The 72,089-nt window shown below is 37.9% G+C and overlaps 1 protein-coding gene across 3 annotated transcripts; it reads right to left on the reverse strand.

Annotated features, from left to right (window-relative positions):
• Positions 1-34,306: 34,306 nt before the first annotated feature.
• Positions 34,307-50,664, reverse strand: SLITRK4 (SLIT and NTRK like family member 4). 3 transcript variants are annotated; one of them, XM_009235340.3, is made up of 2 exons: positions 50,320-50,664; positions 34,307-45,694 (listed from the first exon to the last, which is right to left on the reverse strand). In XM_009235340.3, the coding sequence occupies exon 2, from the start codon at positions 45,642-45,644 to the stop codon at positions 43,131-43,133; it is 2,514 nt and encodes an 837-aa protein (XP_009233615.1). In that variant the 5' UTR covers positions 45,645-45,694; positions 50,320-50,664; the 3' UTR covers positions 34,307-43,130. The 3 variants fall into 3 exon arrangements, with proteins under 3 accessions (XP_009233615.1, XP_002832252.1, XP_002832253.2); XM_002832206.5 differs by lacking the exon at positions 50,320-50,664 and adding an exon at positions 49,459-49,679; XM_002832207.5 differs by lacking the exon at positions 50,320-50,664 and adding an exon at positions 48,886-49,225.
• Positions 50,665-72,089: the final 21,425 nt, after the last annotated feature.

Raw genomic sequence — 72,089 nt, forward strand, 5'->3', positions numbered from 1 at the left:
GATCGCATAGAGTCTTGCAGGTCTTTGGGTTTTACTCTTAGAGATATAAGGAATCATAATTCTAGAACAGAATGCTGAGAAACTCCCATATTTAGAGGCCTGGAAAAGATGAAAGAGAGTGAGTAAGATGCTTTTAATGAGGTAGAAAGAAAAATAAGAAAACATGCAAGCAGAAGCCAGGACAGGAGAGAAGCGAATGGTCAGCAATGTCAAATGGTGCTTTGAATTCAAGCAGGATGAAGATAGGCTTGGCAAAATGTATGCTGTGATTTTCCTTATGAGAGCCGTTTCAGATGTTTCAGTGTGATGGAAGGGAAATATGTGATATTATAGTGGGGTGAGGAGAGTTGAGAAGATCCAAGAGTAATAGTAACCAGACACATTGATCTAGGACATATACTAAAGAGGAAACTCGTGTGTGTGTGTGTGTGTGTGTGTGTGTGTGTGTGTGTGTATGTGTACTGAACATAAAATGATAATAGTTCCTTTAAAAAATCACTAGCAGGGATTGACATTTTAAACATTTAAATATTGGGCTTAAGGGAACTGAGAATGCTGATAAAAGAAGATTTGAATAAATTACCAATATAATTCTAACTTGTATAAAGGTACAAAATTGTATAGAGGATTAAAACGTAGAATAGTGACTGAGTTTGAAAAGTAAGTGCAATTCAGATCTTAATGTCTTCGGAGCTAAAATTAGTGCTTAATTACAATAATTATATCTTTCCCTTTTCCTGGTACAATTATCTTCCCCATCTCTCTTTGGTTTTTGAGCCCTTCTTGATATTTAAGCCACTCTATCAATGTATTTTTACTATGAGCTTCCCCACAGTCAATCTGTGGGAAATAGGCAACTACAAATAATATTTAAATGCACCTTAAGAGCTAGTATTGATGCAGAAATATTGTAGAGGAAATTATCCTAACTTATGTCTCTACCTTATAAGAATGATTCTTGGAGTGTTTTATAGAGGAGTGTTTGATAAGGGTGAAGCTGGCCAGGAGGTAAAACACTGAGAATTTTAACAGTATCCTTCAACTGAGACAGACTGATGCCCTACGAGCTAGCCTGTCAAGGGTAAGAAAATCTTTGTGGGCAGTGATCAAAGCAGCCATATACCAGGCTGCTGAATAAATATGAACTATTCTTCTCTTGTGTTTTCTCTCTACATTTTCCCCTAAATTTCATACAGACTCCTTCCCTTCTATCAACATGTTTCTCTTTGACTGAGGTTTAACTACAATACATGAGCAATTACAATGACCCAGGTATTTTGTAAAGCTAAAACAATAGCTTGTCAACAACAAGAGTCAAACTCTGTAAAATATTTGAAGAGATTTATCCTAGGCCAAATATGAGTGACCATGGCCTGTGACACAGCCCACAGGAGGTCCCAAGAATATCTGCTCAAAGGAATTGGGGTACAGCTTGGTTTTATACATTTTAGGGAGGCAGGAAACATCATTCCCTAAAGTGATTCCAAGACATCAATCAAATACCTTTGAAAAATACATTGGTTTGGTCCAGAAAGGTGGGACAATTCGAGTGGAGTGGTGGGGAGGGGGTTCCAGGCAATAGGCAAATTTAAACATTTTCTCGTTTATAAATGGTTGAGTTTGTCTGGAATTAATGGAAAGGAAATGTTCAGGTTAAGATAAAAGATTGTGGAGACCAAGGTTATTTTGAGGTCTCATAGTGGTTGCCCTTAGAGACAATAGATGACAAATGTTTTCTATGCAGACCTTTAAAAGGTGCTAAACTCTCAATTAATCTCTTCAGGATTGGGAAAGCCTGGAAGAAAAAGATCTAGCTATATCAATAGAGAATTTTTACAGATGCAAATTTTCCCCCACAATGGATGGTCTTGCAGGGCCATTTCAAAACATGGCAAAGAAACATGTTTTGGGTAAAATATTTTGATTTTCTTCTTTGTCAAATAATGTTATGCCAGAGTCAGATTGGAAAGTAAGTCATGATATATAGGGTTAAATAAAACCCATCTGATGATAATTAATCATTTGTAGGGTATGACTCCCCAGGCCCCTTAGATAGGAATTTGGGCAAGATAAAAAAGATTAAAAAAAAAAAATCAGAGCTTAGTCCTCAGCTTATGTTGAGTGGAATGCTCACTCAAAGTACTTTAATACTATTTAATATTCAGAGAAAACCTTTTTGGCAGTGTGAAAGGAAAATAAATCTGGGACCCCAAACTCACTAAGCCAAAGGGAAAATTCAAGCTGGAATCTGGGTCATGCAAACCTGCCTCCCATTTTTGTTCCTAAATAAGATGGCTACAAAAATGAAAAGCGACATACCTCCCTCATATTTTTTCCCACAGGGAAATTTGCTGTGGGCCCCAACATCTTTACCCTAAAGTGTGTTTCTGTTAAAGTTTACCATGGCAATGTAAACTTTAACAGAATGATAGCTTATCTTCACAGCTGTTGAGAAACAGGACAGAACTCAAAGTTATCCCTCTGCCTACCTGAGACAAATACATATCTGATTGTTTCCTTTGCCGTATTGTCTGCATTATCTTACGTGTTAGAAATGCTTGTTCCCCAGTGCCACAAAGAAATAGCACTTGAACATAAATTTAATTATCTCAGCAAGGCCATCTTTACTTTCTGCAGAAAGGGTGCTCCACACAGATGGAACAATGGCGAGAGCATGCTTGAACAAAGGAAAAGCAGACATATTTATCCTTTATGCATTTGGGTTGTCCTTACTGCTGTGTCCTGCATCCATTGGCTAGAGCTGGACCTCACAGTCTTAAACTGATAACCAATTTGCTAATAACCTAAAACTTTCCTAAATTGGTAAGTGCAAGGAAGAACAAAGAAGGAGAGGAAGTTGCTTACAAAAGGTTCAAGGAAGCAATAACATTTCCAAGTAAGAAAGGGGCATAAGCTATGAGCTAAGACTTGCCTGGGCCTGTCCAGACATACCTGAGTAAGCCAAAGCCACTAACTGGGCTAAAGTGTAAGAACTAATAGTTCATGGGAGGCTTTAGAGTAAGAAGCTATTATTTCTAGTGTCTGTTATTTTATTTTTAAACCAAGATGAGCTTTGAAGAGGAACTTTTCTACTTTCTACATTATGTACAATTATGGGCACTCTGAGCCAGACAATGGCATGTAAGATTATTTTCCTATACCACCCTCTCAAATTAAAATTGTGTATTTCTCAATATCTCTGCCTTTCCCCTTTAAATATTGAAACCCTCAAAAGCATCATTGGAGAAAGGCATAGATCTGTCTCCTAGGTGCATGTCCTTAACCTTCGCAAATAAACCTCCTAAAATGATTGAGACTTGCCTTGGTCATTTTCTTTGATGGCAGGTACTATTTTTATCCATTTTAAATGTGAAAAAAACAAAGTAAAAGTAAGCTGCAATAACTTGCCTAACATCACATAAGTAAGCAGAGGTGAAGCCAGATTTCACACCCAGTAGGTGTGCTGCCAGAATCTTTGGGCTTAACCACTATGTGCTACTGCCTTCCTAAGTCTGAATAACTTACTGTGTCCGGAGTTTATCCCTTCTGGTGGGTTCTTGGTCTCACTGACTTCAAGAATGAAGCCACGGACCTCATAGTGAGTGTTACAGCTCTTAAAAGTGGCACATCCAGAGTTATTTGTTCCTCCCAGTGGGTTCGTGGTCTTGCTGACTTCAGGAATGAAGCCGCAGACCCTGGTGGTGAGTGTTACAGCTCTTAAAGGTGGCGCAGACCCAAAGAGTGAGCAGCAGCAAGATTTATGATGAAGGGCGAAAGAACAAAGCTCCCACAAGGTGAAAGGGGACCCAATCGGGTTGCTGCTGTTGGCGTGGGTGGCCAGCTTTTATTCCCTTATTTGGGCCCGCCCATGTCCTGCTGACTGGTCCATTTTACAGAGTGCTGATTGGTCCATTTTTACAGAATGTTGACTGGTGCATTTACAATCCTCTAGCTAGACAGAAAAGTTCTCCAAGTCCCCACTCAACCCAGAAGCCCAGCTGGCTTTACCTCTCATTACGTCACTCAGCATTTTGATTTCCATTTTATAGAAGAGGATATTGAGGCTCACAGGAAAAAATCAATAAGCTCTTAAAGATAATACAAGTGCGAAGCAGAATTTTCATGCCAAGCCTATTTATTACTCTTTTTACACTTATGAAATACAATTTATTTATGGCTTGCTTTTTCCTTAATTTGGTATTTGCCAAAATATGTTTTTGGTCTGTTTCAGTGAGCATTATTTTTTAAAGGGTTTATTAGCAAATACATTTGGCTAAAGCTGGGTTAAACAAAGCTAAAGAGGTATCTTTTCTATGGGTCTTTTTATTACCTTTGATATGCTAATATGCCTTTTGAAGCTTTGAGTGGGAGGTATGTTTTAGCAACTTGGCCATGGGACTTGTTTTTCTCAGAGTGCCTTACCAGCAAGAGCACCAAACATACTTTGGCTATCTGTATATCTACATTCCTAAGCTCATGCATACTCTGGTGACATTAATTAGATTGAAAGGCACTCTGATTTTTGTATTCAATAAAGAAGTACCCTGATCTTCATGGTAGAGATGTAGGGTGTAGGCTTTCCTCAATAATACCAGATTTTCATGCCATTCATCATGGTAGTTTATTTTGAAGATGTCTCATATTGCCCAAGAGGATTTCGTTCAGTTTTAGAGTGATATTTTCAGATTTTGTTCCAAAGACGTAGGGCTAAGTCTTTGTAGACATTCCCTGTCCTATGCACTGAAAGTCATCTTCAAGGATGCTGCCAATAATGTATGTTATAATTTTGTGGCTTCTGTTTTTTGTAAAGCGTATTGAAATAGTCTTTTCAAGTGTTTCTGCAATTGGATGAGTTACATAAGTAAGAGCCAATATAAGAAGAAGAGTATTTAAAGTATAAGAGGATAAGAATGTGATAAATATGTTTCTTCATTGCCATCATATTTTGGCTCTAATGAGGTCACCCCTAAGAGCATATCTGCTTCAAAGATGACATCTGCTTCAAAGACTATAGTGATGGGAAGGTCTCAAACCGGAAATCATCCCCATGTCCCCATTATGACATGAAATGGATAAACATATTTTGGGATAGCGTTAAACTTTGAGAACCAGCAGGGAGAGGCAAACCCTCAAAATTATAAATAAATCTAAGAATGTATTATGCTCCAGGAAAGAATGAGCTGAAATGCAAATGCTTTTTCCCCTCGCCTCAGGGAAGTCATTAGGAATAAAAGGTCATTGTGACTTGGTGCCAAATTTCATGGCTGTTAGGAAAAAAAAAAAAAAAAAAAAAAAGCAGAAATTCTCTTTTCCTAAAAAGACCAATTGAGATGGGGCTGGGAAAGGTCCACATAAAGTGAATATGCCTTAGGCCTAAAAAAGAGAAAAAGGGTGATTACACACACACACACACACACACACACACACACAGATTTTGCACTTGGGTTCTACAACCTGTCACAGAATCAGGAAATCATAGAATGTTAGAGTTGGAAGAGACCATTCTGAAACTGCCATTGAAAATTACAAATGAGAAAATTATTACAGTGAAAGAGATATGACCTAATCGACTCTATCTTGCTTCTAACCTCCAAGCTGTCATTGTTCATTCCTGGGTGTAGGCCAAACTAACTTTGGGAGGAACTTAGTTTATAGTTTAACTTTGAAACAAAGACAATAATATCCCTTTTCCAAAACAAGTCCCTTACTTGCCTAGGGACTAGAATGCCTTTGTAAGACTAACAAATTAGCCACAAGATTAGAAACTGTGGTTTAGGTGTCACGCAGCTGGAAGCTACAATATTCTGACCCTCACCAGATTGTTCCTGGGGATAACATCACTATTGGTAAACCCTAAGATTGTTACAGTAGGTAGCTAGTCAGACATGAGCAGTGCAGGAGAGCCTCCCCAAAACAGGAGTGTCAGGGGACCATCAAGTGATGGTCAGGCAGTTGACAGTCTCAGCCAGTGCCAGGGAAAGGTGGTCCCCCAATACATAGAAAAAACCTGAAGCTGGTGATCAGCAGCTTCCTAATAAGATCTCAGGAGTTGGGAGAGTTGGCGCAAGCATGCTCATTAAGGGGCAAAATGGCAGTTTAACTGGTGTATGACTTTCTAGGGATATTTGACTGGTAAGGGAAGAAATGCCTCAAGTAAGCATGTATACAACTCCATTAAACACACTGTACATGGGGCCACTCCCAAGTGCTAGCAGGCCACTGTGCATGCAGGCAGCCCATCCCAAGGGAAGAATCAGGGGAGAGAAAATTCAGATGCCGGAAGAATCCCAACTAATAAAACCCCAAGTCAAAAGTCAAAGCGTGCACTTGATCTCTTAAGTCACCTATTTGGCCCTCTTCCAAGTGTACTCTACTTCCTTTCGTTTCTGCTTTACAGCTTTTGAATAAATTTTCACCCCTGCTTTAAAACTTGCACCAAGGTATGTTACTGATGGTGAATTTGTACATGTCTGCAGAAACCTCAATTCTTGCCTTCTCAGAAGAAAGAATTCAACTGAGAGGCGTAAGGTACAAGGAGAGACCAAGGTAAATTTTAGAGCAGGAGTGAAAGCGTATTAAAAAGCTTTCGATCAGGAATGAAAGGAAGTAAAGTATACTTGCAAGAGGCCCAGGCAGGTGACCTGAGAGATCAAGTGCCATGTTTGACCTTTGACTTAGGGTTTTATATGTTGGTGTACTTCCAGGGTCCTGCATCCCTTCTCCACTGATTCTTCTCTTGGGGTGGGCTGTCTGCATGCTCAGTGGCCTGCCAGCACTTGGAAATGGCTGCATGCACAGTGTGTTTACTGGAGTTGTACACGTGCTCACTAGAGGTTTTCTTCTCTTACCAGTCCAATGTCCCTAGAAGGTCATATACCAGTTAAACTCTGCCATTTTGCCTGTTAATGCGCAAGCTTAAGCCCACTGGCCCAACTCCTGAGATCCTACTGGGAAGCTGCTGATTATAAGTTTCAGGTGTTTTCTAACTATTGGAGGACTGCCTTTCTCTGTCACTGACTGTGACCAAATATTATTTTAGAGAGATGGTTTAACAACTGCCTGACCATCCCCTAATGGTTGCCTGACTTTCTTGATGGGGGTGGGGGGTCACTCTCCTGCTCTGCTCATGTCTGACTAGCTATGTACTGCAACGAGATCAGTGCTTTAGATATGTTGCAGACCCTGCACCTGATGGGTCAGCTGGCACCACCCAGATGGATAAACTGGCTTGTCTAGTCTTGTGGCTTCCACCCATGAAGGGACTCAGTGTATGAGGACAGCTTCCACTCCCTATGATTTCAACTGCCACCCAACCAATCAACACTCCAAACTCACTGGCCTCCACACCCACCAAAATATTCTTAAAATATTCTTAAAAACTCTGATATATATACATATATATACACATATATATACATACATACATATATATGTATACATATATATATATGAGTATATATATATGTATATACATATATATATGCATATATATATATGTATACATATATATATATGAGTTTATTAAGTATTAACTCACATGATCACAAGGTCCCACAATAGGCCATCTGCAGGCTAAGGAGCAAGGAAAGCCAGCCCAAGTTCCAAAACGGAAGAACTTGGAGTCCGATGTTCGAGGGCCAGAAGCATCCAGCACGGGAGAAAGATGTAGGCTGGAAGGCTAGTCCAGTCTCTCTTTTCACATTTTTCTGCCCGTTTATATCCTAGCCACACTGGCAGCTGATTATATTGTGCCCACTCAGGTTAAGGATGTGTCTGCCTTTCCCAGCCCACTGACTCAAATGTTAATCTCCTTTGGCAACAACCTCACAGACACACATAGGATCAATACTTTGTATCCTTCTATCCAATCGAGTTGACACTCAGTATTAACCATCACACTAAGTACGTTTAGGGAAGTCATGTTATACTCAGAATGTAGAAAAATATATGGTTGGAAGGAAGAAATTGGAAGTCATTTAAGCCAGTGGTCCTAATTATATATCTGTGACCCAGCAACATAAGATTCACTTGTAGATTTTTTTTTCCTAAGGAGACATCCACAGGTCCCACTCCCAGCACCATTGGATCTACTGGGTCAAGTTTCCAAGGTCTTGGGTAGAGCTCCAGGAACTGGTGCATGGATAGGATTGAGAAGAACTCTGTAGCATCCTCATAGGCTTTCTTGACTTTATATCTTAGACTTGTTCCAAATATTGACATATGGACCAAATATGGTGCAGAACCCCTGGAATGACCATTAAAAATTGTTTCTAGAGCTTTCCCTCAAATTACAGAATCAGAAATCCTGGGAATTTGTCTCAGAAATCTGCACTTACAACAAATACTTTAGATGGGTCAAATGTGCAGCTAGGTCCAGTTCAATCTTCTATTGAATGCTTGGACCTATCAACAATCTTGCTAAGACATTTTATAGAAAATATCACACTGAGCTTAATTAGGCACTTACACAGTGGACCAATCACAGATTAATCCAAGAACACAGGATATATATATCTGTATTCTCCTATATCTTCATGGTCTGTAACAGAATCATGGAATTGTAAGTGTTCAGTGTTAGAAGGGACTTGAGATTCCAGTTAGTCAGCGTTTCCCACAGTATGATCTATGGCACACAAGACTCTTTTTGTTTTTTTTGTTTGTTTGTTTGTTTGAGAAATCTTTTATTAGAAGATGTCCCAGAAGGCAATATTTTAAAATCAGCCAATCAGTAATCACAACTAAATACAAAATTTCAGGTGAACTTGCCTCTCAAAATAAATCAGACCCTTGCAACAGGAGAATTGCCCATGAGTTTTTTTCTTATACAAAAACAGTTAACACCACTTCCCGAAAGGCATACAAAAATACAATATATAAAAAAGAAGATTCCTCCCACCACAATACCCAACAGCAGCTTATAAAACTCAGGTGAGACATCAGTAACCTACACCCAAACTATCCTCCAGAGACAGTTCCAGAAGTCAGCTGGCTTTTGTAAACCATGCTCCAGAAGGGTAGAGAGGCTATTTCCAAACATCCCCTGGGGCCCTTTGAGGCCAAGAAGCAACCTCAGAAAGAAACCATTATGGACAATAGATTTGGAAGTAGCAGCTGTTTTTCCAGAGCCACATATAGTACTTACCACCCGCTACTCACCCCAGCTTCCAAACCCAGAGCCAGCAGGCACCTGCTGTCCTGAGCAGAGTTCTGGAGGGGCTGCTGGTCATTCTTCCAGGTCAGGCTTAGAGGTGCCTGAGGTTACCCACATGACAACTGCTAGGTTGGGTGACTTTCCCAGACTGGAGGCTGCACCTGGATTCCACATGAAGCTGCCGAGTCCAGTTGGGGCAAAATCCATCGTGGTTGGTTAAGCTTATCTCCTGGAGGCTCCTTTAAAACCCACCAGAAGCAAGTCCACCTTCTGGAGCACTGGATGAGTCCCAATGGCTCTCCCCAAAACTTCGGAAAGGCCCAGATTCTGGGAAAGAGATCTGATTCATGGCAGGCTTGCGGGGGCCCAAGGGTGGCTGCAGAGCCAGTAAGTTCCTTGGAGTTGCATGAGAAGGACAGGTTTGCATGGTTGCAGAAGAACTTTAAACTCGCCAGTCAAGGATTGAGATGAGAGGCAGGTGGGAAAGAGGAAGCAGTACAGTTCTCCCTCTGAGGTGTCTTACACCTGCCTCGAGCAAAGATTGGGCCTCAAGTGTCCCCTGGAAAACACCTGGGCAGGGATCAAGTTCGTGGGCCAGGACTCCAAGCTTTCCCCAGGACCCAGGCTGGGACCCATTTCCCTGCCACACGAGACTCTTAAATATGGAATTACTAAGTTAAATTAGATTGGGAAACGTGGAATATTATATTATATATCTTGGTGTATTAACATGCACATTTGCACAATGACTACTTTGAGAAGTCCTACATAGATAAACCAGTTTAATTTTACTAAAATTAACACTTTTAAAAATTATGATTTTAATACTCTTTTACTAGTTTCAGCCTTCTAAGTAGGTAGGCTTCTAGGTATTCTGCAGATCACTAGTGGTCTCGATTACCATTAATATATGTTTGTATTATATTATTTTTCAACTGAATCGCAGTTGGAAAAAAAATCTTTAATATTATGCCCTTGGATCTGTTACTGCATCACTAGCACTTGTGATGCAATAGGACACTTGGCCTGTACTAAAAGGGCCAAGAGTAAATGCCTTGTTTTTTGTTGTTGTTGTTGTTGTTGTTAAAAATGTCTATAAAGTTGGCAGTTAATGCTGAATTTGTCCAATAGCCCTTCCAGAATTATACTTGTATTTAAAAAATAAATGGATCTACCTAAAAAAATTATTAGAGCACAGAACCCTTCAAAAATATCACCCATTAACCTAAACAATTAGTGTTCTCTGGAATAATTTTGGGAAACAACGATCTTGGGCATTGTTCATCTGATGTATGAATACCTTATCCAGTTTTCTGGCAAGAACTTACTAGAGTCGGAGGCTAATAATTCCATTTTTGCCACCTCTGTTCACATATGCATCAGCATATCTTATTCTGTCTCTTGTATTACCTTAGTTCAGACCATATACTTTATACATAGAGGCAACATAACAGAGTGAAATGCATGTGAAATTCACTGTCAGAAGTCCTAGGTTTGAATCTTGGCTCTACCAACTATTAACTATATTACCTTAGACATTATTTAGGCTTCCTGAACATCATTCTTTTTATATATACAAAATTAATATAATAACACTCTTCTTACAAGGAGTATTGAGAAGTAAGATAATACACGTGAAAAGCTTAGCACAGTGCCCAGAAAAGTAACACTCAAATAATGGCAGTATTCATTTCATTCACAGATGAGAATGCAAAATGCTTAGTTTCAATAAAGAATGAAGGAAATCCTGTCTTGTACTCACCACATTGCACCCCACCCCCATATACAAACTTCCCCCTTTCCCCAGTGCTATCCCGCCAGATTCAGGTCTGACTTATACGAATCCGTGTTGGTCTGAAATTAACATTCTGAGAAGTTTCATTTTAATAAAAACAAATCTATTGACCCTATTATTCCCTAGTATGTTATTTTGGAACAATAAATAATACAATACAATGTAAGGATACTAATCTCTCAAGAAGACATGACAAATGAAGAAGCACTAAAACAAAATAAACTTTGTGGAGTTAGCCATAGATGTTGAAGACACTATTATAAGAACTTGTATGCTATGTGAAAAGACATTCCTTGGGAAATGGTGACTATTTCTCAAGAGGAAATAGTTAGTGGCGACTTTAGTAAATAGAAACTGCTGGTAAGATTACTGACTCATTAGCACTCTACACTTTTACAGGAAAGCCAAGTTAATGGGCCATTCCACATCTAAAACATATGGCTGCTATACAATGAAATAAAGGGTGGGAGAGAGGTGATTATGGTTATGTCTATCTATTAGCAAAGCCAAGCTAGAACATGTTGTCCAAAAAGCAGTGCAGCTGCTCCCATAAAAGAAAACAAAACAGAACAAAAGCAAGGGAGGTTTAAAATTCAAGCTCTGTAACTAGAATGAGTTATTTACATTCTTTGAGAATTGGTTTTCTTCTCTATGAAATGGGTATTGCAGGTGAGGATTTTTTTCCTATTATTTTGTTTTGTTATTTGTTTTTTATTATCTTTGAGTCAAAATTCTGAAGGCTTCCAAACAATGGGATTAGTTTAGTTTTGAAATGATCATTAATTTTTAAACTCACAAAATTGTCAAATATCATAAATAGGTAGTTAAAATAGCTCGTACCCCCAGAAAAAGATTATTAGCTTTAATTATAGTTTAAAATATAAAAATTAATATAGCAATGAGATATTATTTTTTACACATTGAAATGGTAAACATATAAAACAAAATTAATGGAATATAAAGTTTGTGTGGGTGTGGGTAAACTGGGACTCCCATATAACGCTAATGGAAGAATAAAATGGTATAACTTATTGGAGGTAAATTTGGCAGTACTAATCAATATTTGAGTACATAGTCCTTTTAACACAGAAATTCTGCTTGTCAAAAATTATTATATCAATATGTTCATAAGTGTGGGCAAATGCAGTTTGGGAAAGGGTTTTCTTTATAGTAACGCTTCTAATGACAAAAGACTGAAAGCTTCAGTGTTTTTCAGTAGGAGACTGGTTATATAAATTATGCTACCCTGTAAAAATATAAAGCCATTACAAAGAACCGAGGTAGATATACCTTACATAAAAAGAAAGAAGGTGTAGATTAATTCATATTTAATGATCACTTACTGAGTGAATGTGCTAGTAAATTATTTATTAATTCCCTTACTCGTTATATCAATACTTATGAGGCAGGCTGTATTATCACCCCCATATTACATATGAGGAATCTGAGATAAAAGTTTCAGTGACAAGGCCAAATTCAAACAGCAAAAGATCTAGGAGATATAACCCCAGGGAGTCTGGCTTCCAAGACTGCACTATACTACTATGCTTTGCTTCCTCTTCTTAAATAGAGCCTTCTGTATTCTTCCTTTTGATTAAAACACAAATGAAAATATGTACATATGCCTGGATGTGACTACAAAAGTCCTGGAAAGATATCCAAGAAACCGAGAGCAGTGGTTGTCAGTAGGGAGCAGGGATAAGACTGTGGGTGAGAGGAAGACTTAATATGGGTGATATATCTTTGTTTTTGTTTGTTTTGTTTTGTCTTTATCTCTCACCTGTATTACTTTTGACTGAGTAATAACTACAAAGGCACCTAGCTTTTTAAGGGAAGAATAAAATAAAATAATACCCACATTCAGGGGACTGAGGCCTGGAGAAATGAAGGGACACACTGAGTTCAAGGAGATAATTAATAGTTGAGTAAGAACCATCACCCTTGTCTGTTTGGGTTTTCTTTCAGCTTTCTTATCCCTCTTATCTTTGACCCTCAGGGACTCTTCTTGTCACAGATAAGAGAAAGACTTCAGTTTCACTGTTATTATTTTATTTTTTATAACAATAACATATTTTTAATTAAAGAAATACTATGTTTAAAATTCCATTATAATATTAGCAAAAAAAATTCAACAGCACAGTAAAAGAGTTATACACCATGACCAAGGGGGATTTACTCCTGGTATACAAGAATGGGTCAATATATGCAAATCTATAAATGTGATATACCACATTCACACAATGAAAGATGAAAACCATATGCTCATTTCAATAAATGCAAGAAAAGCATCTGACAAAATTCAACATCCCTTTATGATAAAACTCTCAACAAATTAGGTATAAGAAGGAATATACCTGAACACAATAAAGGTCATATATGACAAGCCCACAGGTCACTTCATTATCGATGATGAAAAACTAAAAGCTTTTCTCTAAGATCAGTAACAAGACAAAGATGCCCACTCTTGCCACTTCTATTCAACATAGTTCCTACGGTTTAAATGTGTTTCTCTAAAGTTCATGTGTTGGAGACTTTATCCCCAATGCAACAGTGTCAAGAAGTGGGACTTTTAAGAGATGACTGGGTCATGAAGGCTCTGCCCTGTGAATAGATTAATGGTGCTATTACAGGAAGTGGTTAGTTAACTTGGAAGTAGGTTCCTGATAAACAGGATAAATTCCACTCCCTTTAATTCTTGCTCTCCCTCTCACCCTCTCTTACCTTAATATCTTTTGCCATGGGATAATGTGGAATGAAGTTCCTTACTTGATGTCTTCACAGCCTCCAGAACTGTGAGCCAAATAAACTTCTGTTCTTTATAAATTACCCAATCTGCGATATTCTGGTATAGCAATATGAAATGGACTAAGAAAATAGTAGTAGAAGTCCTAGCTAGAGCAATTAGGTAAGAGAAAAAAAATGCATCCAAATCAGAAAGGAAGAAGTGAAATTATCTCTGTTTGCAGATGACGTGTTCTTACACATAGAAATCCTGAAGACCCCACCCCAAATCTCTTAATACTGACTTAAAATCTCAGTGAAGTTGCAGGATACACAATGAACAAAAAAAAGTTTTGTTCTTATATATCAAAAGCAAATAATCTGAAAAGAAAATTAGGAAGACAACTCTATTTACTATAGTGTCAAAAAATAAGATACTTAAGAATAAGATACTTAGGAATAAACTAAAGAAGTAAAAAGACTTGTATACTGAACACTACAAAACATTGGTGAATGAAATTAAAGAAGACACAATCAAATGGGGAAATGTTCTGTGTTCATGGTTTAGAAAACTTAATATTGTTAAATTGACCATACTACCTAAAGTGATCTGCAGATTCAATTTAATCCCTATGAAAATCCCAATGGCAATATTTACAGAAATAGAGAAAAAAATTCTAAAATTCATGCACATATGCAAAGAAATCTGAATAGTCAAAACAGTCTTGAGAAAGCAGAAAAAAGCTGAAAGCATCACATTTTCTGATTTGCAAATATATTACAAAGCTGCTGTAATCAAAATAATGTGGTGCTGGCATAATAAAGACAGACATGCAAGACCAATGGAACAAAATAGAAAGTCTGGAAATAAACCCCCACATATATAGTCAACTTATTTATGTTCGTTTGTTTCCCTGCTCCAGTCAAGCGAGAAGTCAACTGATTTTTGATAAAGGTACAAATAATAAATTATAGGGAAAGGATAATCTCTTTAAAAAATGGTGTTGGAAAAACTGGATATCCACATGCAAAAGAATAAAATCAGACCCTTATCTTACACCATACACACACAAAAAAACTCAAAATGGACTAAAGACTTAAATACAAGACTTGAAACTGTAAAATCCCAGAAGATGACATGAGGGAAAGCTTTGTGACAGTAGTCTTGGCAATGATTTAAGAGACATGACATTAAAAGCACAGGCAACAAAAGAAAAAATAGACAAGTAGGACTACATCACACCAAAAACCTGCTACAAAACAAAGGAAACAATATAGTTGAAAAGGCAATCTATGAATGGGAAAAATATTTGCAAACCATATAGTTGAAAAGAGGTTAATATCCAAAATATATTAGAAACTCACCTAACACAACAGCTAAAACTGATAGCCCAGTTAAAAAATGGTCTAAAGACTTGAATAGACATTTCCCCAAAGAAGACATACAAATGACCAACAGGTGCGTAAAAAGATGCTCAATGTCACTAATAATCATAACAATGCAAATCAAAACCAGAAGGAGGTACTGAGATACCACCTCGCAACTGTTAGGATGGCTATTATTAAGAAAAAAAAAAAAAAGACAAAAAGCGTTGGAAAGGATGCTGAGAAACTGGGACCCTTGTACACTCTTGTGGTAATACAAAATGGTGCAGCTGCTATTAAAAACAGTTTGGAGATTCCTTTAAAAAATTAAAAATAGAACCACTATGTGATCCTGCAATCTCACCTGTTTATTTGTACAAAAGAACTAAAATCATGATTTCAAAGAGATATTTGCACTTCCGTGTTCACTGCAGCCTTATTCACAGTAGCCAAAATGTGGAAACAACCTAAATGTCTATCAACAGATGAATGGATAAGTGAATTGTAATATATACATACAAGGGAGTATTATGTGGTTTCAAAAATACGGAAATTTTGCCATAAGCAACAACATGAATGAACCTGGAGGACATTATCCTAAGTGAAATAAATCAGTCACAGAAAAACTAATACTGCATGATTCCACTTATATGAAGTATCTAAAATAGTCAAATTTATAGAAGCAGAGTAGAATGGTAGCTGTCAGGGGCTGAAAGTAGAGGAAAATGGGGAGTTTCTATTCAAGTGCTTTCAGTTTTGTCACATGAATAAGTTCTAGAGATCTGATGTCCAGAGTTGTTTCTGTACTTAAGAATAGTGAAATGTACATGCAAAAATCTGTTTTAGAAGAACTTTTGAGGGATAGGATTTTTACAGGCAGAAAACATGTGAGTCAAGGATGATGGAATGTTAGACACACACACACAAACACACTCAATATGAATATACTTAGTGTCTTTGAGAAGCAATGAGTTGTCATGTGTAAAATGAGATTCAGTAGGAGGTTAAGTTGGAAAATTAGGTGAAAACTCGCTCATAGTTTTTCTCTGTTTCTCTCTCTCTCTGCCTCTCTAGCAGGTAATGCAAGAAAATGGCAAAATAAATTCAAACAGTACAATAGAGTTTATAATGAAAAATAAATTTCATTCCATTGCTATAAAAATCTGTTTAGGGGATACATCTCATGTTAAGTGTTCTTAAAACAATAAAACAAAACTTTCATAATAATAATTGAAAAAAATAATTTGTTCTGGGAGCAAATGGGATGTTGTTATCTTCCAGGATACAAATATCACAGGAGGCCCAGTCTGTACAATTGAGACCTGATGGGGAGTATTGTAACAAGTAGTCCCAATGACAATCATTACAGTCTAATAGTAACGCATGAGGTATGATAGTGCTTTGTCCTTTATTTACTTGTTCAGTTATATAAAAAGTGAAGTAAAATTTTTGGTATTATAATACTCATCATATGAGGATACAAACTCTAGAAAAAGTCATTCTGAAAATTCTAGGTAAAATGTCTAATTGAGATCATGCTAATGAACTTATTTGTCCAGGAACTAGTCCATAGTAGGATTCAGTAACTGCCAAAACTTGGATCATTATTAGACAGGAGTTAGGTGGTAGACAAGAAGGGGACTACCTTAATCAATCAGTTGTTTAATCTGCAGAAAACCAACCAATCAGCTTGGCTACTAGTGCCACTGCATATATAGAATCCTTGGTGCCGGAGCTATAGAACATTTGTAAAGTATTCCGGTAGATTTGATTTTCTAAAGTTGCTGAAATTTTTTTTCCAGCTCAAATTCTCAAACCAGATAAAATCGTGCATTCTGCTCAGGCATATAAATTTTCCAAGAAGTTATTAGCTCTTTGATATGCTGGAATTTCCTTAAGTTGGACAATTTAGTATATTTAATCACTCTTGGTGTTTTATCAGCAGTCTTATGGACAGACAACAAAAAGGAAGAAAAAGATCTATCACCAGATGGAGAAAGGCATTAGCCACACATGACCTTTCAAGTGTTATGCTATCTTTTAGATCCACATAGGGGATGTCTCTGTTGGATAAATGACAGAGCTCAAGATGTAGCCAGACTGTGTGCAGCGTGTACAATAGTAAAATCTGAAAGAAAACGCAAACAAGCAAGCAACAGTGTCTGAACACATTAAGTCACAGAAAAAAGTCTGAAGTGTTTATTTGTGAATTTATCTAGAAGTTGAGGGTAGATGTAAGGAAGGTGAAAAGAGAAAAAGAAATCCAGTTCCATCTTCTAATAAAAAGATAACAATTTTTTTCTAATATTCTATTATTCTATTATAATGAGTCATTTGAATTTGTTTATTCAAGTCATTTATAGTCAGTTTCTTTCCAAATTAATTTTGCCCCTTGAAATTTCTCATTTTTTGCTGTATAAAGTGAGTAATGATATTTAATGCCAAAAAATGCTATTATCATTTTTCTTTTTTTCTATCCCCAAAAGTTTACCCCTATCCTGGGCTGCCACATAGAAGACCATGACTGTAAAACAATTTTCAGTCCTGCCAGTAGTGACAGGTAAATCTACATATACAAGGAAGTAAGAAGAAAAGAACAGCCATTGCTGACCATAACATGACAAATGATAGAGCACTTTAAATCTTTATTGATAATTCGGCAACTTGTTTTAAATCCACACAGAAAAGCATACATATTATTTCTTCCCCTCCCTTGCAAAATAGCAAAATATAGAGAGAACACTTCAGAGGAGTGAAACAGCAAGGATGGGTAACACCATCTAGCCTCAACAAATGTATTCAGAGACTTTTTTTCACTTGTCATTTCAGGCTGAGATTCTAAGCCAGGCTCCTCCTCACCATTTTGCACTGAAGACTGGGTTTTCTGTCTTTCTCTGTTGCATCTTTGTGGGGATCGAGCATCATTTGCAGGGGAAACTTCTGCCCAAGTCCGCTTCCCATGAGACATGACTGACTCCATCTCTGTCAACAGAAGCTCCATGGGAAGAGGGATGGTGTAGACAGTGAGTCTTTCATAGTGAAGATGGCATTTTTTTAACCAGTTTTATTTTGGACCCCATAGAGATGGAAATACAGCCTCGAATTAGAAAGTTGGCTCATTCTCTTCACTATTAATATTTGACTTACTTGGATGTAGTATTTGAGACCGAAGTGCGACTGATTAGAACACCCTGCTTGCTGCTTTATTTCTTTTTTTTTTTAATTTATTATTATTATACTTTAAGTTTTAGGGTACATGTGCACAATGTGCAGGTTAGTTACATATGTATACATGTGCCATGCTGGTGCACTGCACCCACTAACTCGTCATCTAGCATTAGGTATATCTCCCAATGCTATCCCTCCCCCCTCCCCCCACCCCACAACAGTCCCCCGAGTGTGATGTTCCGCTTCCGTGTCCATGTGTTCTCATTGTTCAATTCCCACCTATGAGTGAGAATATGCGGTGTTTGGTCTTTTGTTCTTACGATAGTTTACTGAGAATGATGATTTCCAAGTTCATCCATGTCCCTACAAAGGACATGAACTCATCATTTTTTATGGCTGCATAGTATTCTATGGTGTATATGTGCCACATTTTCTTAATCCAGTCTATCATTGTTAGACATTTGGGTTGGTTCCAAGTCTTTGCTATTGTGAATAATGCCGCAATAAACATACGTGTGCATTTGTCTTTATAGCAGCATGATTTATAGTCCTTTGGGTATATACCCAGTAATGGGATGGCTGGGTCAAATGGTATTTCTAGTTCTAGATCCCTGGGGAATCACCACACTGACTTCCACAATGGTTGAACTAGTTTACAGTCCCACCAACAGTGTAAAAGTGTTCCTATTTCTCCACATCCTCTCCAGCACCTGTTGTTTCCTGACTTTTTGATGATTGCCATTCTAACTGGTGTGAGATGGTATCTCATTGTGGTTTTGATTTGCATTTCTCTGATGGCCAGTGATGGTGAGCATTTTTTCATGTGTTTTTTGGCTGCAGTTTATTTCTAAGATAAAAAATGAAGCCACACTCAAAATATGAGCTCTGTTTACAGAAAGGTGACAACTCATCAAGACCCTCCTTCCTCAAACAGTAGAGCAGATAGCACAGAATAGAAAACAAAAACAGGCTCTTTCTTACAGAGTAAGAGGAAAACAGAAAATGAAGGCAAAAAACAAATGAAAAGATGCCCTTTCTATTTTCTGAAGCCAGAGGCTAGGGCAAACTGGTAAATATACTGATATGGTTTGGTTCTGCGTTCCCACCAAAATCTCACCTGGAATTGTAATCCCAATAATCCCCACATGTAGAAGGAGGGATCTAGTGGGAGTTGATTGAATCATGGGGGCAGTGTCCCCCATGCTGTTCTCATGATAGTGAGTGAGATCTCATGAGATCTGATGGTTTATGTATTTGACAGTTCCTCCTTCACACACTCTCTCTCGACTGCTGCCATGTAAGGCATTCCTGCTTCCCCTCACACCATGACTGTAAGATTCCTGAGGCTTCCCCAGCCATGCAGAACTATAAGTCAATTAAACCTCTTTCCTTTATAAATTACCCAGTCTCAGGGAAGTTCTTTATAGCAGTGTGAAAACGGACTAATTCAAAAAATTGGTACTGAGGGTAGTGGGGCATTGCTATGAGATACCTGAGAATGTGGAAGTTACTTTGGAACTGGGTAATGGGCAGAAGTTGGAACAGTTTGGAAGGCTTGGAAGACAGGAAGATGTGGGAAAGTTTGGAACTTCCTAGACAGTTGTCGAATGGTTTTGACCAAAATGCTGAGAGTGATATGGATGATGAAGTCCAGGCTGAGGTGGTCTCAGATGGAGATGAGGAACTTCTTGGGAACTGAAGCAAAGGTCACTCTCGCTATGGTTTAGCAAAAAGATTGGAAGCATTTTGCTCTTGCCCTAGAGATCTGTGGAACTTTAAACTTGAGAGAGATAATTAAGGGTTTCTGGTGGAAGAAATTTCTAAAAAGTGATGTATTCAAGACATGACCTGGATTATTCTGAAAGTGTTCAGTTATATGCATTCACAAAGAGAATATTTGAAATTGGAACTTACAATTAAAAGAGAAGAACAGCATAAAAGTTTGGAAAATTTGCAGCCTTACTATGTAGTTGAAAAGAAAAACCCATTTTCTGGGGAGAAATTCAAGCCAGCTGAAGAAATTTGCATAAGTAATGAGGAGCACATGGTAATAGCCAAGACAATGAGGAAAAACGTCTCAGCAGCATGTCAGAGATCTTCATGGCAGCCCCTGCCATTACAAGCCCAGAGACCTAGGAGGGAAAAATGGTTTCCTGGGCTGGGCCAAGGGTCCCCCTGCTCTGTGCAGCCTTGGGACATAGTGCCATGTGTCCCAGCTTCTCCAGCTCCATTAGTGCTACAAGGGCCCAAGTTACAGCTTGGGCTGTTGCTTCAGAGGGTGCAAGCCCCAAGCCCAGGCGGGTTCCATGTAGTGCTGGGTTTGTGGGTGCACAGAAGTAAAAAACTGAGGTTTGGGAACCTCCACCTAGATTTCAGAGGATATGTGGAAATGCCTGGATGTCCAGGAAGAAGCTTGCTGCAGAAGTGGAAACTTCATGCAGAACCTCTGCTAGGGCAGTGCGTAAGAAAAATGTGGGGTTGGAGCCCCCACACAGAGTCCCCACTGGGGCACTGCTTAGTGGAGCTGTGAGAAGAGGGAAACCATCACCAGACCCTAGATTGGTAGATCCATTGACAGCTTGCATTGTGCACTTTGAAGAGCAGCAGACACTAAATGTCAGCCAATGGAGGAACTGCCAAAGGTTGTGGGAGCCAACCCCTTGCATCAGCGTGCCCTGGATGTGAGATGTGGAGTCAAAGGAGATCATTTTGGACTTTTAAGATTTAATGACTGTACCACTGGGTTTTGGACTTGCATGGGGCCTGTAGCCCCTGTGTTTTCGCCAATCTCTCCCATTTGAAATGGATGTATTTACTGTACCCCCATTGTATCTTGGAAGAAGCAAACTTGTTTTTGATTTTACAGGTTCATAAGTGGAAGGGACTTGCCTTGTCTCAGATGAGATTTGGACCATGGACTTTTGAGTTAATGCTGAAACGAGTTAAGACTTTGGGGGACTGTTGGGAAGGCATGACTAGTTTTGAAATGTAAAAAGGATGTGAAATTTGGGAGGGGCCAGGGGTGGAATGATATAGTTTGGCTCTTTGCCTGCACCCAAATCTTATCTTGAATTGTAATCTCCATAATCCCCACATGTCAGGAGAGGGATCTAGTGGGAGGTGATTGGATCATGGGGGCAGATTTCCCCATGTTGTTCTCATGATAGTGAGTTTTCACAAGATCTGATTGTTTTATAAGTGTTTGACAGTTCCTCCAACACGCTCTCTCTTACCTGCTGCCATGTAAGATGTAGCTGCTTTCCCTTCCACCATTATTCTAAGTTTCCTGAGGCCTCCCCAGCCATGCAGAACTGTTAGTCAATTAAACCGTTTTCCTTTATAGATTACCCAGTCTCAAGGAAGTTCTTTATAGTAGTGTGAAAATGGACTAATACACATACAGACAATGTATAGAATTGACAGAGGAAGGTGCAGGGACTTTGCCTTGAATGGAATTGTTCAGAGCTGTTAAAAAAGTCTGCAATGCTCAGGTTTTTCATCACAGAGATGCCTGCAAATAATTAGAACAACACAAATCCCTGAAACAAATGCTTAACTTGAGCTTAGTGAAGTACACCCACCAATAGAAGTAGGAGTAATGCACCACCATCCCAGCTTTCAAAGTTTTAAAAACAGTAACCTCAAACTCACTCCAGGGTCTTGCTGAAGTAGAAGGAAATACAAGCTTTTGCACTAGATTGAGAAAACACTTTAACTTTATTCCTAATTAAGATTGGGGATTAATTGCCAAAAATACAGGCAGATGCATGATTTAGGCTAATTCTGTAGCATAGCTACATAGTGAGATTTTTGTCTAAACAATATATCTGTGTTAAGAGAAAAGCTACTGAAATGAACTGAGGTACAGAATCTTTGAAGGAGGGGAAGAGGTCTAGTTTTTTTTTTTTTTGTCTTTCCAAGCAACTGACACAGTATTTATTCATTCATATATGTGTGTGGGTGAGTTCATTCAGCTAATATATAACAACTACTATACTGGCAGGCCTGGTGCTAAGTACTGAGGTCGTGTGCTGAATCATACATGGCAACTTCCTTGAGAAAAACAAAATAATCAAGCCAAGCATGTCAAATAAAAACAAAAATCTGAGCTTAGGTAAGGAGATAATTTACTTGAAAGAACTGTTGGAAGAGAGGGAAAAGAGAAAACTGCAGTGGAGAGGGAGGCCTGTTGTAATAGGGAGAAGGCTCCAAGCATGAGATCTGCTAGTGTCTCAATGGTCAGGCCTGGAAAGACTTTTCTTTTTTTTTTTTTTTTTCTTTCTTTCTTTTTTCTTTTTTTTAGATGGAGTCTTGCTCTATCACCCAGGCTGGAGTGCAGTGGCATGACCTCAGCTCACTGCAACCTCTGCCTCCTGGATTCAAGTGATTCTCCTGTCTCAGCCTCCTGAGTAGCTGGGACTACAGGCGCGTGCCACCACATCCAGCTATTTTTTTTTTTTTTTTGGATTTTTAGTAGAGACGAGGTTTTGCCATGTGGGCCAGGCTGCTCTCAAACTCCTGACCATAGGTGATCTGTCCGCCTTAGCCTCCCAAAGTGCTGGGATTACAGACATGAGCCACCCCTCCTGGCCAAAAGATTTTTCTTTTACATGGAGAAATAAACACACCTAGAAAGGGCTGGTTGTAGAGAAGTGGGATGAGGACCAGGCAGAGTGGCTCACACCTGTAATCCCAGCACTTTGGGAGGCTGAGCCAGGCAGATCACAAGGTCAGGAGTTCAAGACCACCCTGGCCAGTATGGTGAAACCCCGTCTCTACTAAAAATGCAAAAATTAGCTGGGCATGGGGGTGCATGCCTGTAGTCCCAGCTACTCGGGAGGCTGAGGCAGAAGAATAGCTTGAACTCAGGAGGTGGAGGTTGCAGTGAGCCGAGATCACACCACTGCACTCCAGCCTGGGCGACAGAGCAAGACCCCATCTCAAAAAAAAAAAAAAAAAGGATGAATCAGTGAGTCAGGGTGACATGACTGGATATAAGGTTTTACTCTCAATCCAGCCTATTCTCAATGGAAGCCTTTAAGGAGTCCTGGCTCAGGCTGAGGGTGAAAGATCAGCAGCCCATGGACAAAACAAAAGTCTGACAACATTTGGTCAAGTCAAGTTAGTGAGCATTTTGTTTTGATTTGTCAGTGGAGACAAACATTTCAGCTAATCACTTATGGGACAAAAGGTGGAACTGTGGAGGGTCTTTATCTGGCCTTGTTGTAGGTATTCAAGAGTACATTCACCAGAGTCTTAGTCATATGGGGAGAGTGGTTTATGACAGTAAAACATTTTAGGGAATACAAAACGGTAGGAGAAGTATTTCTTAACTATCATTCGTTTCCAAGAGCACAGGGCTCAGGTAAAGTTCAGCACTGTTAAGGGAAAAGACTTGTAAATAACCAATTAAGCAAGCATGCAAATCCGTGCTCTTGTGGAGGATTGTTCAAAGACCTTTGAGAGTAAACAGGGGAGCACCCCTAACTGAGGGTCAGGTAGGTGTCACAGGAAATTCACATTGTAGCTGGGCCTAGTGGAGTAATCATTTTCTCTGCCAGGACCACACCACCTTTCTTCTAGCTGTTTGTGTCTCCCCTACCCTATGGCCTTCACCAATGTATCCTCTAACTATGATGTAAAAGTTAGAACTATCACTTTGCAATTTCATTAACTCATTCAACAAAATTATTAAGCCCCTACTTCTTGCCAGACATCAATCTAGGTACTAGGAATATAAAGTACAGAAAACAGATGAACATTCCAGCTCTTGTGGACTTTATATTTTAGAGAAAAAGAGAAGGAGAATAAAAAACATAGTAAGTTAATCATATAACACTATAGAGAAGTGTAAAGATAGGATTTGGAGTGTGGGGGTTGGGTTGTAATTTTACTTTATTTTATTATTATTTTTTAGACGGAGTCTTGCTCTGTCATCAGGCTGGAGTGCAGTGGCACGACCTCGGCTCAATGCAACCTCCACCTCCCAGGTTCAAGCGATTCTCCTGCCTCAGCCTCCCGAGTAGCTGAGACTACAGGTGCCCACCACCACGCCCAGCTAATTTTTGTATTTTTAGTAGAGATGGGGTTTCACCATGTTGGCCAGGATGGTCTCAATCTTCTGACCTCGTGATCCGCCCACCTCGGCCTCCCAAAGTTCTGGGATTACAGGTGTGAGCCACCGCACCTGGCCCAGTTTTAAATTAAGCAGTCATGGTAGGCTCTGTTGAACAGGTAACCTTTAAGCAAAGACTCAATGAAGGAAATGAAGGATTGAATTATTAGGCTTCTTGGAGGAAGAGTGTCCCATGAAGAAGAAACTTATAAAGATCAGAAAATGAAAATACGTATGGCATTTTCAAAGAACAGCATAGCTAGAACAAAGTCAATGAGGAAAAAGTAATAGGTGGTAAGGTCAGAACAGTAGTGGAGGTTAGGTTGTATAGGAACTTATAGCCCATTATAAAAACTTTAGCTTTTAATTTTGAGAGAAATGGGGAACCATTGTGGGGTTTAGAAGAGAGAGGTGACATGACCTCATTTTAAAATATCATTTTACATCACTTTAAAATATCCCTTTGCCTACCATGTTAAGAACAGACTGAAGAAGTACAAGGGTAGAGGCAGGGAGACCAGTGTGAAGGCCAGTGCATTATACAGGAAAGATAAAATGATGCTTTTGACCTAGGTGATAGCTGTGGAATAGTGGGAAGTGGGAAGTTTCTGGATATATGTTCAAGTTATAATTAACAGAATTTGTGGATGGATTGGTACTATAGTTTGAATGTCCCCTCTGAAACAAATGCTGAAATTTAATTGCTATTATAATGGTGTTAAGGAGTAAGGTCTTTAAGAGGTGATTAGGTTATAAGAGCTTCACCCTCATGAAAGGATTAATGCCTTTATCTTGGGAATTGGTTAGTTTATCAAAGGAATGGGTTCCTCATAATGAGGATGTGATCAGCCCAATTCCTCTCTCTGTCTTGCAGGCAGATTTCATCATGCGATGTCTTCCATCATGGCATGACCCTCACCCGATGTGGGCACCATGTGCTTGGACTTCTCAGCCTCCAGAATGATGAACCATATATATTTATATGGTTTATAAATTACCCAGTTTGTGGTATTCTGTTATAGCTGCAAAAAATGAACTAAGACACTTGGTTTGAGACAAAAGAGTGGCAGAAAAGGAAAAAAATAGAGACAAGTAGAGATGTCAGCTGAAGAGAAATACTCAGTAGTTTCCTGTCATTACATCATAGCCAACTTTACACTTTCCCTGTCTGTGATGTTTAATGCTGAGTGTCAACTTGATTGGATTGAAGGATGCAAAGTGTTGATCCTATGTGTGTCTGTGAGGTTGTTGCCAAAGGAGATTGACATTTGAGTCAGTGGGCTGGGAAAGACAGACCCACCATTTATCTGGGTGGGCACCATCTAATCAGCTGCCAGCGTGGCTAGAATATAAAGCAGGCAGAAAAACATGAAAAGACTACACTGGCCTAGCTTCCCAGCCTACATCTTTCTCCCGTGCTGGATGCTTCCTGCCCTCAGACATCAGACTCCAAGTTCTTCAGTTTAGGGACTCGGACTGGCTCTCCTTTCTCCTCAGCTAGCAGACGGCCCATTGTGGGATCTTGTGATTTTGTGAGCTAATACTTAATGAACATATATATATATATATATGTATGTTCTGTTCCTCTACAGAACCCTGACTAATACACTGTCCCTCACATGGGTTCCTGAGATTCTTTAGCACTTCCTAGAAAATTCCCTTTTTGTCTAACCTAATTCAGTTTGGGCTTCTTTTCTCTTGCCATCACAAGAGGCCTGAAGAATGCCAACATGCCTAGCACCATTTCTCACCATCCCTTCATATATAGTGCCTTGCATGCATCCCAGACACTTGTTTCTCTGTACCTTTGTTAGGCTGTCTCCCTGACCTTCTCTGCTACTTTTCCAAATTCACCTATACTTTAGCACTAAGATTTATTGTCATCTTCTCCACTACTGATTTCTACAGGTGGAATTAATCTCTCGCAATTTCTTCTTCTCCCTATGGCATTCACCTCTTTCAAGAACATCTAATATTTACCTGTGTATATGTCTTATTTGCACAAGTCTTGTGTTCACTGGACTGTAAGATGTGTGGACAGGTACCACATCTTATCCACATCTGTGAATAAGGGGCTTGTACATAATCAATGCATCCTAATTCTTCAATGAATAAACACCTTTTTCCCTCACTATCTTCATTCAAACCATCTCTATGTTACTGATCACTTGGTCTCTAATACTTCAGGTCATCACTGACTTTTATTGTTCCCTATCCTCTGAATCCAATTATTTGCCTTTTTGTGTGTTTCTCCTTTCATCTTCTAGGCCTGTTTCAGTTATCATCTGCAGTAATATTTTCCAAACTTTTATTCCATCCCACCAGATTTCATGGATTTGATACTCTAATTAGTAAAAGTAATTCATACTAGAAATGATTCTGAAAGGCAGGGGTGAAGGTAGGATTTAAAATACACATACGTGGTTACCCCTTCCCTAAAATTTTGTTTCACCTTTCAAGGTGGAGCACGCCTTTGTACTCCCCAGTTGACAACTACTGATCTGTACTGTATCAATAGCATCTGTGGTGATTATTGTTCATCAAACAGTCACTCCTTTCCCTTTAACTTCCATGGGAAGAGTCTTTTTTTTTTCCTGCCTCGTTGATGTTGGGCTTCCTTTTGTACCTGCTTTGGTCAATGATAAGATACAAGCAGGGGCTTGATATACACTTGTGCAGTTGGGTTTGTCCTCTTGTACTGGTGACAATGCTAGGTGAAGAGCTTCCCCTGAATGTCCAGTTTCCCCTGAATATCCCAGAAGAATAAGGGACAAATCAAAAAGATAGAACTGAACCTTCAATTTGGTGATAAAACAGCCCAGATCAGTCTAGATCAGCCAACCCACGCACCTGCAGTCTAAAGCAGAGCCTACGCAATTGACCTACAGACCCATAGGCTGAAGTAGCCAAACTGCAGTGTATGCAGCTGAGTTTGAAGGCAGTATTTTAGGCAGCAAAAGTTGACTGATATTTGAATTTTCTAATTATCTTTATAATATCCTAATTATCTTCTTGCCTTCATAATTCTCTCTCCAATCTCCACAAATTAGCAGACTCATCTTCCCAAAATAAAAATGTCAGATAATGTCTCTCCGTTCTCAAAAATCTTCAATGGCTCCCCATTGCCTGCAGAAAAAAAAAATCAAACATCTTAACATGGCCTCCGAAGTTTTCAATAATTTGACTCTAACCCTCTCACATTTCATTTGCTGTCATAACCATTAATATATTTATTGATTCAACAAATTTCTGTTTACCACATACTACCTTCTAGGTACTATGCTAGGCATTGGTGATAAAAGATAAACAGAATATAGATCCTGTGCTCCAGAAGCTCTTATTTTAGTTGTAGGATACAGATAAGAAAACATGCCTTTCTGATTCAAGGTGCCAAGGGCTGAAATGCATTAGCACAGTGTACTATGGGGATATATAGGTGGGGCTTCTTAGGGGAGGTGGTGAATAAGCTGATATCTAAGATAAGAACAGAAGTCAACATGGCAAAGAGAGGAATAAAGAGTGTTTTAGACAGAGGGATGCAAACTACCTTGTCCATTTAGTTCACCATGTCACATAAAATATGAAGAAAGAAAGGGAGTCTATGGTGGGAGTTAAGGCTAGAGAGTCTGGCAAAGGCCCAGCCATGCTGGTTATGTAGACCATGGTAAAGAGTTTACATTTGGTAGGAGCCATACACCATGATACAGAAAATTGTGGGATATATAGCCAAAATGCCTGGGTGTGTTTTCCAGCTTTGTCACTGGAACCAGTGTACAAGTGTACCAGTGTACAAGTTTGGGCAAATTTTAAAAATCTCCTTTTGCTTCCATTTTTAATCCGTAAATTAGGGACAATTGTAGTGCCTACAACATAAAGTTGCCAGAAGAAAAGATTGGGGAAAAGTTTTGTGATACTGATCTTGCCAACATTTGTTTGATATCATGCCAAAATCTCAGGCAACCAAAGCAAAAATAAACAAGTAGGACTATATCAAACCAAAAAGCTTCTGCACATCAAAGGAAACAACCAACAAAGTGAAAAAGGTAGCCTACAAACTGGGAGAAAATGTTTGCACACCATATATCAGATAAATGGTAAATATCTAGAATATAATTTTTAAAACTCACATAACTCAATAGCAGAACAAAAAAAAACAACCTGATTAAAAATGGACATAGGACCTGAATAGACATTTTTTCAAAGAAGACATAAAAATGGCCAACAGATGTATGGAAAGGTGCTCAACATCACTAAGCATCAGGAAAATACAAATAGAAACAACAACCTATCACCTCACACCTGCTAGGACTGTTATTATCCAAAAGACAAGAGATAAGTGTTGGTAGGGATATAGAGAAAAGGGAATTCTTATACACTATTGGTGGCAATGTAAATTGGTACAGCCATTATAAAAAAACATAATGGAGCTTCCTAAAAAAATTGAAACTAGAACTGCCATATGATCTAGCAATTCCTGTGCTGGGTATATACTCAAAGGAAACTATCAGCACCTATAGACATATCTGCAGTCCTGTGTTCACTGCTGCATTACTTATAATGTCCAAGACGTGGAAATAATATAAATGCTTGTGTATATATAAATAGATAAAGGAAATGTGGTATATACATACAAGAGAATATTGCTCAGCCTTTAAAATGGAAATACTGCCAATGAGCCCAGGGGACATTATGCTAAATGAAATAAGCCAAGCATAGAAAGAAATACTAAATTATGTCACTTATATGTAGAATCTAAAAAAAAAAAAAAAAAGCTAATGCATAGAAACAGATAGAATCCTGGCTCCCAGGAGCAGGAAGAAGGAAGAACTAGGAATAAGTAGGTAAATGGTTAGAAACTTGCGTTTATTAGGAGGAATAATTCTGAAGATCTAATGTACAGCATGACAACTATAGTTAATAATATTGTATTATATACTGAGTATTTGCTAAGAGAGTAGACTTTAGGTACTCTTAACACACACGTACAAACGGTAACTATAGTAGGTGATGGATAGGTGAATTTGCTTGACTACAGTAATAATTTCACTATGTATATGTATATCAAAACATCATGTCATACATCTTACAAATATATACTACAAAACATTCATCTGGGGTTCAATAAATAGTATAAATGGCAAAAAAAAGAGTTAATTTAAATGGCACCTGCTAAGTGCTTAGAACAATGACTGGTAGGTAAGAAGCACTCAGAATCCCCAGGTCTTGCTGCTGTGGGGTGAAGGATATAGAGGGGCTCAGGATGATGCCCAGGATTCTAGCTGGAGTATCCAGGTAGCTGAGGGGCTGGGCACTAGGATAGCAAAGACTAGAAGAATATTCTGTGCAGAGAGAATGATGAACTCAGTATGTCATATTTTGAGCTTGGGGTCCCTTTGAGTCAGAGGGACATGGCAGGTAAGCAGTGGAGACAGCCCTCAGGAGGTACATGCTCCAGCCACACTGAACCATCTAATATCCCGAGAACACCAAGCTTCCCCACCCCTCTCTGCTTTTGTACACACTATTCTCTCAGCTGGAACATCCCTCTTCTATCAAAATCCAATCCATCCTTCAAAGGTTAGGTCACAATGTACCTCCACCATGAAGCCTTCCTTGTGCCCTATAGCTCAGCGCCTGCTCAAGTAGCACATTCCCTTTATGTTACAGCATTAAGGATGTGATATTCTAGTTAGTCACTTTCATACCTGCCTCCTCTACTAGATTGTAAGCTCCATGGGAACTGGGTGGGACTTGGTATAACTCTTCTGTCTCTTCCATCATCCAGCCCAGAGAAAACACATAGTAGGCATTCAGGGCATGTGCATTAACTTGAATTTAAAAAGCATTCTCTATTAAGGAAAAATTTCCATGACAGAGTAGGGGTGGTAGTGGGGTTTTCCTGGCCGAATTTGTTTCCGTTCCAAGACCACAGAAAACAGCTAAAGCTCCAAGATTCCTCTCTTTGTTCCTCATCTCTGTTGGGGCAGGACTACTAGACATAAAGTCATTTATAAAGTGCTAGAGTTTGGTGAGCTTTCACCACAGCCCACCCCTGTTGCCCTCTGGTGCTGACTCTAGGTGCTCACTTCGACCTCCTACTCTGGGCATAATCCTGCTGCTGGCTTTGCTGTTTCCATGTCTCACCACTGGAATCCTAAAGTCTTTCTTGCACTGATCTTTTGCTTTCACTTTGCCCAGTATTGTGGTCCTGATTATTCTTTTCCATTTCTCATCCACCATCTCTTCTCTCTGTGGAGTTTCTTTCTCAGATTCTGTCTCTTGTTAGGGAATGGAGTCCCACAGCTGTTCTGACATCAGTCTTTCATGCAATCTCAGTGAGGCCAATACCAGAAAAGCATGCTTAGATAGCACTGCTGTCTCTCAGCAACACTGGACATAGTCAGTCATGGAGTCCTTTGCAGAATGCTCTTTTCTTCTTTGCTCCCAGGACCCCACAGCTTCCTAGTTTTCTGTCATGCTGTCTGGTCACCATTTCCCTCTTTTGCAGGTACTTTATCTTCTAAGTTACCTAACAGTAGACACTCTCACAGTTTAATGTAAATAAGAATAACCTAAGAACTTCAAAATGGACATTCCTTGGGTCCTGACCACAAAAATTTTGACTCAGAAGGTCTGGGATGGGGCCTAAGAGTGAATGTTAACAAGCACCTCAGGAGATTCTGATGCAGAATGCGCACAGTACAGATGACACTGAAAAGGAAAGCTCTAAAGCACCTGCAGTCATTGCAGGGTCTTGTTTTTTTTCATCCTATGACTTTCTTCCATGACCTTCAGTTTCAAAACGATAATAATTCTCAATACTGTCTGTGGCCTAAGCTTCTCCTCAGAGATCCTGTTGAACAAAGTCAGTCAACAATCTGACAATTTGAAGACTCTCAGCCATTTCAAATTTAACACGTCCAAAATGGAACTTTATTTTATTTATTTATTTATTTATTTATTTATTTATTTATTGAGACGGAGTCTCACTCTTGTCGCCCAAGCTGGAGTGCAGTGGCACAGTCTCGGCTCACTGCAATCTCTGCCCCCCGAGCTCAAGCGATTCTCCCTCCTCAGCCTCCTGAGTAGCTAGGATTACAGGCGTGTGCCACCACACCCGGCTAATTTTTTATTTTAGAAGAGACGGTGTTTCACCATGTTGCCCGGGGTGGTTTTGAACTCCTGAGCTCAGGCAATCCGCCCACCTCAGCCTCCTAAAGTGTTAGGATTACAGGCGTGAGCCACCATGCCCGGCCACCAAAATGAAACTCTTTGTCTCGTAATGCCTACCCTCCACAGCCACCGCTAACCTAGAGGTCCTCATTTCAGAGAATGGCATCTTTATCAGCACAGGTGCTCATGGCACAGAACTCAGGGTTTTTCTTGATTCCACTGTCACCCTTGACCTTCATATCCAGTATATTGGCAAGTGCTATGGAGTTGACATTCAAAATATAGCTCACAACCATATTCTTCCTTCATCTTAGCTTGGATTAGGTTTATAATTGGTCAGCACTATAGCAAGAGCTTCCTGACTTCTTTCCCCACTTATACTCTGCTCCTCACCATCTCTAGTCCAGCCTCCAGAAGCAGAAGGAAGTCTGTTGGAAACAAACCTAATCATGCCACTGCACTGCTTTTAAAAAACCTTCATTGACTTCCCAAAGCACCTGAAAGTAAAACTCCTTCAAGGCCCTTCAGAATCTAGCCAAGGGGTTGACACCTCTGGCCTGTAGGTCAAATCCATCCCCTAGCTTATTTTGGACAACAAAGTTTTATTGGCACACAGTCACATCCATTTGTTTACCTGTTGTCTGTGTTTGCTTCTGTGCTACAACAACAGTTTAACTAGTCGCAGCACAGACAATATGGTCTGTAAAACCTCAAATATTTGCTATTTCAGAAAATTCTTTCTGAAAAAGTTTGCCAACCCTTGATCTAGGCACCGCCTACCTGACCAGTACCACATAGTGAGTTAATTCCCACACTGGAGTCAAAGCCCATGTTGTTCTCTCAACCTCAGAGGCCCTCCTCAACCCTACTACTGCTCAGCCACTAATATGAACTTCACCCTTCAAGACTTTCATTTAAATGTTATTTCCACAAGAGAGCCTTACCTAACTGGCTCGCACTCCTTCCACTCTAATATGAATGATGTGGAATGAAAGCCACTAAGGAGACATCAGATGGGACTTCCTGAGAGAAGGTTAAAGTCGGCCTCTCTCCTTATTGGTCTGAACTGTACCAGCTTTACCCATGGTAAGACTGAAGGATACCAAGGAGGTCTCCTAATCCACTGCTTGTCCCAGGCCTGAAACACCATTATTTGTTCGACTAACATGGTCTCCTCTTCCACTCCTTGATGTCCTTTTTTTTTTTTTTTTTTTTTTTTTTTGAGATGGAGTCTCGCACTGTCACCCAGGCTGGAGTGCAGTGGCCCAATCTCGGCTCACTGCAAGCTCCGCCTCCTGGGTTCACACCATTCTCCTGCCTCAGCCTCCCGAGTAGCTGGGACTACAGGCGCCCGCCACGGCGCCCGGCTAATTTTTTGTGTTTTTAGTAGAGACGGGGTTTCACCGTGTTAGCCAGGATGGTCCCGATCTCCTGACCTCGTGATCCGCCCCCCTCGGCCTCCCAAAGTGCTGGGATTACAGGCGTGAGCCACTGCGCCTGGCTAATGTCCTCCTTGAAAATGTCTCAGAGTACTGACATATTTGATGGGCCTGTGAATTAGCGGCATGTGAATCTGGTATCTGAATTTGAATTATCAGAAAAACACTGTTAAACAGAAACAGTTTTAGTGAGGGTGGGGGCATATGGCCACTATCATAAGAGGTAATGTTTGAATGAGGAGCTATGAGGCTGCCCAGGGAGCAGGCAGGTAAAGCGGTAGCATCCATAGGCATGTGAGATGAAGAGAGGGAAGGCCGGAGGGTCAACATGCCTTGGACATCAGTGTTAAGTCAAAGTAAATATTTTTATTCCCTTCTATTCTTCTCTACTAAAACATAAAATTACTTGGGCAGAGGTTATGTATATGTTTAACACTGTGACTATTTAAAAGTGAAGTATGACTCCAAAGTATAAAACTGCTAATTTTGAATGAGTTGCTGGTACCTGAGGGAATACTCTTTGTGATTAAAGGGACCAGGAGTTGCGTGGTAGCCGCATTCGATGGAACTCTAGTTAATGATATGGATGGAATAAAGAAAACCTAGAAATTGCATTTCAGAGTCATCCTGGGTATACCCAGAATCTTTAAAAATTAATAACATCCCAAATAAATAAACCAAACAGTCCTTGAGGTCGGAGTGGTTTTATTTTTCATTTACTATTTTATTTTAAAGAAAACTATCTTTATGGAATAAAATTCAAATAAATATTTCTAATAATTTTTACAGGTCAGATAATTTGCAGTTTCTATGCTGAATATAGTCTGTTGAGCTGCAACCTGAACTGCAGTTCTTTGGAATAAAGTTCAGTTCTATCTTATTGAGAGTAAATTATTAAAAAAATGCATCCAACTCCAATTAGCAAAGATGATGTTACAAGATATTAACCTTTGTGTTCCATTTGCCAAGCTCAAGAAATATTCTCAAAATTGAAATTTAGGATTGAAATAACATATACCAGCATGTCTCAGCATTTCCAGTGTGGGGTTGTTACTACAGTGCCATCTTCAGTGCAATGTACAAAATAATTTGTTTTTCCTTTGTAAAAAATTAAACATCAGAGACTATTCTTTTTGAAATGCTGACACTTAAAAACACAAACATTATATAGTGGGAAGATTTCACTCTATGTCCCTTTTATCATGATGCCTAATACCTAACTGGTATTTTTGGAGTTATTAATTTGATATTCTACTAGTAGAGATCATCTGCTAGTCATTAAACTACAAAGATCAATTAATTAAATATTCCAGATGAAAAATATTTGATAGTTTTGACTTGCTTGGTAAATGATTATAGTGTACACACTACAGAATCCTTAGTGTCTTAGAGTTTCAAGTGTCCTCCAAGATCACCAATCCAAGCGCGCATTCAAATAAATTTTCTTGAATAACATCCGTCCTCCTTGTTAGAACCGTCCTCAGCTTGAACACTTCTAAGGACTAAGAGCTCTGCATTTTGTATCTAGTTCATTCCAGTTATAGAGCATTCTAAAACCTTACAGAAAATGTCCTTATGCTGCATTGGAATGTCTGCCTGAAGCTTCACCCACAGATGCTCATTTTCCTCTCTGGAACTTGCAAACAAAGCAGTGTAATGAAAATAACATGATCCTGCGAGTGAGGAGAATCAGGTCCTAGACCAGACTAGCTGTAATTTTTTGACCTTGGGCAAGTCACTTGCCCTCTCTAGCCCTAGTTACTCTTTCAAAAGAGAAGAAATTGGGACCAAATAATCTGACTTGGAAATTCGGAGTACATACACTCAATCCTCCTGTGATGGTCTTTAAACATTGAAACTGACCAATAGCCTCTTAGTTTACCCCTGCTCTGATAACCTTTAAGATGAAATAAAGGTTATTCAGTGAAGTCTCAATTGGCTGTAGTAAAAATATTATGTTAGAAACTGGCCATGTCCAATGTGTTAATATTCAAATGAGCAACTGGAAATCATATATGCATTTGGGATTTAAAAACAAAGTTACTGTTCACACATTCGACACTGCAGCACGGCCTAGACAACCAAGAAGAATGAGCAGAGAGTGAAAATGCTGCGTATAAACAGAGTCCTATTCCCCTTATAATGCATACATTGGAGTCTTCAAAAAGTCGACAAGTTCAAAGGGAGGTGGTAGATGTAATTTTTAATAAAATGCCTGCATTTCGCTTCCTTAAAACCCTCTTTTCTTATGAACACACTAGTTATCTTCTTTATCCTGATGTTTTTATCCAGTTTCCAACACACATTTTTGTGTAACTGCTCAGTTACATATAGAAAAAAAATTCTTTTTGAATTTTCATGGTGAGAATTGATACAGCAGCATTTCAGCAGCTGTGCCAAATCTGAGAGAATGAATATCTTCTGAAGTAGAAAGTGCAAGGAGAAAATAGCAGCCATGTTTATGGCAACACATGGCAAACCTGCCCACATGTCAGCAATAATATCATTTCTAGTTATTGCGCGGCCCCAGAGTGAAAACTGATTTCACTGGGTTCAGCTCACAAGCGAAGGCATTGAAGTCTAATTGCAAAGCAAGGAAATCTAAAACTTAAGAAATGACTTCCTAAAGTTGTTTTTTTCTGGTAAGTCACTCTGTCTTCATATCTTGATTTTCTTGTGTGTCAGTAGGACTTCCTTTTAAATCCATCACTTACTGTACTAAATTTTCTATATTTCTAGAAGTTATAGAAGGAAATGGACACATAGAAGTGTGATGATTATTTCTATAAATAACTGAGATTTCAGGATGGTGATCAGCTTCTACTTTGAAAGAGAGGGATGAATAAAATAACTAGTAGCTTCTGTGGGATGGAGGATAACTGATGAATAAAAACAAAGATGTAGTGTGTAAAATATACAGGACCCAAATGCTTTCCAGTATGGTAATATTACAAAGGTAAATATATGCTTGTATTGAGACTCCTAGATTTTTTGTGCGTATTACCACTAACTACCAAAAAACAGTGAAAAAATTCTCCCTAAGCTAGCCAATGCCATAGACGGTGTTGGTTGCTTGTAACAGCAGAAGAGAAAAATTTCCAGCAGGGAGGACTTGGCAAATGCAACACATCTTGCTATGGAGCAAGGGGATCCATGGCAGATACATGGCTTCCTGGGGATTCGTACAGGAAATAGCTTCTGAAGTAGGCACTTGATATATTTTTTTAAAAAATAAGATTTCTGAAAACAGCTCAAAAGGTCTAGCAGCTTTTTGACCACAAGTTTTTGTATCTGGGAACCCAAATGTTTGTACTAATTTATTTTGCTCCCTATCAAGATGGTTTTCTGTGATATGCATTTTTCACCTCTTATTCTCATTAAACACAAATGCTACTTATCATTTTTTGACAGCTAAAACTGTATTGGGAGGCTTTGAGAATCAGTCAATCCTTGATGTTAGTCAACTAAGAAAAAAATCCATAGGGGTTGCAAAGGTAATTAAATGTTTTAATTGACCAGTGGATTCTATAAAAACTATAAATTACTATTGTGTTGACAAAGCCTAGATTTCATATCTGTTTAAAAGAAATAAAGCCTAGGCAAATAATAAGGAGAAAGAAATCTACAATTTGACTTATGATACATTTGTTCACTATTTAAGTTCTGAATTCTATCTGATAAGTAAATATTTTTTTCTCTTAATACTCCTTTGTTCTCATCCTGCTCTTTAGTCATAATTTTCAACCAACTTTTCCTTCTTTAAGGGAAAAAGACATACCTGTTCCAATAATTTCCAATTAAATCCTCATTCTGGGATTATTTTTGATTTAAATGCCCCTGCACGGTTCTCTGAATAACGTTTGTGAAAGGTAGTAGCAGCACTGATTTGCACACCTGGGCTGGTTGCCTGAAAATTGTACACAGCACTATACATTTATTAAGCATATAATTTGGAGATGATAGTGATGAAAAATGTTAACAAAGAAAATCAAAATAAAATCTCAAGACAACAAACATAACTGAAACCCAGAGAAGTCTTGGGAGATAAGCTGGGCATAATTTCTACTATATATGACAAAGTGGTCAGGTTTTAATTTCAAGTGTAGGCGAAAAAAAAAAGGACAATTAATATTTAGGTCCCAATCCACTTGGATTTGAAAAATCTAGGTAGTCAAGTAGGTAATCAAGGTAGAAATATTTTGTTTACATTAACTAGATAATTCCCTTTGTGTATAATTCACTATTTGCACACATTACTCTCTATCTTTCTTATGTGTATGCACGTGTATGTGTGTAGGGAGACCTGGCCTAGCCATGTAAACTAATATAATGATTGCATCAGCTAAGAACCAGACTATTTGCATTTCTTTTTGAGCTTGAGCTTTACTAATCTCACACTAATAAACACACTGAATGGCTACAAATGTGACCTATAAGAAAAAACTTTTATTTGTGAAAACAGCATTAAAGTTATTCCATATCAACTCCAAAAGTTTACCACAATGGTTCAGTTTACATGAAACAATGATGGAAATATACATAGCAAGTCTTAGCAGGGAGAACAAAGCTTACTATGATTTTCACATACTTCCGTGAGCAATATCCACTACACGACATGCCTTCCTTCAGCTATTAACCAGCAGCATCTGACATGATCTAGTATTTGTGAGGTGCCAAGTAAGAGAAATATATTGTTCAGAAACATAAAAAGACTATTTCCTTCCTATGGCTAATTTAAAGGCACTGCTCTATGGTCATTCATTATATTATTAATATTATTTCTCTGAAGGCCTCATTCATGACCTTTTTAAGTTAAACAGGTAATTTGTCATTTTTGATGTTATTGAAATCACCAGAATTTCTATTTCTATTTAGGCAGTGTCTACAAAAGTAAACTAAAGTGGAGGGTTGAGAATTCTCTCCTGGTTCTGGGTCCTATAGTCAGTGGAAATGTCAATTATGGATTAATGAGAAGTTTGAATCTTTATTCTCAATAGCAATTATTTGGTCTAAAATATTCAAATGCCTCAGAGCCCTACTTATTTTCCCCCTGTAGACATAAGAACAACAGGATAAAATAATTTTTTAAAAATTAAAGAAAACATCATTTCATATAAGATAAACAACACAATTTCCCTTCCTCGATTTTCCCTTTTAAAACACAATCCTATCAACCAGTAGAAACTAAAAAGACATTAAATAAATAAATAAATAAAACAAAATAAAATTCCAAATTAGATTAAGGGCAGTTTTGTACAAACTAGGTTATTAAAATTCATTTGAGTCCTCATTTGCTTTTAAATTAACAAAGAATAGATCCTTAGGAAATCTGAAATTGAGAGTTAACAATTATCAGGTGAACTTGATATATGTCACCAGTTATTCTAGGTAAGTGAAGCCACAAACAGGATATTTTATTTTAGTTCAGCCCATCTGACCACAGTGACTAATTGGATGAGCACTAGAAATGATGCCAAACCTTGATTTGATGCCACTTGTCTACATAACAGAAGTGGCTGGAACCCAAAGCTCTGTGCTCAGTACTCATAAATAAATAAAATAACACAATCCTACGGTGTATCTCCTCAGATGCATAAGGCATTTAGTCTAAAAGTTACTTGTATATGCTATCTATACTGTTCACACCTTCAGCATACCTATGTATACGTGTAAAGCAACAACAATCTTAATTTATATTCTCTCTCTCTCTGTTTCTGTCTTTACTTTTCTTACCATAAATATATGAACCTTAAACCCATTGTATTGGTCAATATAGTCAGTTACATTCATTTCTGCCCTCAAGTTAACCATAATGCAATTAGTTCATTTTCCACAACAGTAATAATTTTGGTAAAGTGATGGATTGATAATTTTGGTCATCTTTAAAAGAACCAAATACAAATCACAATTCACTCCATAAGTGGGTAACTAACCTGTAACCAGGCAAACTGGCAATGGAATACAGAGGTACTGAAGGTTTTCTAAAAGTATTTGAGCAGATAGTTAAGACTGAATATTAGTATTTGCTTATCTGAAGTTATGTCAGAATCCAACTGATTCAAAAGAATGGGCAAGAATCAAAGCATGTTGATCTTGGCACTGTCTGACTCTTCTCCAAAGGGGCTGCCAGTGGGAAGGAACACAGATTGAAAATATGTTTCTAAAGAAAGCATTTTTTTTTAACAGAGATTTAGCAGTTAAGTTGAATACAAACAGTAGTCTAAAGCTATATCTTACCCTCAAATCTGGGTGAAATGATCAGTTTGGTTACTGCTTTATTTTTTTCTGAAAAATAATGGAAAGACAAATATATGTAACAAACTGTGGCTTCAGAAATATCATTGTAGCAAACAATTTTATTAATACTTTCATAAAAATGGCAATTAATAAATTCTAATACCTTGATGTTATTAAAATCAAACAAAAGTCATTAAAACAGTTCTTTTCTGTGATTTACATTAGCTTTTACAGCATTACTTGATTTTTCTCTTACAAATTAACCTAAAATACTGATAATCAAATCAGGGTAAAAACCATACAATGTTTGTTTTACTTTATTTTAAAATAGTGATTATAAATACATTCTTAATATAGTTTCTCCCCAACTCTTTGGATGCGACAATAACAACAAAAAACCTCAGTGTGCTCATTTCATACAATGTCAATGTACAAATCATGCATAAAATATTATAGATTAATATTACCACCATACATTTCTAGATGTGTTCTGTTATTTCTGAAATACCTGTTGATGTTACTCATAAGGTCATGCCCTGTATAATTTATGCATCCTTATGGCTTAAAAAAAAAAGTAAATGTTTAAAAAAAGCAACAAAAGAAAGATGGTCTTAAATAAATTTCTAATTCATATATTTTTTCAGTCTATTCAGAATGAAAAACTAAATATAGAATATAAATTGCCTTATAGACTTGAATCACTCTACTTTAATAGCTGCTTTCTCATAAAATTACACAAAGACTTTTAAAGAATTGAATAATCTTTATTGATTTCATAAAAAAATAATTTAAAACTTGATTTATATTACACGCACACAATATATTATCTCAACCCCTTCACTGATTTCATAAGATCTAAATTTGTTTGCAATCATTCTAACATAGTCCATACACATGAATATAGTGCCAAGAAGCCCATGATGTGTCAGACCGCATTAGAAATGAGCACTTCTTGGATTTTATAGGTTTGCATCCAAGTTCCACTAAAAATGCTGTACTGATGTACATGTCGTACCTCAAGGGGTTAAACTAACATCAAGGTTATAGTTGAAGCCAACAAAATGTAGATACAGTATTTTAACTGTTCTTGTACTCAACTCAGAACTTATACCTAACTACATTATCATAAAATGTACAACTAGAACTAATGAGAGACAGGTGCAAAATTGTATACACTATATAATGTAGGCACAATGACTTTAGTTAAGGAAAATATATTAGCCTTAACCAAGAATTTGTTACTTTCATTTACAATTTGAACCTCCAAATAACCACGTACGTTAAATTACTTTTTTAAAAAACTTGAACATTTATACCTTTTAGCAGAAGAGTATGAGATAGCCAATATGCTACAGCAAGCTTTTGAGATGGTGGCAGGTACTCTTGCCGTTGAGAATTCTGCAGAAACCTTGAAACATCTTCAAAACATCACCACACTGAATAAAAGTATCATTCAAATGACCTATTATCCCCAGATCATGAATGGAACTTTCTGATTCCTCCTATAAGTGTCTATTTAAGATCCCTCAAGCCATACTTTATTGACAGATTAAACTAAAACACTTTCTTTGAAGCCTTTGCATCTTTATCCCGTCAGTATACATTAGGAGCCCTTTAATCCATGGATGTGTGCATGCGCAGTAATGGCATATCAAAAGTCCTCATGAAATTGTAGATGAAAAAAGCTGTTGGGCACACATCTTGTCTTTTCTTTCAAGATCAGAAAGCAATTATTTGTTTGAATTATTTTATATTCATATAAAGTTTTCACAGATGTCATAAAAATTAAAATTACACACTAAAGTTTTTAGAGCACCAGCACATACACATGGAGACGGTTTTTGCTATTTAAAAAAGATTTCCAAATTATCTATATGTATGAATATATACCCACATATATATATATAAACACACTCAGACACACACACACATACACACACACCCAAGAAAGCCAAGCTTCTTTTTTTTGTCTTGCAACAAACACATAAAGCCCTGAAATTAGTGATTAATAAAGGAACAGCTACTGCAACTATAAACATAGTATCATTTTGGAAGCTGCAACAGAAAAAAATATGCCACTTGCAATCATGAGGAATGGCTATGTTGTTTACCTTCTTGGTTATCTTACTGATTCATAAGGTAATTATAAGAGATAGGACACACACACTCTCACACACGCACACACACACACTATATATATATATACACACACACACATACATATATGTATATATATATACACACACATATATACACACGCATATATATATACACACACACATATGTATATCTATATATATCTATATATCTATATATATATATATGCAGGCAGGCCAAGAAGACAATGTGTTTCTGAATATCACTTTGTTAATCGGGAGCTCCTACAAAAGTTCCGACATCACCCATTATCAGTTACTTTATTCCTTTAACAAATTTTGACTTAGATCTTAGCAAAAGCAAACACAGGGGCATATCATTTGTAGTTGCAGACTGTGAACTCATCTGAAACCAGTGCAAGCATTTTTACAGTGTGGCTTTCATAGCCAAGATTACCATGATGTGTACAGTTCTACTAGATTATCTGATAGTAGTCTGAATGATGAAAGAACAGGATACTGATGCATACAAGATATAACTATTAACCTTATTCATTATTTTTTAAATACTTGTAGCAAAAACTATTTGAATTAAGCTCATAGAATCCTGAAAAGCAAGACAACCGATGGCAAATAACAACTGCCCCAGACACAATACTAGAAAACTAACGAACTTATTTTTAAATGCACAATTGGTAACAAATCTGAAGATAATATGCTAAATTCACAAGAATAGCACAGAATTGACTTTTCTTTTGTATCTTTTTCTTTTTTGTTTGTTTTTAAATTTTTTTGTTTTGAAGTTACACCTGATCACAAAGTCCAGAATATTTCTGTACACATCAGCTTGTTTCAGTTTAGTATATTTTTTTCTGTCTACATTTATACTTGGGTAAATTCACCGTGATCAGGAAAACAAGTCAGGCATATTAAATACATATTAAGGAGTACATATTTTCCTATTTAGTATACAAAGTACTTCATAAATATGAATTATGTTACAAAAATAGCTTTGGGTGCGCTCACACAGTAAGCACTCTGCTTATTTTGGACAACCTTGAAGGATTGTGGGTGTTTCACGTAACTGAGAACAAACTCTAGTGTTAGTTTAATTTGAGCCATGTTTAATTCTGATAAACATCACATATTTCTTCAGATCATCACAAATGCTATCTAACTCACGTTGATTTTTTCTTTTAGATTTTTATGTATAGACAGGTAATGCTTAAAGTGTTCAAATTTATTTTATAGTTATGTAATGTATGTTATATTTTAAACAAGTATTTGCACAATTGAACATTATAAATCCAGCGGTTTCAAGATGCAGGCCATGAAGGTTACCAATTTACAAATACTATCGAGTGTTCTCTCTTTGCATGCTTTTTTTTTTTTTTTTTTCTTTTCAGATAATCTTTACACGGAGTTGTTACAATGCCACAAATCAAAAGGATTATTCCAGTTCCACCAACTTAATCTACGTGCAAGATAAAGGACCCAGCTGAGGTACAAACACCTGTACCGGTTTTCTTGAGTTTGCTTTACAAAGCACAAAGAGACGAAGGTTTTGCATTGGGGTACAAAACAGATTTGCCTCTTGAGGTGAAATTCAGTATTATGTGTATAAAGCATCCCTTTGGCAATAGAGTTTGCAGTATCCCCACAGGACTCCACAGTATAGGTTGTGTGTAGTAAAATCTATTAAACAAATTCTCTTCTACTTGACACATCTTTGCAGCTACAGTTAATGAGACACCCTTGGAAACACCTGCCTCCATGCCTATTGATAATATAGTATTTGGAAGTTAGAAGTCAACAAAAGGCACTTTCATCATTAAATAAATGTCCTCTGTATGAAGTAAGATTACATGACCTAGATCTTGTTCAAAGCTGTTTGCTCCTCAAGGACCTGTAGGTAGTCAGGGGAACTCTGCAGTTTCGCCTTCAGTTCAAAATACTCGCTCTTCCTTTGTTCCACAACAATTTTACTGTGATTGCCACCTATCAGCGACTTCTTCTTTTTTTTGTCTGGTTGTTTTTCTGGATAGCGGATCTCAAAGCCACTGACACCTATGCTATTATACTCCTTTTTGCTTTCAAGAAAATTCTGAATAAACACATTGGAATCCCTGCTAGGGAATAATTCATCCAGCTCATCAATTGTGCTCAGTCTCTTCCTGGTATCTACATGTAATAAATCTTTCTCCTTGTCGGCCACATTTCTCATAACAACTTTCTGTCCTGGAGGATCTGAAAACATGAACCCAGTTTCTGACTCTTTCAAGCCACAAGTGTGGCTCTTGCTCATCTGTTCTATAGTTTGTGGAATGAAAGCTTCTGTGCTCAGTCCATCTTTTTTATTGGTTTTGTGGTCATGCTTCCTTAGCTGCAGCTGCATGGACCCACAGTCAGGATTCCCCAGGCCTTCGTGCTTCACTGTGGGTTTCTTGTTGCGTCGCAGGACAAAAACAAGAAGGCAAAAAGCAACAAACACAGTTAAAATGAGGACCACTAAGATACTTAAGATTAAAATAGACAGAGGCACTGGCCCACCAGGAGGACTTCGAATGGGACCCAAAGGAGTGGTGAATGTAATGGCAGGCGCAGGGCTTGTGAATGGTGCAGATGGCTTATTTAAAAGTTTGGGACATAAGATTTCATTTCTGAGGGACTTCAGTTCAATGTTGGCAAACTGAACAGGCGTCTCACATTTCAGTTCTTTCACAACAATCCCGTCGCTCAACTTCTCCACCCACAGCTTTAATGCCACCAAGTCACAAGTACAGTCCCATGGGTTGCCCTCCAAGTCAATCTGTGTAAGAGATTGCAACTGATCAAGGACCCCACTGACAGGCAGGTACATGAATTTGTTGTTCCTCAGGTTCAGTCTAGCTAAGGGTGCTCCGGAAAAAATGTAAACAGGCAGGCTCTTTAGGAGATTATTGTTTAAGTACAGTAACTGCAAATTTGGCATGGAGTCAAAGGTGCCTGCTAAGATTTCCTTAATCAAATTGTATTCCAAATACAGATACTGCAGGTTATGAAGACCTGAAAATATTTCAGGATAGAGTCTTTCAATTTGATTGCCATTGAGATATAGCCTGCGTAAATTAGTGAGATTGTGAAATACGTCTCCCTTAATCACTGTAATTTGATTGCTGCCTAAATGAAGCAAATCCAGTCCTTCAAAGTCAGTGAAGTCTGATACGTCCACATCCTTGATGCTATTGCCATTGACGTGCAGCTTCTTCGCATTTAAAGGTTTCGGTATCAATTCAGACATAGACTGTATATTTTTCTCTTGGCAGTTCACACTTAGTCCCAAATCTGAAGGGTGTGTCTTGCAGAAGCAAGGTGCCGGGCAAGGTGTTAGAGGAGGCACCCTTGTTTGGTAAGACACAATCTGACTGAGATTGCGGTTGGAGAGGGCTTTGCCTGCAACGATTCCAGAGATCTTGGAAGGATTTGTTGTTTTTGGTGGTTTAGTTACTAATCTGTGTAAAGATGTTTGGGTAGTGTGACCATTGGGAGTGGTGTAGCCATTTTCCAGCTGAGATGGAGGCAGGATGCGCACATCAAAATCACTGCCGGTGCCCATGGGACATAGTTCTTGTTTGTTGGTTTCTTTTAAAAGCCTTCCATATAAGTCACTGGGAGTTTCACAGATAGCTTCTCCTATGTAAATGTTATATGGCATGTTCTCCAGCCAAGCTTTTAAGGGCAATAAATCACAGCTACAGTTCCAAGGGTTATCTTCCAGTTGCAATTCAACGACACGGCCAATGTGTTCCAGAACCCCGATATAAGGGAGCTTCTGGATTCTGTTCCCTCGTATATCCAGATGGGTCAAAGATGCGAATCGGAAAATATTATCAGGAAGGAATGAAATCAGATTGTCATTAAGAATGAGAACTTTCAGTTTGTGGAGCTTATTGAAGGCTCCTCGTTCAATATACTTGATTAAATTGTAGTCAGCCTGGAGATACTCCAAGTTCTCTATGCCAAGGAAAGTGTCAGCTCGGAGAATCTTTAATTCATTGTTGTTCAAGTGCAACTGCTTTAATGCACTGAGCCCAAGAAAGGCTCCTCCCTCAATGTTCTGCAGTTTATTATTTCCCAGATGCAGGGAGACTGCATGTGAAAAATTCAAGAATGTATTTGGATACAGAATATTTAAAAAATTATTTTGGAAATTGAGGTGATAAAAGTTAGACCAAGGTGGTTTCAGCTGATTTGGTCTGTAGACTGAAACCTTCTCACAGTTGACATAGAGCACATTCTCAACTGACACGCAGGAACACACATTGCAAATTTCCACCGATATGTCAGAATCTGCATTTGTCGAAGAAATCAGGGCTGACAAAATCAGAAGCAGCCAAAGAAACATCTTCTTGCAATCAGCAAACAACTGTATGCTTCTGAATAAAGAGAAATAATCTAAAAAATAAAAAGAAAACATTTTTTCAATGGTCATTACTTGAAAAATTACTTGTATTTAAATCATACCATAGTGAACACATGGCTATAATTACCAGAGTTGTATTTTTAAGGCAACCAAACCTCCAAATATTCTCACTCAGTCGAACAATAATAACCACTAAAACTGCCATACATTTTATTTTCCATACCTGTGGTTTATACCAAATTCACATGTGCAGAGCACACAACTAACGATAGGAAAAGATATTATTAATCATGCTTAAATCTTACAATCTGAAAATATTTTTTCCACGTGGACCGTCAAACTCTGCCCTTGAACACAGGCCTTAAGCTTCCTACTTGCACTTCAAATGACCGAGACCATCACGTATGCCATCGAGTTTCCACCACAAAGCCATTTTGATTAGTGGATATCTATTCTCTAAGCTTCAGCTAGATAGAGAGGCTGAATTAAAAAAAAAAAAAAAAAAAAAACACAACATATTAGAGCCCAGAGTTCACTGGAGGATGGAAATGGGAAGATTGGGCTGCTGTAGCGAGGACTCTTAAAAGACTAAGGGACAGTGGCCTGGGAAGAGATTTGCTTGTGCTGTAGCCCCATAGGTAAGTTCATTGCTGTCAATCGGTTCACTCCTGTACACTGCTGCCTTCAAAGACACGGATGACGCTGTGCGGTTCTAGAAAAACAACTGAGTAAGGGATGGCCAAATTTTAGTTTCTGGTAAATAAACAGTCTCTAATTTCCCGTCAGTCATCTCCCAAAGAGGGAGCAAAAAGCCTTTTGTCTTTGAGCCTCTGAAAGCAGCAGAGTAACCTGCTTACTCCTGCATTGCTTAGCTAATCTCCAGGCAGCCTTTCCACTTTGAGAACTGGCTCTCTTGCCTCCCTGGTCCTCTCCCACATCTTTATTTACCATTTTGAACCCAGGTCCGACTGCTTATCTCTTTCACTTTGACCACAGACTGCAACTGCTGAGGAAGAGGAGTTCACACAACACAATCTTTGAGTAGCTTTTTCTACAGCACCAAATATGTTCAGTACAGCACATTTTTCGTCCTAAAATCATCAGTTCCAAACACCCACCCGCCCTTCCTAATATTACCACCCCATGTCCCTGACTATAAACACATAAAGAATCACTTGTTGGTAGAGTTTAATGCTTAGCAAAATAACTCATCGTATTCAGGTCCTCAAATACTGCATATATACACAAACATACACGATGCTTCCTGGAAAAGATTAAACAACACAAGCAGAGTGCATTTTATTGATACTATTTTAGCAAGATTAGTCTTTTCCATTGTGAATGGGAAGCTGGGTGCAATTTCAATATCGTTACCTCCAAATATTAATTAAATACATAAAATACCCAGGAACACACAACAAGGAAATGATGCAAAGAAAGAAGTGTCGCACAGAAACTCCTTTGTTTATTTTACCCACGAGGAATCAGCTAGTGGTAAAACCGAACATGTCTCAAGGTAGACAGTCCATTAGCCATGACCCAGGAGGATTTGCATTTTAAGTAGTTTGGTTCAGAATACAGCCAGCACTGCTGAGATGCTATTTGGCTGCCATATAGACGTGCATTTCCCCTATTCACCATGAGAGCATGATTGGCATTGCAAAAAGAAGTCATAATTCTTAACTATGACATCACCTAAAGCAACTTTCATTGTAAAATCAAAATTTCACTTGATATTTTTTGCCTTGTTATGAATGTGGTTTTCAACAGCTATTTTGGTTCAGTTGAGTCATTTCTTGTTACTAAACCACCACCCCACCCACCTCAAAACAAAGAAACCCAAAAGCAACCAAACTAAAAACCAAACGCAGAAAATTAAAAAAAAAAAAAATCCTTATAATCCGAATTCAGTACAAAAACAAGAACCAGGAATCTCAACACATCTGAAAATGCATAAGGAGCTGCCCTCCTCCTGGCAATTGCTACTTTAAGTAGCAAGGGGGGAAAAGGCACTAGTAGGAGCCAGGAAGTTCCCAAATGCAGCTCTTGTGAAACAGAGGAAGCCACAAGCAGCTGGAGGAGCAGGCAAGAGAGAGAAAGAGTCCAGTTGGTCCACCAAGGAGAGAGGAAAAGAGGTACTGAAAGGGCAAGAGACCATGGAAATGTAGACAAAGGAAGAAAAAGAGCTCGGAGAAGGGAGCTACAAAGAGGGTAAAGGGAGCACTGAATGTGTGCGAATAAAGCCTCACACTCGCGTGGTACCACCGAAACATGCACATTTAAACATCAAGGGAAAAACGCAAAAAAAGAAAAGAAAAAGCCCACAAAGTACCAGTTGGGTACCAAGAGCCTTCTCTGTGGCTGCTGGGAGCTGTCCGTCTCCCTCTCGGTCTCTCCGTCTTCCTCTCGGTGCCCTGAAAGACCCTTGGCTCTCACGACCCGCCAGGACTGAACAAACCTAGCCCTACCAAAAACAAATCCTGCATCCACCGGAGTGCAGCGCCTGGCACTCCGCGACTGGGAGGAGAGAGGCGGCCTGAGGGGGGCAGACCACTGATGGGCTGCAGGGCGGTGGGCCGAGGTGGCTCCCCGAGGGCTCACTCGGGAAACCCCGCTGGCCCGCCTAAGGCTCGGATGGAGGTGGAAGAGGTTCGCGGAGAGACCCGGCCATTGCCGCCCGGGTGCGCTACCTCGGGCGGGCGGCGAGGAGGCTGGAGGGGCTGCTGGCGCGTACCGCAATGTTTTGCCGCATCCCTGTTCCCGGAGCCGGCGCTCAGCCCCCTCCGCGTCAGGGGCCCAAGCAGCAGCCTGGCGGCCCGTGTAGCGGAGGCGGGGTACCGCGCGGGATGTCGCGGGGGCCTTCAGTCCCGCCGCTCACACATTTCTCCGCGCGCTCCCGTTCCACAAGGGGCAGCTGCCGGAGTTTCAGTGGTCCTCTCTAGACCCAGGCGTGCGGTGGGTGAGGAGGAAGAGATGGCCAGATCAGGCCCCCTCGAAGACGTTGGCACTAGGGAGTCACTGACCCGCTTGCCACGGGCAGAGTGACCCTGTGGTTTTGTGGCTGCGAGCGGCGGCCCAGGCTCCCCCTTGCCTGTTCTCCCTCCCTGGCCAGCTACAAAAATCCTGCTCTCACCATGGCAGAAATCAGCTCAACATTTAGGCACCTTGCAAAGTCGCGCTGGCAGCGCTCGCCAGGCTTTGCAGAGCTTTTAGAGTTACCCACCGGCTCTTCCTCTGGTATTCCTAGTCTTGCCGAGCGCTAGCAATCTCCGACCAACCCGCGGGCCACTGCCCGGAGCCTCAGATCCACGTCTGCGGAAAGTGGCTGCGAATGGGGTGCAAAAATAAAGCCCAACCCAGCCCAGCGGCCCGACAGCCGGAGCCACCCGAGACCAGTACAACTTGCCCCGCCGCCCTGGCCGCTCGGGGTATGGTGGGGGGGGGGGGGCAGCGATGCCAAGGACACCCGGATCCTTTCCGGTCCTCAGCGGCATGCGACCGCGCCGTAGGCAGGCAAGTGGGAGGTGGAGGGCAGGATGAGCCACCTCGGCCACTTTGGCCACTCAACCGGCCCCAAACCAACAGGACCCAAACTAAAAATAATAAGCTACCTGCCCCCTCCGCGCGCGTGCGCGCGCGCGAGATCTCTCTCTCTCTCTCTCTGTCTCTCTCTCTCTCTCTCTCTCTCTCTCACACACACACACACACGCACGCACACGCACTACTGAGCTGAGCGGGGAAGAGGCAGCGCGCGTGTCGGTGCAGCTTGTGCAGCCCCCGCTGAAAATTCACCCACCTCTAGAGCCCAGCGTCTCGTGCAGGGCCCGCGGCGCCGTGAGCTGCGCTGCTGTTTCCACGATGGTCTCTATGTGATTCCGGACAGAGCTCCTCCGCGCCCGCTCGCCCGTCAAACCCACGGAGCAGCCCCAGCAGGCGAGCAGGCGGGCAGGCGGGCAGGCGGGCAGGCGGGCAGCGGCGCGCGCGCGCACCCGAGCAGACACCGCGCGCGCACCCAGCGCCTAGCACACGGGCTGCACCTTTACATACACGCGCTGAATCCCCGCCCCCGCTCTCCACCCCCCCCCCAACCCCGCACACAAGCAGTCCTTCCTCCCAACACTCGACCACTTCGACCCCCTCACATTCCTGAGCTCCTACCCCCGTCCCCCATCCAGACATGCCCATTTGATTCCTCTTCTACCCACACACCCAGAAAGACAGCGCGCTTTCCTCCCGGCATCCGCCCCCTCTTTTTGCCTAAAACATTCCCTAGGGAGGAGCGACCCCTTTCCTCAGGCGTGGAGACCCCAGTCCTCTAACAAGGGCGCACTTGCCTCCATCCCCCCCACCACATACACACACACTCGAGCCCTTTTCTTCTCTTCCAGTCCCCTAATAACGAAGGAACACACACACACACACACACATACACACACACACACACACACACACGGGGCATTCCTTTGAGAGAGCAACCAAGAAGCCAGGAAAAGCCAAAGAAACACTGGAGAGCCTGGGGGAGGGGGGCCGAGGGAGATCGATAGGGTCGTCGAGTCTACGCGGAATTGAATAATTACAGGATAGAGGGGAATGAGTCAACAACAATGACATTCAAATGCAACAGACATACTTGGATTTTGTATCACGGGTACGGTACCTTTGGCTAATTGTCACCCCGCAGAACGGAGGGCTCCTGGAATACTTCTCCGTAGCGGTCGATCCTGGAAGGAGCCTTCTTGGGAACCAATTTCCTAGGATCCAGTAGTATTCGCACTCCCCCTACCTGTCTGCGCATAAGGGGCCGGGGGCTTTAAGGCGAAAGTGTGAGGCTTTAGCCTAAAGTGAGACTATTTAGCCGGGTTAGAAGTAGACGGGTTAATTATCCGCACCTTAGAACTCCGTGGGCCTTTGGTGCAGAATGGGTTAAGCCGGATGATCTTGGAGCTGGGGGTGGGGATAGGGGATAGGGGATAGGGGTTGAGGAAAGAGAGGCGTGGGACTGGGAGAGATGCCGCACTTGCGACCAAAAGAAAAAAAAAAAAAAATCTACTTTGGCTACTGAGCATGCCCAGTTCCCAGCTCAAGCCCTGTAAGGGAGGCATTGTGTGCGTTCCACTTCTCCGGGCTTTGGTGGTGACCGGCAGGGGAGTTTGATTGGGGAAGGGGGTGGTAGTTGGGAGACATTAGGGAAAGGGGGTTGGAGAACAAGGTTTGAAGCTTTGGGACTGCTCAGGAGGGACTGTGAAGAGAGAAAGGGAAGGGACCCACGGAATACCTTCGGGAGACGGGGAGAAGGAGAGGAAATGGACTAAGAAAAGTCACTTCAGTCGCCCCTCATTGTCTATACCAAAGAGGCTTTAGCAGCTGAATCTGAAATATCCAGTGGCTGCAAATCCAACGTGTGGATTGTCTAGGCCCCTTCTTCTACCCATTTGTTAGTGCTTCCACAAGAGGGTGGAAATATTCTGAGGAAGGGCCAATGTTCAAACCAGTTGCATGCAGATTGATAATTTCGTTAATAAGCTTGTTAAGAAAATAAATAAACCTGGGGGAGGGGAGCAGAGGAGTTGGCTATCATGTATGTATTTCAGATACCTGGCTTCCCTAAACAAAAGGCATAAACATTGGATGTGCTCCCATCCCCCAACCTTGCTGTTTTTTGTAGGAGCTTGGCTAAGAAAAACAACTCTCTCTTCGTGTCTGTGGGAATAAACTAGCTTTAGGTAAGTAGAGCTAAGTTATAAATGGGAAGTATTTCCCTAGGACTCTTGGTGGCCTATTATTTGCCACATTCAGGTAATACTGCCAGGCCCATTTCTTCAGGACCAGTGTGCTGCCCAATTCACTTTTTCAAATCCCAGCGGCTCTAGCCACAATAGAGCACAACCGGTATCCAGAAATGTTCTTGCTTAAAAATGAAAAAAAAAAAATCTTTAAGCTAAAACTAGCAACAGCTTTGAAACCAGAATTTGGCTGTCTGCCTGAACTCCTACAGTTAAACATTTACCATAATCGGTTGATGTTTAAAGGCCCCAAATCTAGGTAGAAACATCTGATGGGCAAAGGATTTATTGCATTATTTGTGAATAATGGCCTACCTTCTGTATCGTCTATAGTAGTCATTCATATACATGTTTCATTGTTTTTCATTTTTTGTCATTTTATGGGACTTCCTTCGGGTTATATTCACACAAATGTTCGCCGGGCACAACATGTATACGGAGATGCACATACGATATGTAAATGAATATTTAAATAGATATGCGTATATGGGCATATTTCTTTATGACCTTGCTAAATATTATGTCGTTCATGAAGATCTCTTTCTCTACCTTCACTCCACATTGCCTTGAAAACTGTAATCATCCTCTCTTTTACAAACAACCTAGAGACAGAAATTGGGCAGCACTGGTAAAATTTATCTTATTCAATGTGAAATCCATTATGAAATAGCATTAAGGAAACACTAAAATATTTGTCTATAACAACATATGTACTTGTGCAGCTCCTTTTAGTAAAGTGAATGATGTTTCCTTCGTAGGTAACAGCTGCAGAATGTTGAAAAATCCCTCTACTGTTGCACATTTGGACAAAACAGATCCTGCTAATTAATAACTCACATTTGCATTTTATTGTGTAATGCAATTTGAAAGTAGTAATGGGTATCAAAACAAGTTGGCATTTATTCTAAATGCTAACAATTCAGGAAGCTGAATAGATTTTATCCAGATAGGTGAAATGTTTGTCTTTCACTACAAATGTTAACAAGAGTCAATAGAATGAGCAAAAAAAGTTTACCTGAAAATTGTAAGTACTGTGATAACTGAAAAGGCCAGATTTGGACAGTAAATATCAGATGATTTAAATGCCTATCTTTATTCAACTTTAGAAACTGTTCTGAGACTTGGCTATATTTAACTGCAATAACTGTGAAATGTTATTTTTCATATGGATATGGAGACAAATCTGAAAGCCACTGCAGCTAGATCATCGATAAATTACCATTCATAATATTCCTAAGAACTTATCTGTGAAAAATATTCAACTTTTTAAAATGAATGCTTTAAAATAAAATGTTTTGCTACTTAAAAAGATAAAGTGGACACTCAGAAAATAAAACAGAAGTAACAACTTCCATGTTTTATGCTTATTTTGCTTTCAAAGTAATTAACCCAATCCTTTAGTCCCGCAGTCCGTTTTCTGTCTCCTAGAACTACAGGTGACATCCCAATAGAACAGTATGAAATGACACAGAATTGCTAGCTTAACAAAGGAAGTGAATATATACATAAATAAAAGTGTTAAGAAACCTCCAGCACTATTTATGGCCATTGAAAGAAAAACAAATTTGATGTTCTTCCTAAAATGTAAGAATGCAAATATTGTGAGTTTTGCAATACTCTCACAGTCTTCCTCCAAATGTTTTACCTTATTTCATCTTGGCTTTTTAGGAGTACAACCAGAATCCTAGGTCTATACTGATATACTGTGTCTCCCTCCATCAGGGAAAAAAACAACTGCACTAAGAATTTCAACAAGATCCTGTATACCCTTAGTTCCAAAGGCAGTTTGGAATTAAGTCATTAAAACACTACCAACCAAAAGTGATTATAATGCCAAGTCTTGGCCCTAGTCAGTGGTCTTTCAGTTTCACTGTATTCCTCATTTATCTTGCCTTGTCTTGCCGCTGTTCAAAATCAAATCAGCCTTAATTTTCGTATCCAGGTATCACAGATGATTCAGTGTATTTTAATATTGAAGATTCATTTATATTCTGGCATTTTAACAGTTACAAACTTGCTATTTCTCTTTCATTTTTATTTATTTATTTTTGAGGCACAGTCTCACTCTGTCACCCAGGCTGGAGTGCATTAGTGTGATCTCGGCTCACTGCAACCTCTGCCTCCTGGGTTCAAGCAATTCTCTTCCCTCAGCCACCTGAGTAGCTGGGATTACAGGCATGTGCCACCATGCCCGGTTAATTTTTGTATTTTTAGTAGAGATGGAGTTTCACCATGTTGTCCAGGCTGGTCTCGATCTTCTGACCTCAGGTGATCTGCCCATCTCGGCCTCCTAAAGTTCTGGGCTTACAGGCGCGTGCCACCGCGCCCGGCCACACACTTGCTATTTCTCTAAGTGGAATACAAAAAAGTTCTTAGGATGTTAATATATCTTCTGGGAAGAAATGTTTCCATGGTCAAATAAGTTTAAAAGACCCTTGGTTCCGTAAAGCTAAACATTTTATTTTTACTTTGGGATTCTTCAACACAATTAATTATGTTTAAATGAACTTTTATTTACCAAGGGGAAAAGGGATATGGCATGTGGCATTTCACAGACTTACTTAACAATGGAACCCTTTTTTCTATCTATATAATTTGAAAAACAAACTAATAGCTCATTTTTACAAATTTTGTGGAATTTAGAACATGAAAGGAAGTTTTCAGATCATAATTAACTCATTCAGTAGTAGCTACTGTCTGTTGAGTGCCTCTTCTTTGCCGTGTTGCCTACAAATATTATTTCATTTAGTTCTATGAACAAGGAAGGGATTATTATACTTATTTTAAAAATGAGGTTAAGTGACCAGGCATGGTGGCTCATTCCTGTAATCCCAGCACTTTGGGAGGCTGAAGTGGGGAGATCGCTTGAGCCCAGGATTTCAAAACCAGCCTGGGCAACATGGGAAAAACCGTCTCTACAACAAATACAAAAATTAGTGGAGCGTGGTGGCACATGCTTGTAGCCCCAGCTACTTGGAAGGCTGAGGCGGGAGGATCACTTGAGCCCAGGAGGTCAAGGCTGCCATCAGCTGTGGCCATGCCACTGCACTCCAGCCCAGGCAACAGACTGAGACTCTCTTAAAATAAAATAAAATAAAATAAAATAAAATAAAATAAAATAAAATAAAAAAATAAAAATAAACTATTCAGGGAAGGTAAACAGTTTGCCCAAGGTCACATGGTGAGTAAGTGACAGTCAAGATTTGACCCCAGATCTTTGAAGTTTTTCCAATACACCACATTTCCATTTTCACAGGGGAATTAGGGAATTTTTAACTTTGAAAGCAGAATAGACTTGAAAGCAGGCTGGGCAAGGTGACTTACGCCTGTATTCTCAGCACATTGGGATGCCAAGACAAACAGTCTGGGCAACAAGGTGAAAAGCCATCTCTATAAAAAATAAATTAAAAAAATAGCCAGGCATCGTGGGGTGCTCCTGTAGTCCCAGGTACTAGGGAGGCTGAGGTGGGAGGATCGCTCAAGCTTAGGAGGCCAAGGCTGCAGAGAGCCATCATCACGCCACTGCACTCTAGCCTGAGCGACAGAGTGACCTTGTCTCAAAAAAAGAGAAAGGGATAGATTTGAAAGCAGAATAAATTTTCCAAAGATGAATACTTGAGACACAAATGTTTTCAAGTATTAAAGTATGAATACCCAGCACAGGAATAAACGAATAAATGACATTAAAAACAGTTCACATCAATTATGCATGACAAGGTCTCTTGAATCAACTGATTTTACCCTTTGCCAATAGTAGCCTTGTTCTATCCATTCTGCTCTTTCAACTCTCATACCTGAGTTGATTCTGAATCTGTGATGATGTCTCAAATGTTCCTTATTAGGGATAATCACTTTCACTATCACCAAATGAAGCCATGTGTATTAGGGTTCTCTAGAGGGACAGAACTAATATATGTATGATTATATATCTATTATATATAAAATAGATATTATTATTATATATTATATATTATTATATATTATATATTATATAATATTATATAATATATAATATATAATCATATTATATATTATATATAATCTTATATATGATATATATTATATATTATATATTATATAATATATATAATATAATATATATCATATATAAGATTATATATAATATATAATATATATTATATTATATCTTATATAATATATATATTATATATTATGTAATATATAATATATATAATTATATATTATTAATAATATATAATTATATAATATATATAATTATATATTATTATTCATATTATATATTATTAAATATAATATATTATTATATATTATATAAATTATATATATGATATATATAATTAATATATTCTATATAATTATATTATATATAATTATGTATTATATATAATATGTATATTAATATATTATATATAATATATACTATATTATATATAATATATACTATATTATTATATATAATATATACTATGTTATTATATGTAATATATACTATATTATTATATATTTATATATACTATATAATTATATATTATATATAGTATATATTATATAGTATATATAATATATTATTATATATTATATATTATATATAAAATATTATTATATATTATATAGTATATATAAATATATATTATATATTATATGTTATATATAACATATAAATATATATTATATATACTATATAATATATAAATACATAATATATATTTATATATAATATATAAATACATAATATATATTTATATATAATATATAAATACATAATATATATTTATATATAATATATAAATATATAATATATATTTATATAATATATATATTACTAACATATATGTATATATGTACATATATACATATATACACACACATATATTTTATATATATACACATATATATTTTATATATATATGGGAGTTTATTAAGTAGTATTAACTCACAGGATCACAAGGTCCCGCATTAGGCTGTCTGCAAGCTGAGAAGCAAGGAAGCCAGTCTGAGTCATAAGGCTAAAGAACTTGGAGTCTGATGTTCGAGGGCAGGAAGCATCCAGCATGGGAGAAAGATGTAGGCTGGGAGGCTAAGCCAGTCTCACCTTTTTACATTTTCCTGCCTACCTTATATTCCCTGGCAGCTGATTAGATGGTGCCCACCCAGATTAAGGGTGTGTCTGCCTTTCCCAGCCCACTTACTCAAATGTTAATCTCCTTTGGCAACACCCTCATAGACACATCCAGGATCAATACTTTGCATTCTTTAATCCAATCAAGTTGACACTCAGTATTAACCATCACACCAAGCAAAGCAGTAGTGTTCATCCCTAGACTTATTCCAGTTAAGACAAAAGGATTGTTGTAAAATAGGATACCAAATGAATTGGAAAATGTGAGACTAGTTGATTATTTGATTAGGTTATATCAATTAACCTGACCTTCCATTTTCCTCAGACTTCTTTATAGTACAGCTGGTAACCCGGTGTCCTTTTCAGAAACTAAGGCATCAGTTGTGAATGTATCACAGTCTGTGTAGCAAGGCATTGGCTAATTTTTCAAATAACATTTCACTGAGAAATTATTATTTCTAGAATAATAATAAAGAGGGGTATGTTGTTTTGCAGGATCTTTGTAACTTTGGCCCCTAATGAGTGCTTGTCCCTATGGCTAACTAGAACCACCTATGTGGTTTAGAATATTGCTAAGCCAGGGATGCTGACAAAATAGTGTCTCTTTTCTATATATTCTCTAACTTGGAGAAATCTCACTGTCAAAGATTAGGGCCCAGCCACAAGCTCAACAGCTCTCAGACAACTCAAAGATAATAAAGATCATAAAATAAAAAATAGGAAGTTAATAGCTAAACAATCTAGTGTGAGAATTACTCTTATGGGCTGTAAAAGTTCCATAACACCAACTGAAGCTTTATCAGAGAGATAGTAAGTTGATAAAAATCTTTCTGTTTTTACCATGTTCAACTCTATCTTGGGAACCACAGTGTTGTCCCTAGCTAGCAAAACATTATTGTTTTGCAAAAACATTGAGGGTCTTTTTTTCAATGCTTTTATAACAATATTACTTTTCCTTAGAAATATAAACTTAAATCTTTCTTTCAAAAGTGATCTTAACTGGGGTGAGATAATATCAAAAAATAATTTGAAAGAATGGATGAGACCCACTACTTGATAGCACAACAGGGTGGCTATAGTCAATAATAACTTAACTGTACATTTAAATAATTTAAAGAGTAATTAGATTGTTTGTAACTCAAAGGACAAATGCTTGAGGGGATATATATCCCATTCTCCATGATGTGCTTATTTCACATTGCATGCCTGTATCAAAACATCTCATGTACCCCATAAATATATATACCTACTATGTACCCACAAAAATTAAAAATAAAAAAATAAAAAGTTGATCTTGTTCTCAGCTCCTCCGCCTTTGTTTTAGAGGCTCTTGAACAATTCAAAAGTTGGGTCAAAAACGGAGGCATAAAACAAGGCAGAAAAGGCATAATATAAAAATATGAGTTATGGTATGACTGTATTGCAATTGCTATATTAAAATAAAGTTTATCCCTTTCCAAGCCTCAAAGAGTGAGTCAGAGGAAAGCAGAACATCTGTGTAAGCTAGTGTCATGCATCTGTGATTGACTACCTTCTTTTTCAGTTTGAATTTGGAGCTGCTAATTCCCAACTCTCACTCAAATTGAGTAATGTCTACCCACGTAAGGTTGCCGTGAGTAAACAGTCCTCAGGTCCCATGTAAAGGGATCAGGGTATAGGAAAAATTGTCATCACAGAAAATTTCTTCTCTTTCGGGTGCACAGTTTGGTTATCAATTAGAAACAGGGTTTGAAGAAACCTCAAAGTTCTTCTAGTTTAAGCACTCACAAAACTGATATCTTATCAAATGAACACTCAGTGCTTGAATACACCCAGTCATGGGGAGCTCACTGAGGGTAAGCTCTCCAGTGAATTATTCAGAAAATTAATTACAGAATTTTAGAAATTGTTGCCGTTTTGTAAATATTCAGGAAACATAAAATTAGATCTATCAGGGTTTCAAGAGTGTGAAATTTGGAAGCAGATGAACTTGGTGTTAATTTCTTGCTTCACTATTTAATAGTTCTGTGATTTAGGGCAGTTAACTTCTCTGAGCTTTCATTGCCTTTTCTGTAAAGTGGACAGGACACACTCAATCGTCCTGAGTTTATGAGGATTAACAAGTATAATGTTTGACAAACACCTAGCACTGTGTCTTTCTGGCAGAATATTTTTATTTCCTTCTGTTTATAAACAGAAAAGTCTTCCACATGTACAAAAAAAAACCAAATAATTCAGACCATATCTTATTTCCCTTCTTGAGTCTAAGGATGGCGAGTAGAAGACAGTGGTTGGATTAATTCAGCGTATCTTTTGTTTATTTCAAAAGCTAGAACTATTATTTAAAAATAAATCCACCTGTTCTTGCCCCACCTGATAGCCTTTACTTACTTTTCTATTCTCATTTCACATATTATTAGTTTTTTAAAAGTTAATTTTAAAAACAATCTCTGTAGAATTGAGGATTGCAGACTCCATTACTATTTTTTAAAATAATCTTACGTGCCTTGCTTGCCAGACTAACCTAGAATCTCATCCTCAACATGTTAGACCCACAAAAAGTGGGTATTATCATTATTGCAACAAAATTCCTCATAATGGCCCTGGAGAGAATGTTAAAAATATATTTTTCTGAATCTTATCACTGATTTTTTTTTTAGGGAAACAAACAGGAAAAGAGAAAGAAAAGGAAAAAATGAACCAATGTGTATATAGCTTTATTGTTTGTAATATATGCGCAAAAAAAGTTCAAGTGAGTTGGGGGCACTAATTTTATCATTTTGCGAGTGGAAATGTATATTTTTAGAAACTTAATGACTTAAAGAACTAGTATTCTTTTTTTCTATTTATTTATTATTATTATTATTATTTATTATTATTATACTTTAAGTTTTAGGGTACATGTGCCCAATGTGCAGGTTTGTTACATATGTATACATGTGCCATGTTGGTGTGCTGCACCCATTAACTCATCATTTAGCATTAGGTATATCTCCTAATACTATCCCTCCCCACTCCCCCCACCCCACAACAGTCCCCAGTGTGTGATGTTCCCCTTCCTGTGTCCATGTGTTCTCATTGAAGAACTAGTATTGTTCTATCTAAGATTATTTTGTCATAAGAGTAGCATATGCTGTTTTTAGAGAAAAGCAAGTCAGATCTGACAAGGTGTGATACAATTATACCTAAGATCACATTCGTGTGATAAATTACGTGTAAATTAATTCAATCTCAATCATCTAATAACTATTCAGACAGATATAGTGCCTATTTTATCCATTGTTAATTGACTTTTCTTACAATATTCATTGTTGGAAATGTTGACATCTAACTTACATCATCTCGATTCTATTTATACCTTCTCTAGTAAAACAATTCTAAGGTTAAAAAAATATTCTAAGGATGGCCTCTAGACAACTTTTTTTTTCCCCATGGAGTTCAAGTTGTTGGGCATTTAACTTCCATTTGTAGCTGAAGCTGTTCTATGAAATTTCATTTTTATTATCTTTATAGATGAAGAAATATCCAGAAAGCCAAACTATAGGATTCAGCCACTCAGGGCAAAGAAAAAAAATCACAAATGGACCATATAATGATTATTCCTTTCATTTCTTTGCCTGTGTTTTGAGATGTGAGTTTCCTGAGCCTTGAAAAGAGAGGAATTTTGTTGAAAATCATCCAGATTTTCTCCTTGAGAATCTGTCCTCTGTGACATATGGCAGGCTATCCCTGTGAGGGGACCATGGTTCTGGGACTCATCTTCCATTCCTACCCCTCCTTATATACTTTAAGAGGATATCTGGACAAAGGTCAAAGAAACGCCATTTTCCAATCTAAAATTTAGTGAGAGGCCAGAGTTGTGCTGATCTTTTCTCCAATTATGTCTTGCAAACAGAAAGATTTACATGATAGTTTGACGGTCTCAAAGTTACTACCAAAATTTAAACACGAAATTAAATATATTGACAAATTCTCTTTGGTTTAAAAGCATTTGTAAAAGGTTGTCAGATTTTGTAAAAGAGAAATTTCTGAGGTAAGGGTGTCTTACTGTAAAACAAGTTGAGTTTGGTAAGCCGTAGAAACTCTATGAGATAGTTTCATATAGTGTTTTCATAGTAACAAAGGACTGTCAAGGACTGATGGTTAACTGGATTGTGGCTCAAAAAGTGAATGTGTTTGGGTCTCTTTTTCAGCTCATTATTAAATATTATATAAGGTATCTCCAATTCATTTGAGATTCTGATTTTATCATTTATTAAGACTAGTGGCAAGAACAGACTAGCCTACAGGGGAAAATGGATAAAGGAGAAACAAATGGCATTTCAGCATACTCCTGCACACAATATCTAAATTACACATAACTCTCAAGCAGGTTTTTGTTCTTAGTCAACTCATTAACCACTTCAAGTAATTACCTTTTTTTAAAAAAAACGAAGCATATTGTCCTCTTTATCACTGATTGAAAATTCTGAATTAAACACATTTGTACTCAGAGCTTTTCTGGGAAAGGGCAAATTTAATCCTGAGACTTCCTAGTGAGCCACATCACATTGTGAACCACATAGACAAAAGCTCTCCAGAATTGAAACAAACCAGTACCACTCGCCCTTGCCATCCCCATCCTAATGGTTGATTTGATAGCTGCACATTGGAAGAATCAAAATGTACACCTAAAACAAATGAGCATGTTTTATTCTGTCCTAGTAATAGAAAATTATCTTTCCTTTTGTTCTCCAAGAACTCCAAGAATTTCAAGAATATATGGAGTTTTAGTAGAGGTGACTGACTACAAATAATCTGCTCAACCATAAAGTACAGTTTATTAAATCTTTATTGAATGCCTATAATTCATCAGACTTTGGGTGCCAAGGTGAAGGAAACTGACTCTGACCTCCAAGATCACTTAGTTTAGTGATAAAGCAGATGAGACTATGTTATAATAAACAATACTGTATCATGTGTTATAATAAACAATACTATATAATGTATTGATTGAATATGTCTTTTAACTACTGACTGCTCATTTTCAAACTTTACTAAATTTCTTGGTTTTATAAAATGTTGTGAAATACTATAGTTAAAGGCAATAATGGTAAGCTTCCATGGCACATATTCAAGGAAATTAAGAAAATCAGAACACTGCCTTCCGTCACATGGCAAGGTCAACAACTTGTATGTCCTTCTGGAGATGACACAGTCCAAATTTTTGATATTCCTCCAGAATATAGAGTCAAAATTTACCATGTGCCAGGCATATTTGGAAAGTACATTAACAGGAAATGTTCTATAAAATAAGAAATTGAATCATTTGGAAAGGCCAGAAATTGAAGTAGTTCCCATACGCAAAAGAAATAAAATGGAAGAAGATACCAAAACAGTAAGGGTCTTCTCAAATTTGATTTGCAAATCATGAAAAAGGAAGAGATCCTCATGTTGTTTTCAGGGGTGTGAACATTACAGTCCTCTCTTGGTATCTGTGGGCAGTTGGTTTCAGAAACCCCAGGATACCAAAATTCGAAGATGCTCAATTCCCTTACATAAAATGGCATAGTACTTGTATATAACCTATGCCCATTCTCTTGTATACTTTAAATTATCTCTAGATTACTTATAATATCTAATACAATGTAAATGCTATGTAAATAGTTGTTATACTGTATTATTTTTATTGTTCTATTGTTATTTTTATGAAGATCTTTTGAAATTCATATTTTAAGTTCTGGGGTACACATGCAGGTTCGTTACATAGGTATACATGTGCCATGGTGGTTTGCTGCACCCATCAACCCATCACCTAAGTATTAAGCCCAGCATGCATTAGCTATTTTTCCTGATGCGTTCCATACCCCACCCCCCCAACATGCTCCAGTGTGTGTTGTTCCCCTCCCTGTGTCCATGTGTTCTCATTGTTCAGCTCCCACTTACAAGTAAGAACATGCGGTGTTTGGTTTTCTGTTCCTGTGTTAGTTTTCTGAGGATAATAGCTTCCAGCTCCATCCATGTCCCTGCAAAGGACATGATCTCGTTTGTTTTTATGGCTGCATAGTATTCCATGGTGTATATGTACCACATTTTCTTTATCCAGTCTATCACTGATGGGTATTTGGGTTGGTTCCATGACTTTGCTGTTGTGAATAGTGCTGCAGTGAACATATGCGTGTGCATATATCTTTATAATAGAATGATTTATATTCCTTTGGGTATATACCCAGTAATGGGATTACTGGATCAAATGATATTTCTGGTTCTAGGTCTTTGAGGAATCTCCACAATGTCTTCCACAATGCTTGAACGAAGAACTAATTTACATTCCCACCAACAGTGTAAAAGCGTTCATATTTCTCCACAACCTTGCCAGCATCTGTTGTTTCTTGACTTTTTAATAATTGCCATTCTGACTGGCGTGAGATGCAATCTCATTGTGTCCACAGTTGGTTGAATGCACTGATACCGAGCGCCAACTGTATACAGTGTATATAGTGTTAGGGACTTGGCTTCCCAATTGGAACTGAGAGCCAAATACAATAAAAACTATCTTCTCTACTTTATACATACATATATGTATGTATGTATCTAGTGATTGAGAAATAACAAGCAGGAAACTGCAACTGGTTCTCAGGAAATAAGAGCAGCTGGCAATAGTATCTTAAATACAAGCCGGTCTAGTTTTACATTATTACTTTTTATTTTTAACCAGTATACACAGATGTGCCTCAATATTTAAATGGGTCATTTGATAAATACTTCAAGAAAGAGAGAAATCTTACTAAAATTATTTTAACAAGGCTAAAATGTGGATTTCTTTATATTTTGATTGTTTTAATAGGTCAAAACAGACTTTAAATATACTTCTTACAGCCATTTAGCCTTGGGACTTCTACCTGAGCCTGACAGTGATGTCTTCTAATTGTTATTTATGGATGTCAAGAGATTTTACCCTTTTTTAAAAATTTTCATGTTTTTTTTTTTTTTTCTAACATAGTACTTAACTCGTGATTTTCCTCATCCCAGCACCAATAAACAGTTCTTATGGGATTGTTGCACTGGAGTTTGAGCAAAGATTACTTTATAAATTTAGTAGTCAAGATTTGTCGTTACTCTTCCCAATTTCATAGCTTTACTATATAAACAAACACCTCCCCCCTCTTCTTGTACTCTCTTCCATAAAGAAAGAAAGATAGATGAAAGCCAAAAAAATAGCCATTCCAAAATATTTGGTGTTTAACATCTTATACTGAAATCTCCTGTTGCTATTCAATCTAGTTGAAGTTTAATTTTTCTTTAAATAAATTATTTGGGAAGAAGAAAAAACATATTTTCCCTGTTACTACTGCTGTAATTTTATTTGACTGATTTTCTGTTTATTAGTCATTCATCTGGATTGGTGCCTGTATATTTTCCAAAAGGCTTAATATTAACAATTATTTCTTTGGCCATATTGAATCTTAGCACAAAATTTTATTCTTTTCTGAATCTAAGGCTTTTCACAGGTATTTTCTTATTTATGCTTACAACACTCTTGTAGATTATAAAAAACACATCACTATTTATAAAATAAGAAACACACAAAGCTAACTTGATTAAGGTTACATTAGCCTGTAAGTTAGGAACAAGAAAAAGACAAAAATAAACAACAATTTAAAAAAACCCGTGTCTCCTGGTTCTCAGTATGATGCACAAAATTTTTCCTCGATGACTCTATAAGGCAGGTAACTAATATAGTCATCATGGATGAACAGAAAAACGTTTTTGGGAAGGAAAACTGAGACTGGAACTAACTGCTACTGGCAGGGTAAAGGGCAGTGGTTGGGCAGGGCTGACAGGATTAGCAAGTAATCAGGAAGGATCAGATGTCTTCTTTCTCTTTCAATTTTGTAGCCTCCCTCTAGTGCCCGTATTGGCAAAACCAGGTAGCAAAGGAGACATGTGTTATGCAGAGTCCCATCCTGGTGCCAGCACCACAAAACAAAGTATAGAATTGTTTATTTGGAGCTGAGAGACAACAGCTTAATAACAATCACCACAGCCTACTCTGATTACTTACTATCTGTAGCCTTCCTACAAATATTTAACTTCTATAAAACAAAACTCTATGCTTTCTATCCTTCCTCCAAATAAAGATGTTTTCCCCTTTCTCCTAACACAAAGTTCCAACATTTATGATGTCCATCTCTAGCTGATATTAAATAGCCTTAAATTCCGCCTGAACATTTTATAATCTAAAGCTTACATTGTAAACTTAACTGCTAGCAAAAATGTTCATATAAAATAACAAGGGGGAAAATTGCAGAGAGGAAAAAAGAAATTGTGTGCACTTGCACACACCCACACACCGTGTATATATACATATATATGAATTATTATATATGTTTGTGTGTTTGTGCGTGTGTGTACACACACAAAAATCAAGGGAAGAAATAGGCATAGCTGATACAGCCCTTTTTCTTTCATGAGGTTACAAATAATTCTTATGAATACCTTCTTCCTATACTCCTTCCATGTTTCTTTGCTGTAACCAGGACTCAGTTAGTAGGTGTTCTTTCCTATACAGTGACATTCTCAAAGGGTCTGAATCCTTAGTCCTGTCTTCCTCCTTTTTGAGTTAGTTTTCCATTACTCTTTTCTCTTGATGATGAAAAGAGTAAGAGGCAGCGTGGAAGTACTAAGAAGGCAGTTCCGAACATATTTGACTTTATTTACATTGTGTAGCAGCAACAAAAATTCTTCTTGGTAATCAGGATTCATCTTCTGAGATGACAAAACTGTCAATGGTAGGTGACTTTCATAGGCATATTGTTCCATAATATAGTTTATTAAATTACAACATTTATTGATGCCAACCTTCCAAATCTCTTGGCCTGTTCTTACATAGGATGTGACGTGGTCATACTGGCAAGGACCATAGGTAGTGGCACACATCTGTGTGCCTGGTGGAAAATCTGGATAACTCAGGTTGATTTTGGTTAGATATTTAAATTTTAAAGTGATTATAATAATTTCCAAGATTACATTCACCTTTTATTTGCAATAGTAAGAAACTAAGGCTATGTCTAGTTAATTACAGTATAACAGGTAAATATGAAAATTTTAATAATGGTTAAATCTAGGGGAGCTACACTGCCCTTCCACAAGTTAAATGCCTTTGGTCCAGACAAGATCTTTGGACCTTCATCTTTTTTTCCTTTATACAGGCTTCCATATATTACCCTGTGTTTCTCTCATCTTTATCATTTCTGCAATACTTTGTAGCCCCTGAGGGTCCTTTTCACTGTAAGACTGGTTATAAAATAGGACTTTGCCGTTGCTCTTTTTGTTGTCCTCCCAAATACCCTTCTTGATTAAAGTGTTTTTCTCATAATCACTATGGGGAAAATATTGAGGTTAATAGGTTAATACAAATGTCTTTGCTGCATTCACTCAACAGGTCATCACTGAACACTTACTTCATACTAGGAGTTGTGCTAACCCCTACGGTTTCAGTAGTTGAACTAAACAGTGCTTGCTCTTATGGAGATTCTAGTTCTAGGAAATCATATGATATTGGTTATATAGAGCTCAACCGTCTTTCAAAGTTATTACACTCATTGTCTTTCTCTATAATTTCTTATGCTTGCTAGAATAAGATAGTGTCTCTGTTTTCTAAACAAAAATTGCCCCCAGTCTGATATTAAGAGAGACAATTTGATATCAGAAATATTTCAGAGGGCCGGGCATGGTGGCTCACGCCTGTAATCCTAGCACTTTGGGAGGCCGAGGTGGGAAGATCACCTGAGGTCAGGCAGTCAAGACCAGCCTGGCCAACATGGCGAAACCCCATCTCTACTAAAAATACAAAAATTAGCCAGGCGTGGTGGCACATGCCTGTAATCCCAGCTACTCAGGAGGCTGAGGCAGGAGAATCGCTTGAACCCAGGAGGCAGAAGTTTCAGTGAGCCAAGATCACACCACTGCACTCCAGCCTGGGCCACAGGGCAAGACTTCATCTCAAAATAAATAAATAAATAAATATTTCAGAAAAACTGCAACTTATAGTCATGTAATATTCAATGTTAAGTTTACCTGCTTAGACTCTGGTGCAAAGTAGATTCAGGCTTGCACCATCATTATATTAATATTTGGAAAGTTCAGTTGTAATTTTGGATTTGTGGAAATTTCAATCTCTTTCAGGGTCACTTTCATAATCTCTGTATGTCCCTGTCTCCCGCCTAAACTTTACTTTTATGATCTCCTTGCTTAAAGCAAGTGGCTTCCTGCGTGCCTTCATTTCTTTCATCTCTCCTGGGAAATCTCCAGATCCAAGAAGGCTTACTTTCTTCTCTGTTTCTGGCCTCTGCACTGAATGTTTTTTCTCAAAACGTTACTAGCCGTATTTAAATACTGATTCCGTATTCAAGTAAATTGTGATTCCTTTACCTATAGTTCTAGGTTAATGAACCTTCATTTATGGACGTGGTCTCTCTCTGTCCCTGGTTCTTTATAACTCTTGAATTTGCCTTCTGCCAGACCTTGTTTGAGGAGATTTCCATGTATAATTCTACCTACTCCTCACAACAACCCTATGATAAAGCAATTTTATTATCTCCATTTTATAGACGAGGACACTGAGGTCCAAAGAGGGTGAGGTGATTTGCTCAAGGTCACATGGAGGCTGTGTGATCCTAGTGGCTGGTCTTTTTCCTAACACCTTGTACGATAACTTATGTCTGTAATTTTTTTTAAATTTATGATTATTATACTTTAAGTTTTAGGGTACATGTGCACAATGTGCAGGTTAGTTACATATGTATACATGTGCCATGCTGATGTGCTGCACCCATTAACTCGTAGTTTAGCATTAGGTATATCTCCTAATACTATCCCTCCCCCCTCCCCCCACCCCACAACAATCCCCAGAGTGTGATGTTCCCCTTCCTGTGTCCATGTGTTCTCATTGTTCAATTCCCATCTATGAGTGAGAACATGCGGTGTTTGGTTTTTTGTCCTTGCGATAATTTACTGAGAATGATGATTTCCAATTTCATCCATGTCCCTACAAAGGACATGAACTCATCATTTTTTATGGCTGCATAGTATTCCATGGTGTATATATGCCACATTTTCTTAATCCAGTCTATCATTGTTGGATATTTGGGTTGGTTCCAAGTCTTTGCTATTGTGAATAGTGCCGCAAAAAACATACGTGTGCATGTGTCTTTATAGCAGCATGATTTATAGTCCTTTGGGTATATACCCAGTAATGGGATGGCTGGGTCAAATGGTATTTCTAGTTCTAGATCCTTGAGGAATCGCCACACCGACTTCCACAATGGTTGAACTAGTTTGCAGTCCCACCAACAGTGTAAAAGTGTTCCTATGTCTCCACATCCTCTCCAGCACCTGTTGTTTCCTGACTTTTTAATGATTGCCATTCTAACTGGTGTGAGATGGTATCTCATTGTGGTTTTGATTTGCATTTCTCTGATGGCCAGTGATGATGAGCATTTTTTCATGTGTCTTTTGGCTGCATAAATGTCTTCTTTTGAGAAGTGTCTGTTCATATCCTTTGGCCACTTTTTGATGGGGTTGTTTGTTTTTCTCTTGTAAATTTGTTGGAGTTCATTGTAGATTCTGGATATTAGCCCTTTGTCAGATGAGTAGGTTGTGAAAATGTTCTCCCATTTTGTAGGTTGCCTGTTCACTCTGGTGGTAGTTTCTTTTGCTGTGCAGAAGCTCTTTAGTTTAATTAGATCCCATTTGTCAATTTTGGCTTCTGTTGCCATTGCTTTTGGTGTTTTAGACATGAAGTCCTTGCCCATGCCTATGTCCTGAATGGTAATGCCTAGGTTTTCTTCTAGGGTTTTTATGGTTTTAGGTCTAATGTTTAAGTCTTTAATCCATCTTGAATTAATTTTTGTATAAGGTGTAAGGAAGGGATCCAGTTTCAGCTTTCTCCATATGGCTAGCCAGTTTTCCCAGCATCATTTATTAAATAGGGTATCCTTTCCCCATTTCTTGTTTTTCTCAGGTTTGTCAAAGATCAGATAGTTGTAGATATGCGGCGTTATTTCTGAGGGCTCTGTTCTGTTCCATTGATCTATATCTCTGTTTTGGTACCAGTACCATGCTGTTTTGGTTACTTTAGCCTTGTAGTATAGTTTGAAGTCAGGTAGTGTGATGCCTCCAGCTTTGTTCTTTTGGCTTAGGATTGACTTGGCGATGTGGGCTCTTTTTTTGGTATGGATTCATTTTCAGAATTAACTGAGTACAAGAGCAATGTGATTCAATAGTGGGTGTCATTGCCACAAATGAAAACAGGCTTTATTCATACAAATGGCTTTATAATAATGAATAAGTGTTTATAATAATAATGTTCTTCTGTTTTGTGTTGGACATAGCTTATCTGGAGTTGTGTATTCAATTCCAGCTACCATATTTCAAGAGAGATATTAAACTAGAAAGTACCCAGGAGGAAACTTTGAGTCTCTGAAAACCATGTCAGATGACAAACCACTGAAGGGACTGATGTAAAAGTAAGAAGGGAATGATGCAAAAGTAGAAGTTTAACTGTCCTCAGTCATTTAGAAGACTATCCAGTAGAAAAGAGATTAAACTTCTACACATTTTTCAATCTAGCTAATCATGCAGAGCACTTTGCTAAAAGGCTGTTAAATGGTGTTTAATGTTACTTTACTCTGTACCTGTCTTGGTTTTATGTTTGGTTCCCATTTTTTGTGTGTTTTTAATTCTTTTTTTAAACTGTCTGATATAGGTTGCTAGGTTCCAAGAAGCAATTTATGTTATTCATTTGGTATAAGACCATACAAAATTAGACTTCCAATTATTTTAAATGGCGAATATGCCTTTTTAAAAAGAAAACAGTATCTATGCTTCTGTTAATTTAATATCTGTTCGTGAATAGAAGAGTTCTGCTTCATCATGCTTTAATGATGATTTGACTGAATTATTATTTGTCCTAGTGTTACAACTTGTTATTGTGTGTGTGTTTTTTTAATGAACTATTTTTTAGAACAGTTTTCAATTCACAGGAAAGTTTATTAGAAGGTACAGAGATTTTCCATATCCCTCTACCCCTAAACATGCATACCTTCCCCTTTATCAACATCCTCCACCAGAGCTGTACATTTGTTACAACTGATTGACACACCATTATGAAGCCCAGTCCATAGTTTACAAAAGGGTTCACTCTTGGTGTTGTACATTCTGTGGGTTTTGTATATGACACTGTAATGGTGTCCACCATTATAGTATCATGTACAGTAGTTTTACTACCCAAAAAATCATCCGTTCTCACATGGATACAAGGAGGGAAACATCACACGCCAGGGCCTGTCAGGGGGTGGCGGGCAAAGGGAGGGAGAGCATTAGGACAAATACCTAATGCATGCGGGGCTTAAAACCTAGATGACGAGTGGATGGAAGAAGCAAACCACCATGGCACATGTGTACCTATGTGACAAGCCTGCACATGTATCCCAGAACTTAAAGTAAACTAAAATAAAATAAAATAAAGAGTGCAGATGTGAGAGCCAAATCGATTGGATTCAAATCCAGTCTCCACTACTTACTAGCTATGTGATATTTGATAAGTCACACATCCACCCTGCCTCATTACTCTATCAAATGGGCATGATAAAATACTTTATAGTATTATTTTTAGGACTTAAGGAGATACTATTTGTTAAAGCACCTAATATCTTGCTTGGCACATGGCCCTCAGTAAATATTAGATACTATTTTAAAAAATCCTCTGTTCTCTGCCACTATGTGTTTCCAAAAGAAAAAGAAAAAAAATTCATATGATTCTTGCATTTTTATTCTATGCCTGCCTTAATATGAGGAAGCTTGCGCTCTTACTTGTATAGATTTCTTAGTAATGCTATAATGTACTTAAAAACGGCCTTACAGTTTCCTGTAGTGAAACACAGATTCTGGCCCAAAGATATATATACACACACATATACATATAATATATATACATTATATATTATATATAGTATGTGTACATTATATATTATATATAGTATGTGTACATTATATATTATATATAGTATGTGTACATTATATATTATATATAGTATGTGTACATTATATATTATATATGTATACATTATGTATTATATATAATATGTATACATTATGTATATATAATATATAATATATGTATACATATATAATATATAGTATATATAATGTATACATATAATACATATGTATATATGCATATATACATATAATACATATGTATATATGCATATATACATATAATACATATGTATATATGCATATATACATATAATACATATTATATATTATATACGTATATATGTATACATATATAATATATAATATATAATATATATTTCATATAATATATTTTATATAATATATTATATAAATATATGTATAATATGTTATATATTATATATATTATATATAATAGATCTATTATATATAATATATAATACGTATTATATATAATATATTATATATTTTATATAATGTATATAATATATAATATAATATATTATTAATTATATATTATATATTATATATAAACTATATAATATATAATATATAATTAATAATATATATTATATAATATATAAAATATATAATATATAATATATAATTATATATCATATATAATGTATATATAATATATAATGTATACATATTAGATATAATGTATACACACTATATATAATATATAATGTATATATTATATGCATATGCATATAATATATGTATTATATACACACAAATATGTGTGTACATATATATCTTATTTATATATAATATATATAATATGTAATATATATGTATATGTAATAGTGCACAAAGCATGTTAGCTTTGAATAACTATGGCCACACCTTAAGTAAAACCTTGTTCACAGTGTACTCTAATATGTACACTAATTTAGTGACCACTTATGCTAATAGTACCTGGCACAGGTGAACAGGTTAACAAGTGCTTTCAGTGAATATTATCAGACAATTATGCATTTAGAAAGTAATGCATCATGTAATGTTTAAATGTACATAGATGGTTAAAATAAACCTCACACCTCAATTTCAGTGTGTTGTAATAATCCATGCCAAAAAGGAAAACAAAGTTTATAAAAAGTTCCCTTTCACGTGTTCTGTTTGAAATCTGCTGGCACCTTCAATTTTGACTATTTAAATACAGCTTCCTCCATCACAGCTGGGTGCCTGTGAATAAGAAATATTTAAATACACTGCTAAATTTTCTAAATGGAATTTTTAGAAATTCCACATTATACATCTGCATGTGCAATTTCAGCTAAGTCATAATACAGCATAATAGTGATATATTTCTTACTTTGCTAATTACATTATTATCAAATTAGTATTAAAACAGATTGCCAGAATATTTGATATGATTTTCTAACTGCTGCTTAGTGTTAAAAAGTAAAGCTGCTACCATTGGTGATTCATTGAGAGATTTTAAAATGTTCTTGTCACAGCGTTAATAATTTAAATGAGTTGAAGTTAGAGTCCCATGCTCTTACAGCATGGTTGAGGTTTGGAGCCCACAAGCTTTAT

This window comes from Pongo abelii, chromosome X (genome assembly GCF_028885655.2).
Source record: "Pongo abelii isolate AG06213 chromosome X, NHGRI_mPonAbe1-v2.0_pri, whole genome shotgun sequence".
Classification (NCBI taxonomy): Eukaryota; Metazoa; Chordata; class Mammalia; order Primates; family Hominidae; genus Pongo; species Pongo abelii.

What these genes read in the sequence shown, in the direction of transcription:
- SLITRK4 (XM_002832207.5), bottom strand. Translation starts at nt 49,156, where the DNA reads ATGCCGCTGAGGACCGGAAAGGATCCGGGTGTCCTTGGCATCGCTGCC. An exon ending in GAATACCAGAGGAAGAGCCG is followed by an intron (nt 45,695 to 48,885) that starts GTGGGTAACTCT and finishes TTTATTTTTTAG; the next exon opens with ATTATTTCTCTTTATTCAGA.